The sequence below is a fragment of the Rhizophagus irregularis genome, chromosome 15 (assembly GCF_026210795.1).
Source record: "Rhizophagus irregularis chromosome 15, complete sequence".
Classification (NCBI taxonomy): Eukaryota; Fungi; Glomeromycota; class Glomeromycetes; order Glomerales; family Glomeraceae; genus Rhizophagus; species Rhizophagus irregularis.
Window position 1 is genome coordinate 3,103,024 of NC_089443.1, and position 57,209 is coordinate 3,160,232.

The window sequence follows — 57,209 nt, forward strand, 5'->3', positions numbered from 1 at the left end:
AACCTACAAAAAGTAAAAAAAAACGTTAGGTAATGTTTCTTTTAAAAAAAAAGAACAAAAATTAAGTTTCGCAATGTAACATTGCGAAACTTACCGGTCGTTTCATTCATTCTAACATCCGGAACCTACAAAAGTAAAAAAGAACGTTAGTTAACGCTTTTAATAAAAAAACAAAAATTAAGTTTCACAATGTAACATTGTTGGAAACTTACCGGTCGTTTGTCATTCATTCTAACGTCCGGAACCTACAAAGTAAAAAGAAACGTTAACATAAACGTTTCTTTTAAAAAAAAAAGAGTAAAAATTAAGTTTCGCAACACAATGTTGCGAAACTTACCGGTTCGTTTCGAAGTTCATTATCCAAACGTCCGGAATCTACAAAAATTAAAAGAAAGAAACGTTTAGTATCGTTTCTTTAAAAAAAATAATTAAAAAAATAAGTTTCGCAATACAATATTGCGAAACTCACCGGTTCGTTTCGATTTCTATTATCCAAACGTCCGGAACCTACAAAAAGTAAAAGAAACGTACGTTAGTATCGTTTCTTTAAAAAAAAAACATAATTAAAATTAAGTTTCGCAACAATTGTTGCGAAACTTACCGGTTCGTTTCGAGTTTCAAACGTCCGAACCTACAAAAAAAGAAAGAAACGTTAGTTAACGTTTCTTTAATAAAAAAAATCAATAAATTAAGTTTCGCAACGATTCGTGTGAAAACTCACCGGCTCGTTTCATCCAAACGTCCGGAACCTACAAAAAGAAGGAAAGAAACGTTAGTTAACGTTTCTTTTAATAAAAAAAAAAATTTAACAAAAAAAGAAAATATTACCTTTCTTCCAAAGTCCGGGTCGTAATTTCGTCCGGCGTTCCTACAAAAAGAAGAAAGGAAACGTTAGAAACGTTTCCTAAAAGAAATTAAAAAAAGTAAGTTTCGAACACGAAACTTACCATTTCACTTTCCGAAGTTGAAGACCTACACAAAAGAAAAATAGGAAACGTTAGAAACGTTTCCTTACAAAAAAGAATTAAAAAAAATTTTTTTAAAAAAGTTTCGAAGCGAACGCTTCGAAACTTACCATTTTCGTTTCCTCGTTTCCTAAGTCAAAAATACCGAAAGACCTAAAAAAAAAAATAAAGGATCGTTAAAAACGATCCTTATAAAAGCAAAAAAAAAAAATTTATTTTTAAAGTTTCGAAGCGAAACGCTTCGAAACTTACCATAATTTCAGTAGTCAAAACATCGAAAATCCTACAAAAAAGAAAGAAAGGAAACGTTAGAAACGTTTCCTTACAACAAAGAATTAAAAAAAAATTTAAATTTAAAAAGTTTCGAAGCGTTTCGCTTCGAAACTTACCTTTGTTTTTCTGAAAGACGGTTCCGGGAAGGGGAAAGGAATGGGAAGGAGTGGGAGAAAAGGGAAGGGAAGGGCGGAGGGCGAGGGAAGGGGAGGGAAGAGAGAGGAAAGAGGGAAAGAGGAAGGATGAGAGAGAGAAGGGGAAGGGCGAGAGAAAAAAGAGGGAAGGGGAAGGTGGGGAAAGAAAGAAAGAGGGAAAGGTAAGGTCAGAAAAAGAAAAGAGGAAGGCGAAAGAAAGAAAGGGAGAAGGGTAAGGGCGAAAGAAAGAAGAGGTAAAGGCCGTGAGAAAAAAAATTAAGCTTTTGCTAAAAAAGCTTAATTTTTTTTTTTTCGTTATACCGCAGCTGAAGCTGCGGTAATTATTAAGTAATATCACGTGATGCACGTGATATATAATTTTATATAAATAGGGGCTTTCCCCCCGCCCCGGAATTTTTTTTTTATTTTAATAATTTTAAATAGATGTATATATATGCTTATATATATATATATATATATCTATTAACTAATACTTTACGAAAAGCCCCTCCTCTGTAAACAGGTAGAGGCCATAAAGTACCTATAGGGGAGAGCCATTGCTGCTCCCTCCGCCTGTTTATAGTGATAAAAAGAGGGAGTCTTCAGTAGTAAGGTTTAGTACTAAATTAAACATCACAACACATCGTGTTGATACATTGTTTATATTAACAATGTGATTTAATGTTAAATAATTCATTTAGAATATAAATATTATAAATTTAATAATGTTTGTAATTTACAAATAAATAAAAATAAAAATTAACAATTTTAATGTAATTAAGTGTAATGCTACATTATCCAGTGTAATTGTAGTATTTTTTTTGTGTTTTTTAGCGCAATTCCACGTTTTTTAGTGCAATTCCGCATTTTTTAGTGCAATTCCACATTTTCTAGCATAATGTTACATTTTCCAGTATAACGCAAAATTTTCTAAAAAATATAATAATTGTGGTACTTTTTAGTGTAATGCTACATTGTCTAGTGTAATTGTGGTATTTTTTAGTGCAATGCCGCATAATTTAGTATAGTGTTACATTTTTTAGTATAATTTAATTTAATGTGGAATTTTCCAAAAAATGTGATAATTGCGACGCTTTTTAGTGTAACTTTGGTGAAATGCTACATTTTCCAGTGTAATGCCATATTATTGAGCATTTTCAAAAAAAAAATGTAACATTTTAACATTCTGACAAAAGTGAAACATTTGACCAAAAAAACATAAAATTTGCTGAAAATATGCAACATTTCGACAAAAAAATATAGAATTTTCATAAAAAAATGCACCATTTGCTAGGAAATCGGAATACTTTGACAAAATTTGATTTTAATTGACAATGTTATAACAATTTTATGAAATGTTGTTACAATGATATCACATTGGAGATAAAATGTGGCATTTTCATAAAAATGCACCATTTGCAAGAAAATTGGAACATTTGACAAAAAAAAAGCAAAATTTAATTTTGATTGACAATGTTATAACAATTTTATGAAATGTTATTACATTTGACAAAATGTGGAATTTTCATAAAAATGCACCATTTGGCAAGCAAAATTGGAACGCATTTGACAAAAAAAACGCAAAATTTGATTTAATTCGACAATGTTATAACAATGTTACGAAACGTTACATTTGAGATATAATGTAGCATTTTCCCAAATTTTCATAAAATTTATAAAATTTGCTAAATCGGACAATGTTGTAACAATGCTATTCCAAAAAATTGCTCAGCGTAATGCAGCATTTTCTACAATTTCCCACCATTTTCCAGGAAAATGGGGAATTTGCATTTTTTGAATTTTGGACAATGGTGCTCCTTCGACCTGTGTAAATAAGTCATTTGAATTGTGTAACCTACTCCTATTCGTCGCCAATGTTACACAAGAACAAAAAAGGAAATTTTATTTCTGGCAAAAAACTGAAATTTTGAATTACGCAGGATTCCATAAAAGGAAATTGTCAGTTACACAAATTTCCAAAAAAGGAAATTTTATCTTCTGTTACTTTTCAGAGAAATTAAAAAAATTGTGTTGCTCAAATTTCCAAAAAAGGAAATTCTTTGCAGATCTTTTAATTCTGGCCGGAATTACATATTAACTGTTGTCGTAGACAACAGGTGAACACTAGTAATATATAAAATTTACTAGTAGGTTAAATCATCCAGATTAAATCATCCCGGGTTAAAATAAGTCTTATACTATTAAATAAATCAAATAAATCAAGAAAATTAAAAAAATCAAGGGATTATAAAATAATTTTCATAAATTTACTGCACTATATTTTTTATTTTAACAGTTAATATGAAAAAATATATACATTACTTATATAAAATCCATTACAAATTACATGTTATTACTTAATTTTATGATTTATCATATTTATATGATTATTATATCAATTTATTACTAATCAAATAAACTTTTTTTCACAAAATTTTTTTTAACTTTTCTTTTTTTTAAAAAAATTCTCTTTTGAAAGTTTTAATACAATTACATCCCTATGAACTTAAAATATACTTAAAATTTTATTAAAATATACTTAAAATAAGTATCAATTTTAATTCGTGATATATTTATAATATACTTAAAATATGCCTAAAATACTCCTAAAATATACTTTTAATATACTTGTTTTTACTCAAGTACTTAAATTATACTTAAAGTATACTTAAACTAAAATTTAAGTATAATATAAGTGTATCTTTTACATGTTTAAAATATTCTTAAAATGTACTTAAAATTCAATTTAAGTATATTTTAAGTATATAAAAAATACATTTATATTGTACTTAAATTTTAATTTAAGCATATTTTAAGAATATTTTAAACATGTAAAAAATACACTTATATTGTATTTAAATTTTAGTTTAAGTATACTTTAAGTATAATTTAAGTATTTGGGCAAAAAACAAATACAGTCAACTCTCTTTATAGTCACACATTTGGGACAGTCCATATTTGGTGATTATACTATATAAAAAATTTCTTATATTAGTATATCATAATTCTGGCCAAAAATTAACATAATTTTGGCTAAAATTATACTCAAAACTTTATTGTATCGTAACTCCGCCAATATTAATCGTAGAGAGAAGATCATACCGCCATTTGATTTGTCTTGATGAGACGGTTCCAATGGTATAAAATACATCGAAATCCAATCACTAGATTAATTTCCAAAATTAAAAAAATATTAATGGTTTTTGTGTAATAACTCTGCCAATATTGATCCTAGAGAGACGATCTTACTACCATTCGATTCGTCTTGATGTGACGAATCTAATGGTATAAAATACATCAAATCCAATCACTAGATCAATTTCCAAAATTAAAAAAATATTAAATGGTTTTTAAGTAGTAACTCCGTCAATATTGATCACAGAGAGATAAGCTTACCACCATTTGATTCGTCTTGATGAGGCGATTCCAACGAGCTATTAATCGTCTTTTTACAATCAATTGGTACTGAGAAATTTAGCAAAATGTTAAATGGCGCAGTAAACGTAAATCAAGAAATATAATAATGCTGATGCTTACCATTTTGTTGAATAACTCATCAGCTAGTTATCGAAAAGGATAAAACTACTACCATTCGATTCGTCTCAGTGAGACGATTCTAACAAGCTATAATACATCTTTGTACGATTATTAGATGCCAAGTTATTTAATATATTCTTTATATAACTGTAATTATAAACGGTTCTTTTTAATATAAGATTTTTGAGGATAGGTGTGATAGTGACTATAGATAGATTGTGACTATATAGAATTGAACATTCAACTGGTGTGACTATATAGTAGAATGTGACTATAACAGGAGTGACTATAAAGGGAGTTGACTGTACATTAAAAATATATTTTAAAAGTATTTTCAGCATATTTTAAGTATATTATAAGTATATCATGAATTAAAATTGATACTTATTTTAAGTATATTTTAATAAAATTTTAAGTATATTTTAAGTACAAAAACTTTTCATAGGGCATCTAAAACATATTTGTTTAAATTATCTATTAATTACAATGAGTTTATTATTAAATAATACAGAATCATCCTTTAATTAAATGACTTTTTTATATAAGTATCTCATTTTTATTATATTAAAATCTGTATAATAAAGATTAATTATATTTTTATTGAAGGGGACTCTTTCCGGAATTATTGTGTACAATATTTCTCGGCAGAAAAATACCATAGGGTATATTACAAAGAGATAGAAAATATTTTATTTTATTTTATTTTAATTTTATTACTGTTATTGTTACTACTAACTACTAACTGTTTATACATCAGCATTTAACATTACTAACAACATGAACCATAGTAAATTTTCATTTATTTTTAAAGGTTCTAGCATTATTGATAAAATCTTCTCAGATGAAGACAAATATAAAGCTTTAGCGGAACTTGCAGGTCCACTCATTTTACATGATGAATATTTGCTTGCACAACGGCTTGGAAATATCAAAGTCGCGTTGGCCTTTTGGATAAGAAGAATACAAACGTCTTTGACAAACGATGACCAGGAAGCCTTATACACGCGTTTATTATCAAAACAACAAGACTTACTAATTAGGAATCAGGATTCTATATTATACAATGATAATCTTAACATAAATTTACCCCCTGATTGTACACACAATCTAGCCAGTGATAAGGCAGCCACGACGTGTACATCTGATAGCTCCATGGATACACAAAGTTGTACTACATCACTTGCTAAGCCGCCTCAGTCACGTGAAAATAGCAATTACGCAATACCAACGAACAATAAGAAGAGAAAAACTAAGACTAAAGATTCACATTTTTCTGCTACGTCGGACGTGAATAAAGTTCAACAACTGCATAAGGATATTGTACAAAATGACTTTTGCAGGGAAAACCAGATTGAAACGGAGACTGAGTCAATAAAGAATTTTGAACATATCGATAACAACACTCCAATGGAGGATGTTCTTCTCCTTCCAGCCCTCGATAGTAATCCGCAACAATCTGAAATATTGGTAGATTTCTCACCGGATAGGAACGATAACACATCGTTGCCAATACAACCATCCACAACAATGAATACGAGCCACGAATCGGATACTATATGGAGAGAATTATGGTTGCTCAATCAAGATGTCATAATAAACGATGCTGACGATAATAGCGATAAAAATATCACCAACAATAATGTAAAAGGAACAGTTATGGATTAGGATTCCTCCCGATCCATTTCATCATTACAAGAATTCGAATCAGCTATTAAAGCGGCTCCAAACACTACTGACACGAACACTGATGATGCGATGGATCATAAATGGTATCCCCCATCAAAAATCAAAAAACCATCAAAAATCCTTTCAGACATCAAAAAACACTCGCCACGCAACAATGTATCTATCCATGCATATACAGAAGAGAAAGTTGCCACGTATGATGCGTTCATTCCAATTAACGACATTGATCATTACAACATGGTCGAGGATAAGATCTCTTTTATAGAACTCAATGTACGAAACATGTCTGACTACGCTGGCATCGAGTATAACGCAAAGGATAAACAGATAATTATAAAAAACTATGTTCTTGGAGGAATGAGAAGAATGGTTCGCGTTTTCAACCACTACTTCAAGACTAGCAATTTCAAGATGACCGAAAAGAAGTACTACACGTTACATGGTCAACGAATCTCAAGCAGAGAATTCAAGATCCTAGAAGTCCCCAATAATACAGACAAAAATGCTATCGAAAGCAGCATTCGAAGCCTGCTACATGGCTGCCCATTTTTTATAACAGATAAGAGTTATAAATATAGATCCGAGACCACAATGACTGTTTACTTTACGGTAAAGGATGAATATACCAGGCAATTATTGAAAAACGTCTGGTCCATTGATATAGAAAACTATATATATCGTCTTGGCCCGCACATTTTAAAACTAGTGATTTTGATGATAGAAAGAAACATAGAGGAGAATTCATTGGCTTTAGTGACGAACATACAGCAGCAAAAGCGATGGAGATGACATCTCCATTTAATCTGAAGAGTGCCTTCAAACAAAGCCCGGACAAGATAATCGTCGAATTCCAAAATGAGGCAGATCTCTTTAATGCTTGTGAGAAACGATACCACTTCAATGATTTTAGTGTTAAAGGTTACCCAATTGGCTATAATTGGCCACAAAGAGATCAAGCCATCAGTAAGGTTGCTTGCCAAAACCTAGGGGTTTAGACAAGATGGCGTTTCGCCGAAAAGTGAAATTCTGCCGAAACTATATTAAAGTTATATTAAAAAACTGGCAAAACTTTGGAGAAAGGCGAAACTGCCGAAACTTATTATAAATGCCGAAACTGCCAAAACTCTGCCGAAACTATAATAAATCTATAGTAAAATTTTGACGAAACTAATCGTAAGATTTTGAAGAGGTTTAGACAAGCAACCTTAGCCATCAGCAAACTTAAAAAAGCACAAAACGTTAATATTCATCATCAGACATGTAATCAATCAACATCAGATGTTGCCAATGTGCACAACACTAACACGACCCGTTGCTCCAGCGACAACGATAAAATGAATAACGTGGCCAACAAACAACACAAGTCCATAGAATATAAGGGAAATAATTCTCAACGGAAAATATACAGGAGAGATACTGGCGCAAATAAATCTCGCAGAAACCAGAAAGAGTTTAGTCATTTACCATCGTGCGCTAGTAGCTCTAATAGTATACCTCTTGGAGTTAATTCAAGGAGGAGATTAAATAATAACAAGAACAACTCGACTAGTACGAGTAAGACACCCGTCGACACATCAAGTACGCATAGTAATACACCCATCAATATCAATCGCCAAGAGGATTGGGATGAGGTGATGAGTCTCTGCTAATTGCAACCTCTTCACTTCTTATTCCTTTTCTGGAACAACTGTCGAAAGGAGTGAGGGGGGGACAATAGCCGGGTCCCATTTATTCCCTCTCTAAATAAACACGGCTTAACTTATGACAATACAACCGACTCCACGCAAATTCAAAATGCTCAAAATTATAATGGAGCCATTGGAAGTGATGACCCTAATAACAATGATTTTACAAATTCACATTTTACAAATAATAACAATAATCTTAATTATAACGCAAATGAAAACTTGATGAGAGACATTAATGATTTTCTCACAAAAGAACGATGTAGATTCCAGGAAAACGACAGACAACAATCTCAGTTAATTTTCCCTAGCTTATCATTTGCCACACACAACATCAACGGTATTAAGACCAATGTAGATAAATTTCATTTTCTATTACAAGATTTACCGGATTACGATATCATTGGAATCAATGAAACGAACCTGGATAAAAGAGATGCGATCTTTTTGAATAATAAATTACCAAATGGCAGACTCATCCACTCAAAAGGAAACTCGGATAAAATCAGTGGAAAAGGAGTCGCAATATATATGAAACATAAATGGGAAAAACATATAGGTAGCATTGATAGCCCTACTGATAATATTTTATCCGTTACTTTAGTCTTCAAACAATGCAGAATAAATATTACTCAAATTTATATGCCACCTAATGACGCAACTGCACGATCAGAAGTCAACAAATATTTAAAGACATTAGTCGATGTATATCAAAATACAAATGATAATACATCTTATCTGATCATTGCAGCGATTTTAATGCCATTGCTGATAAATATATGGACAAGCTTCATGTAACAAAAAATTGGTCAGCTAACAACAAAATTTTAGATTTTTTGAATAATAATGGTTTTATCGATACATTTAGAGTAAGCTAACCCTGATCTCAGAAAATTCACGTGGTCTAACAGTGTGAACGCGACTCGTATAGATTATATATGGCTGAGTCCTAACTGGTGTAATGAATTACTACACAGCACGATCATAGATGCACAAATGTGCACTTCTAGTGACCATAACATAGTGACTTGCATTGTTAACACGTCGGATATTATTAGAAATCACAAAAGATCAACCTGTGCAAGGAAGAACAATGAAAGAATAATTTTCGACTACGCAGACATGAATAAGGAAAAATGGGACAAATACAAACTGAATACGCACGATTGTTTTAAAGATCCCGAACTCTGGAAAATCCTTGACCAGCCCCAGCATGATATACAAGATCTTGATAGGATTTGGTCGATTATTAAAGGACACATGCTTAAATGTGCAACTAGCTCTATACTGAACAAAAAAATTCGTATGGGCGCAAATATGAAAAAGAAAAAAGCAGATTTACTAATCCCAAAACACTTGTACATGCAATTAAGACGACTTTGTTTAATGTATTCAACATGCAAGAGATTAATGGGTCAACCCATACCACTAAATACGAAAAAAAGGTTTATTACATATATTAACCACATCAATCAGCAATGCACAATGTCAAATTACATGCCCCTGATACAGTCTGGGACGCAGCCTGGGCAAACCATATTAAAGATGCTTGGACAATAACTATGAACATTATCAAACAACATCGAACATCTGCGCAGAATAAGTTGATTGAGGATTTTATTAATAAAAGAGCTTCCATGATACAAAATAACCAAACCAAGATGCTCAACAGTTTATTAAATAGACATAAAGATAAGATTGTCGTGGACAGACTGATTCAAGACAACACAACAGACAACTCGATCAAGTTGATCACTGAACCCGAAGAAATTTTAGAAAAATGCATTGAACACTACCCGGACTTACAAAAAAAGAGACTACACAAATTTGATACAATCTCAGAAGAATGGAGTGACATATATGAGCCGATTGGATCTATTAACGATGATATCTATAAAGATATAATGGAACAACCTACAGTCGATGAATGGTTTGCTACCTTAAAGGAATGTAATGACTCATTAGCACCAGGTTTATCGAATATAGGGTATAAACTTATTAAAAAAGCTGGCGATAAGGCACAAGACTGTTTTAGACGTTTAGCTGAGATTACATACTGAAATGCTATTTTTCCAGAGGAATGGACAACATCACAAATTTTTCCAATCCCGAAACCGAAAGAATGGAAATATCGGCTCAATAACACGCGCCCCATTTTATTAATAGAATGTTTAAGGAAACTTACAGTTAAAATTATCACAAAAAGACTGAGTGCGTGCTTGCTACAACACGACGTCCTCAAAGGACCAAATTTCGCAGGCCTCTCAGGAGGTTCCACAAACACTCCAATTCATGTGATCAATAACATTATTGAAGACGCACACGCTTCAAAGAGAGAATTGTGGATTTGCCTACAGGATATGGCGAAGGCGTTCGATTCAGTCGGAATAATCCCGTTAGAAATGGCGCTGAAAAGGATTAAGTGTCCACAACCCATAGTGGATTTCATTATTAATTTATTCAAAAACAGGAAACTTCGAATAATTACGGCATATGGACTTTCGAATGTTTTCCAGGCAGGGGACGGCATAGATCAGGGAGAAACGATCTCACCACTCATTTGGCGCATTTTCTATGATCCTCTCCTTACACGGATACATCATGACATGAATCTCGGTTATAAACTCACTACGAATTGGCCTACCATAGATTTTTACAATGTTATTGCATCTGAAACTACACTTAAGGTTTCTTGTATAGCATACGCAGACGATACTGCATGGATTGCTTCTAATAAAGATGAGATAACGAAGATCATCAGCATATCGAACTCGTTCTTCGAACTCAATGATATTACGATCAACGGAGAAAAGTCTGAACTCCTGGTTTGGAACACACCCAAAGGCACTACAAATGAAATTAATATGGGAACTGACTTGACATTGATAAAAGCCAACCCTCCCTTAAAAGACGCTAGATATCTGGGCATTTATATAAGAAGTAGAGCAGGCCAGAGTCATGTAATTAAAAGAGCGCAACAAGAAATTACTTCAATAACTAACGCACTTAGACACAAGAAGGTTACAGCAAGCCAAATAGCATATGTCAATAATGTAGTTTTAATGGCAAGGCTCGAATACAGACTGAAAACTACTTTGGTCAGTGAAAATCAATGCCAAACACTTCATAATCGTATGATTACTCTACTCAAGACAAAAATGAGAATCATAAGGTCCGCGAATAATAATATTTTCACGCACCAAAATATGGTTGGATTAGTGCCATTATCTCAGCATTTACGTACAGCACAATATTCGGAATTTATTATTAGAATTAATTCACGAGACTGGGATGGAATAAGTACGAGAATCATGCTCAGAAATACACAGCTTCGCATAGGTTTACAAGAATGCATATTGGTTGACCACACAGAACTGATTCTAAAAATTAATTTACAAAATAACTTTAATTTTAATTTATTGAAATCATTTAAGGATCAAATGTTTAGCTTCAGGCCAACGGATCTTACCGCATGGAATTTAACCACGCAACATCAACACACTATTATTTCAATCTTGCATACATCTGTTGATGTGGGGCATACGAATTTCAGGAAACTAGAACAATCAAGGATAAAGGCCATTGAATCTTTTATCAAACGACCTGCGGAATTACTCGATATTAACTTTCTAGATCACATTACACACAACAATGGTGTAGATATGTTATTCTGGACTCAGATCAAAAAGATTTTTGGTAAAAATCCCAAAGGGCCTATCCCAAATTTTTTTAAATACTTGGAAGAAATAGCTATCGATCAGAATTCGAACGGGCAACGTACATTAATAGAACGGTACCAAGCTACGATTATCCCGACTAATAAGACTATTTCACTTACACCTTCTCCTCCTTCAAGAGACAGAAGGCGTAAAGAATGGATTGTTATACGCGATGGAGATGAGTACCAATTCGGAAAAATTTTAAAGAAAAATCTCACACGGTTCTCATATCAACATTGGATCAGACAAGATAACAATAATTTAATTACCCAATGCGCCGGATGCTCAACCAACTCGACTCATATAGAGGATAATCCTGTGTGCATAAAGAAGGAAAAATATCACAAATCAACAATTATTGACGTAAAACGTCCAACTAATAATTACCAGAACACTTCCACTTTTGAGATTTTGACACCTGTTGATTTGATCAAGACGAGAATAATTACGAAACCTTCGTTGTACGAGAATGAATCCCCTTTCGTATCACTTGATATCCCGAGTTATAACCTAGACATTATTAAAAGAACCATCTCATCAACATTACTAATCACGGAGCTCTCAGATATCCTCGGATGCCTCGAACAATTTGACAATCAAGAGTTTCACTTTTTTACCGATGGTTCAATGGATTTGAATTGTATAAACAATGAAGACGTCGTTGTAATGGGAGCAGGCTGGATTTTAAAAAATACAGATATTAGCTTCTCATGCGGAATAAGATTCCACCCCTCATCAACCAGACCTGAATTGCTTGCCATACTGACAGCTTTACTAGTCACCCCCAGTGAATCACGGGTATACATTCATACGGATAGTCAGGCAGCGATCGATGGTATCAACACAATTAACAATATGGTATCGAGACATGGCCGCAAATTTCTTAAACTTAATAATTATATCATTCTTTTTGCCATTTATGATATTATCACGTCTAAGAGATTGGACATTGAAATACATAAGGTCAAAGGTCATTCAGGTTGCCATTGGAACGATAAGGCTGACGCGATAGCAAAAATAGGTAGAGAAACGGCGGTTGTCAATTTTAATAGATTAGTTGACTTACAATTTATATGTAGTTATAGTTTTCCTTTATTATTTCTGCCAGTTTGGCATAGTATAGAGATAGATAGACGTGTTCGACAATTTTGTAGAATAGTTTCGGAATCATTGGAAGAGGTTACGTGGTCTTTGAATAGTAATTGGAAGGATTATTTCGATAACCAAACACACGATATATCAACAGAATGGAATTGGACCGCACACTGGCGCTATTTTAATAACATTAACAAGAGCCGTTGTGAGTATCTTGATACTAACAATACTCTAATTAATTTCATAAAGTCTTCAAATAACTTATTACCTACAGTTGACAATCTCAGAAAACGTAATGACATTTATGATGATGTCCGTGTCCAGCTTGCCGTGACAATGAAGAGACTTTGAACCATTTAGTAATATGTCTTGGATTGGAACGCAAGCTTTCCTCACTGCTGAAAAAGAAACGATAGATAAGATTCGGAAATATCTCAAACGTTTCAAATGCAAAAAATCTGTCACGATCAATGAACTCTACATCAGCATATTTGAATATAGAGACCCTACTTTCCCTGAACTGAAACAAAGAAACAGACAGGAATTACTACGTGGTTTGATTTTACACACAATCGTAAAGAAGCTTAGAAAACTCACATCAAAAAGAATTGCTTCACTCCTGTCTTTAAAGATCATTAAATACTTTCATGAAGCTTTTAGAAAATATGTTTGGAAACCGCGATGTAAAATGATGAACGAACTAGAAGAATCGTTGCATATTACACATCAGAACAAGTGTAAGACCTCAAGGACACATAAGGTGGATGCAGAAACTCAACGCGATCACTATCGACATACTCTAACTGCATTTCGTGAACAAAAGGCATCAAAATATAATGAAGGCTTGCGTCGATGCAAAGATCATCTATATCGTTTGGTAACAACTGGTTTATTGCCTCCCTGGAAGTCTAGGAAAATTACCGTTCAACATAAAAATAATAATAATAATAATAATAATAATAAAAATTATGATAAAGTTGCAGCGTAGTAGGTCCCGTGATCACCAGACATTGAAGATAGGGCCTTTACTGGTGTAAGATGGACCGTTACTAAACGAAGTCTACCTACGGAGTCGAAACGATCACTCGACAGTGCACACGTGGGGTACTACTGGTATGACGAGTGGTTTGTAGTTTAATTATATTAGAGTAGTTATTAGGGAATTTTACTTTGTATATATTTTCTTTATTTTTTTTACTTTAATAAAACTGCAAATGCGCTGCGGAAAAAAAAAAAAAAAAAAATTATATTTTTATATTTTTTATATACAGTTCCATTTGATATTAAAGGTATTAATTTAATTCAGTATGGTAAATTATTTTATAAGAATTCGTTTACTACTAATAGATGTCACTATAAAAAATTTTAACTTTTATATAAAATCTTACTTTAAAATTTACTTGGTTAATTAGCTAAAAAGAAAAAAATTATAATAATATAATATGAAATTTCTTTTTATAGTAAAATTTTTAATAAATTTTATATATAAATTTTATTTTAAGTTTGAAAGTAATCTATTTTAAAAGTAGATGGGTATCTCATCTATTCTTGATAATAGATAAACATTTAATTTTATTACACTACTTAACCTTTTGAAATTAATACAAAATTTATATCTTTTATCTTTTTTTTTTTGCTAAATTCTATTTTACACTTTTATCAAATTTTAAAATAATTATTTATTATTATATTAAATTTGAACAGTTCAATACAATATATAAAATCTGAAAAAAAAAATTGTGTATACATGTATATAAGAAAAAATTTTTTGTGCATATACAAGATTTTATTATATATTATATTTAATTCAATTTTTAAAATTTTTTATGCATAATTTTATATACGATATATAAAATAAAAATATTTGTATATAAAATGTGCATTATATTAAAAGTAAATGTTTTAAAAAGTTTAAAAATTAGTGAGTAAGTTAAACTGGCTTTTTGGCAAAAAATATTAAAAAAAAGTATCAATATTAAAACCATTCTATAGAGGTTTAAATAGCATAAAAGATTTAATTATGTTATAATTTTGTTGTAAGAAAATTAAAAGGAAAAAGAAAGAAGACAGTACTAATAATATATACATAAATGCTTAATATAGATATAAAAGCCAAAAAATTAGGCTAATTTAAAGTTATATGATTATTAAAGGTCAAGTATATAGTTAGTTACTTTTGTTTTATTTTTTTATTTTCTTTTATGAAGTACAGTTCAACTCTCTTTATAGTTACACATTTGGAACAGTCCATATTTGGTGATTATAAAGAGATGTGACTATATAAAAATTTTCTTATATTAGTATATCATAATTCTGGCCAAAAATTAACATAATTTTAATCAGAATTATACTTAAAACTTTATTGTATCGTAACTCTGCCAATATTAATTGTAGAGAAATGATCTTACCGCCATTCAATTCATCTTGATGAGACAGTTCTAATGGTAAAAAATATATTGAAATCCAATCACTAGATTAATTTCTGAAATTAAAAAAATATTAATGGTTTTTGTGTAATAACTCTGCCAATATTAATTCTAAAAAAATGATCTTACTACCATTTGATTCGTCTTGATGAGACAAATCTAATGGTATAAGATACATCAAAATCCAATTACTAGATCAATTTCCAAAATTAAAAAATATTAAATGGTTTTTAAGTAGTAACTCCATCAATATTGATCTCAATTTGTCTTGATGAAGTGATTCCAATGAGCTATTAATCGTCTTTTTACAATCACTAGGTACTGAGAAATTTAGCAAAATGTTAAATAGCACAGTAAATGTAAATCAAGAAATATGATAATGCCGATGTTTAACATTTTGTTGAATAACTCATCAGCCAGTAATTGTAAAAGGATAAAACTTATGGAAAGGTACTAAATAGTTGATGTTACCTGTCAAAAGTCCTCCATGAAAGTAGGTGCTTTTTAAAGGTTGTAAAATAAATTGAGTACTAGTATCATGCAATGGGTATAAGATGAGTAGGTGGCGTATTCTTAGCTTCAGATCAGCCTTAAAATTAGCCTGATGGAAAATGTCTTCATATATGGTTCTGTCTACTTGAGAAATTAAGTATTAGTAGTATAGTTACCCTTAAAGATGATAGGATACTAGCCCGAGTATGCCTTATAAGAGATAGAGAGAGGCTTGGCCGTAAACACTAGCAAAGTAAAAGAATAAAACTGCCACCATTCGATTTGTCTCAGTGAGACGATTCTAACAAGCTATGGTACATCTTTGTACGATTATTAGATGTCAAGTTATTTAATATATTCTTTATACAACTGTGATTATAAACGGTTCTTTTTAATACAGTCAACTCTCTTTATAGTCACACATTTGGGACAGTCCATATTTGGTAATTATAAAAAGATGTGACTATATAAAAAATTTCTTATATTTGTATATCATAATTCCGGCCAAAAATTAACATAATTTTAGCCAGAATTATACTTAAAACTTTATTGTATCGTAACTTCGCTAATATTAATCGTAGAGAGATGATCTTACTGCCATTCGATTCGTCTTGATGAGACGGTTCTAATGGTATAAAATACATAGAAATCCAATCACTAGATTAATTTCCGAAATTAAAAAAATATTAATAGTTTTTGTGTAATAACTCTGCCAATATTGATCCTAGAGAGACAATCTTACTACCATTCGATTCGTCTTGATGAGACGAATCTAATGGTATAAGATACATCGAAATCCAATCACTAGATCAATTTCCGAAATTAAAAAATATTAAATGGTTTTTAAGTAATAACTCCGCCAATATTGATCACAGAGAGATGAGCTTACCACCATTCGATTCGTCTCGATGAGGCGATTCCAACGAGCTATAAATCGTCTTTTTACAATCACTAGGTACCGAGAAATCTAGCAAAATGTTAAATGGCGCAGTAAACGTAAATCAAGAAATATTATAATGCCGATGTTTAACATTTTGTTGAATAACTCGTCAGCCAGTGATTGGAAAAGGATAAAACTACCACCATTCGATTCGTCTCAGTGAGACGATTCTAACAAGCTATGATACATCTTTGTACGATTATTAGATGCCAAGTTATTTAATATATTCTTTATATAACTGTGATTATAAACGGTTCTTTTTAATATAAGATTTTTGAGGATAGGTGTGATAGTGACTATAGATAGATCGTGACTATATAGGATAGATTTTAATAATAAAGTGTTTTGAACATTCAACTGGTGTGACTATATAGTAGAATGTGACTATAACGGGAGTGACTATAGAGGGAGTTGACTGTATTAGATTTTTGAGGATAGGTGTGATAGTGACTGACTATATAGGATAGATTTTAATAATAAAGTGTTTTGAACATTCAACTGGTATGACTATATAGTAGAATGTGACTATAATGGGAGTGACTATAAAGGGAATTAACTGTAGCTAATTTTTAAGAAACAAATTATCAAAATGGAAAAAATGAATAATTTTTTTTTTACATTATTTTCTATTTAATAATATTTACTTAGATAGATTTTAGTAAAAAAAACGTAAATGTTATTTGGTCAAATCATGTGATTTATATCAATTATTTCCTTTTTTAAGTTAAATATTATTAAAATCAGTAAGATCAATTTTTAGTTATGAAATGGATATTATTAAAAAAGAAAATGATCTGCATATACTTATAATCAATATTATATGAATGGATAATCAGATTTTATCTCTAATTAGAAAGAAAAATATATAGATGTAGTATTTATTGAATTTTTATCTTTTTATATCATTTCATATTTAATATATTTACATATGTCAAATTTCTTTTTTGAAAAAAAATATATAGATTTCATTTATATTATTTTATTGAATTATTTTTATAGTTTCATTATTTTGTATTTAATAATAAGAGTGAATTTATTTACCACACCCTGCATTACAAAACACATCCTTCTTTTTTTGTAAATTATTTATATCGATCTTTAGTTTATACACCGCACCCCCCTTAAAATGGCAAATGATAAACATAAAAATATATATAAATTTGTAACGCAGGGTGCAGTAAATATATACTTATCAGCGGAATTGAATTTTTGAATTATGACAGACGTAATTAAAATGCTGTAATTTGCCATAATTATATGTTTTATTAGTAAACATTTGTACTGATGTAATTGTTTTTGGCTATACCGTAATATTTTGACATTGACTTTTTAACTTTACTGAGAAGTATAAGTAAATACATTATTTCTAATAATAATATATATATACTAGCTAATAAAAAAAGATTTATACATATATACTATTTATAGCATAACAACTAAACATAGGTAACGAAACTAAAACTTCCCAAAATTCTGTCAGTTTCAATATATACGAAATAGAGTTTTGAAAATGCATATATTTTTCTGATTTCTGAGTCCTGACCTGAAATTAAAATATACCTGAAATTATTATTAGTTTTCCTTACAGTAAATCTTAAATAAAGGTATCAAATTTAATTTCTAATAGTTTGTTCACTATTAAATTATTTCTAACATTAAATCCAAATTAACTATATAATTATTAGAGTAGAATTTATTTACTCCATTATATTTCTCAATCCTCACATAGCGTCAGATAATGATACCGGGCAAAACTGAAACCTTTCGTCACATGACGAAACTGAAATATATTTCGTCACTATACTTAATTTCCGAAATTCCGAAATGTTTCATCATCTGACGAAATTATCACATGACGAAACTAAATATAGATAGATCCGCATAGATAATCAAAGTTCGAAATAAAAATTTCTCTAGTACTCCGAGTCTCCGAATATACAATATAATGTAATGAATATATTATGTAATAATGTGCTTCTATAATCTATATTATAGATATTTCGTGATGAGTACGTCATACGTGTTGTATTGCTTCTCAACAAACTGACAAACAGACAAAGAAAGTCATTGAAGATTTAAAGTCCATACGTCTAAGGTAAAAAAAGAAATCTAGGTCATCGAATCACGAGAGATGAGCATTTTGAACGTTTTAAAACACCTCTCGTTTAAGTCTGCCGGTCATTTTTCAGCAAAATGTACTTATTGTACAAAATACTGGCCTCGTGGTACTCCAAATGAGCTAGAAGCACATTTAGCAAATGATTGTAAAGATGTTTCAGAGTATATTCGTTCTTTTTACGGTGCGTCTCACGCAAATTTTGGAAATGAGAATGCTTCTCTGTCAAATAGTAATAAAAAAAGAAAGACCCAAAACTTGATCAGCGAAATAACTGAATGGTATGAACCGACCACCTTACCCTCTTCAAAAATAGCCTCTATCACTCGCGCCCTTTTGCGCGCATTTGTGTGTTGTGGCATTCCTTTCTCGGTAATTCAGAATCCATTTTTTATTGAGTTTCTTAATGAGATAAGACCGGGATATGAATCACCTAGATGAATTACTTAGTAGTAGACTTTTAATCGAGGAAACATCAAGGATCAATAAAAAAGTTGATGTCATTATCAAGAATTCCAGCAATTTAACGCTTGGTAAGATAGTTTTTAAGTTAATTATTTTTTTTTTATTTTAATATATTTTTAAAATCTAATTTTTTAAAGCTCTTGACGGATGGACAAGCCCAACTGGCGCCTCTATCTATAATTACATAATTCTAACACCTGATCGAGAACAATATCTTTATGCCCTTCATGATTACTCTAGTGATCATCATACGGGGAATTTCTTGCAAATGGAATTGCCGATGTTATAGAAAAAATTGGTCCTAAAAAAATTACAGCATTAGTTACGGATAATGCTGCTAATTGTGTTAAAGCACGAGAGATAATTTCAAGTCAATATCCAAATATTATCAACATTCGATGTATTGCTCATTTTGTTAACTTGATAACTAAAGATATTATGGGTATGTTTTAAAATTCAAATAATATTATAATTTACAATTTCTAATTACAACTTCTCTAATTTTACTAAATTTAGGTCATGATTTTGCTAAACAAACAATTAAAAGTTGCAATCAAATTGCATCGTTTTTCAAAAATCTCATACAGGAGGACGTTTATTAGCCGACGCTGCATCCACGTTAAAAATTAAAGGCGGAAGTCTCAAATCATATTGCGAGACTAGGTGGACCTCTATGTATGAAACTACCAATTCAGTTTCGCGTTTACAAGACACTTTAGAAACTGTAAGTTGTATTTATTACTCATCTTATTTTACAAATTATATTACAATTTATATTTTAATACTATAAATAATTATAGGTTTTATTAAACAATCCTAATGATATTACAAGCAAAGCTGTTAAAAAATATATCCGAAGCTTAGAATTTTTTGGAAATGTTAACAAATTAACAGAGGTTTTAAAGCCAATTAAAACCGCAATTACTTTACTTGAAAGTGCAAACACTAATCTCTCAGACTGTTTCATACAATTAATTTTATTAGCAAATGCTATTAAAAAATTACCTTCTCAAAAAATGATGGAATTTCATCAGCACTGTATCAAAGCGTTTAATAAACGTTGGGCTAATTTTGATCCAAAATTGTATATACTCGCGTACTTCTTACATCCGGGTTATCGTGGTTAGTATAATTATCTAATTTTTTTTTGAATATTATAAAACATAATGTAAATATATAATCTAATGATTCTAATCCTTTAATATCTTTAATAGCAACTGGATTAAAAATAGAATATTGGAAAATTATAACTACCACTGCAGCGCAAATTTGGCAAAATAATGGAGGGGATAAGAGATCATGTTGACCGTCTCAAAATGCACAAATGCGTAACTATGAATTGCGACGTGAGCCATACGATCAAGAATTTGATAGGCAACTTGAAACACCAATGAGTTGGTGGCTTTCAATCAAAGATAAATATGATCATCTTTGTGATTTGGCCATAATGATATTTTCTATTACTCCACACAGTGCGGGGTGCGAAAGAGTTTTTTCTACTTTAGGTTGTGGTTGCTATGGTAAGCGAAGACAACGTTTAGGACTTTCAAGAGTTGAGGTGCTTACGGCAAAGATTCGTTCATTTTATATATCCAATATAAGAGCCGATTGCTTGTTTATGCTAGCCAAAAATATACAGGGATGAATTACATAAATGGTTAATGATTCGGTATTTTTACAATTTGAAAATGTGGATGAAAGTGAAACGACTTCGAGCCTTTAGAAATTCAATCACGAAGTTCAAGTTTTAATAATTGAGAAATTTATTGATTTAAAGAAAACAGTAAGGGAATTAGATGATGAAAATAGTGATACGAAGTGCAAGTGATAGCGAAATTGATAGCAGTAGTGTTGATGATAATTACGGTGAAGACGATAGTGACAATGAAAATGATAATTTGGAAGTGGAAACTGATGGGTATAATATTGAAGAATTAACTAATAAATATTTGCTGGATAATGAAGATACGTTGTAAATTGTAGTTAGAAATTAGAATAATAATCCAGAAATCAAGATTTTTTTTTTGCGTATTAATAAATATTATAAAAAATTAATGTTCTCAATTGTAAACTTGAATTATTAACGCAAATTGTTTGTAAATTTTATTGATATTAACGAAATTGTTTCAAATGAAACATAAACTGACCATAATTTAAAGTTTTTTTATGATTATCATGTGTTTATTGTATTATAATCAGTTACGTTTTAACCAAAATTGGTTTCGTCATTTCGGATAAAAGATTAAGTTTCGGAATTAGTTTAGGTTTCGGAAAAGGTTTAGTAACTTAAAAAAAATCCTAAACGTTTCGGATTTGAAAAAACAGTTTCGTCCGGAATCATTAGCGTCAGATATTATGAATTCCTTGATTTTAGTTTAATTCAGATTTGATGATTATTAAGTACGTGACTTTATCAATATGACATATGGCATAGTTGTTTAAGCAATTTAATTGGGTAATGCTGGTTTTAAAATATCGGGATAGGTTTTGGAATATTGGAAGTTGTTTCAAGTTTCAGTAAAAGTTTAGGTTACAGGTTGAATTTTAATTCATATATACTAAAACCTGAAACATTTAAAAATGCTCTTAGGAGTTTCAATACCCATGTTTAATAACAACCTAAAAATGAAGTGCAAATAGGAAAAGAAAAAAGATATAATATTAGTAATAAAGATAAAAAAATGAAATTGAATAGTAAAAGTATAATAAAAAAAATACTGAAATAGAAAAAAATCCCAGAAAAAATAATTGGAATAATAGAATGATTTACTTAGAAAGATTACTGAACAAATTTTTAGGCAGATCTTGACTATACATGAAATCGAAATTGGTTAATTTTGACCTCTGAAATGGTCAAAATGGTCAAAATGATTTTGACTTGAGTTCCTTCAAAAGTCAAAATGGTCGAAATTACGTCATAGTCATATGATTTTATAGTAAACAATAGTATTAATTAACGATCTCCGCATCCAGTGATTCGATTTTTATGATCTTTACGCGATTGGATTCAGCTCATCAAGAGGATTCCAATGATATGTATTTCATATTTGTAGCATTAATATTGAAGGGATTATTCATGTTTAAAATTTGATATTAAATAGTTTTATAATTTTTATAGTAAACAATAATTTTAAAATTTAAAGTTAACGATCTCTGCATCCAGTGAGGATTCCAATGATATGTATTTCATATCCGTAGCATCAATATTGACGGAGTTATTCACGTTTAAAATTTTATATTAAATTATAATTATAAAAATCACATGACTATGATGTAATTTTGACCATTTCGACTTTAATTTCAACTTTTGACCTTCCCAAGTCAAAATATTTCTACTTTTGGGCTTTAATTTCAACTTCATGTATAGTTAATACTCTTAACCTTTATAATGGTTTAGAAAGTTTACAATCAAATATCTATTTTAGAACGAATATACAGGATTTTATAATTTTAATTAACTATGCTTTTTGCTCTTTGTTATTTTATTTTTAGGGGGTTAATAATTGAATGGGATTCAGAGGCATTAAGGAGGTGAAATAAAAAATTAATTTTATCTTAAGAATCAGGTTTCTAGAGCGAAATTGATAGAACGTCTTAAGTATATATTACTATAGTAGGTCTCAAATCCAGGTTAAAACTTATATAGAAACTAATTGGTTAGTATTCGTTAGTTTAGAATCAGGTACCTGCAACTATTATTATAAAATTTTGTATATTTGTATTATTTTTACGATTTAATCGCTAATAAAAAATAAAAAAAATAAAAATAAATAAAAATAAAAATAAAAAATAAAAATTACATAATAAATCAAATACCGTCTGAGAGTGCAAATTAGCAAGCTTCTTATTATATTTATATATTGTTGCCAAAACAGGTCTAATTATATATAAATCTAATTTATATTATATATATAATTCCAGTTTTTTTGTAATATACTGTATTGTTAATATATTAAAAATTTTTAGGGTTTTTAGGTTATAATTAACATAGTATAAAATTACTGTATATATATATTTTTTAATATAAAATTTTTAAGGATTTGAAATTGCTAATATTTTATTTATAAATTTTTGTAATTATATGAAAGTTAAATTTTTTTTCTTAAAACTAATAATTTAATAATTTGTTTTCTCAATATCATTATTATCATTTTCATCATCATTTTCATCATCATTTTCATCATTATCTCCCACTGTATCTTCAATATTCTTCTTATCTTCGTTTGTAATGCATAATTTTGATGTCAAATATGTATTTATACTTTCTTGCAGCAAAATTAAAGCATCAGTTAAAGATTTCATATTTTGACTAGCAGTTGTCACTTTGGTTTGATTGTTATTTTGAACTGAATTCGTAATTGTATACTCGAATTCTTTTTTATTTGCAATATCATCTTTACTTTGATAAATTGCATGAATTGTAGACATCTTTTAATTTCGTTTAAAAAATTGGGAAAAGTAATATTTGTCATACAATGCGTCATTATGTTACTATTATATATACTATGTCTTATGCTCATGTGATCCGTAAAATTTCATTTTATGATAAACATTTTACCAGACTTTATTAATTACATTGTCCCCTATGATTTGTATATAAATATAATTTCATTTTCATTTTTCTCGAGAATCATTAAAACTTTCAATAAAGTTAATGACACAGCATGATCACACAAATGCTGTCAATCGTTTGGTATCAATCCTTGTCCCAATAATAAATGCTTGACATAGTAATTTCATGAACGTAACTGAGTATAGCACTTTTTTCCGATTATTATGGATAAAAATACTACACCTACAATCCTATTATGAAATAAGAATAAACTTTTTAGTACGAATATTATGAAAATTAAATAAGAAAGTTCTTGAAGAAAAGATGGTATTATTGTACCAAGTAGTAAAGATGAAAATCAAACTGAAGTCTCTTAAATTCATGTTCAAGTGAAAGTATTATATTATTAAATGTCTAAACCTAAAATACTTACATCAATACATTCATCAATAACAAAATATTTGTTAAAATTCAAGTGTGAAAAAGATTCTTATCACTCAGTCGCTGTATTAAGAAAAAACAATTTCTTACTTATCAAATAAACATAAAAACAAAGATGATAAATAATAAATAACTAACTAGCACTTAGTTGATTTCAATGGTTTTTTAACCACAAAAGAGGCGACATTAACAAGTAAAGAGAAGAAAAGGAAAGAATTATAAATTTTAATTGTAAACCGTTAAAAGTGGATTTCAAGTCTGGAAAACATAAGCTCAATTGGTCTATGAAATAAATATTAAAAGCTAAAAGCCTTGCTTATAAATGTTGATAAGTAAAGAAATATACTATTATAACTTGCAATTAATATAACTCTAAAAGAAAAAATTCGCGAAAACCAAAAAAACAAGGTCAAAAGACTTGCTGCGCATAAGATTTTTACTAACAACTCACGTGATGTTAAGGTAAACAATTAATTTGCAAATATCTTTACTATTGTTTCAATGTTTTCATCGTACAAAAAAAATGATCAGACTAGTTTTCTTGTTTCAAAGAAAAAAGAAATTCTAAAAGTTAAATATAAATGATCGGCCGGTTTGTTTTACCTGCTTCTATGATTAAAGTTTGTGGCTTTTAAATTAAAGATTTTTTGTAATATAACCGAACCTTTACTTTATTGGTCCATCTGAATGATGTCAGTGATTAAAAATGATCTGCAAGCGGGTACAAATAAAACTACAAAAACGGGGGGTAAGCAATTTTCTAGTTGTTACAATACATCAAAAGAAAGTAAAAAAAAAAAAAAAATCGGGATTTTATTTTTTAATCACCTTTTCCAATACAATCAGTCCACGGCCTTTTCTTTCCCAACTCTTTCACTTTCCTTTGCTATTAAATTTTACGTTCTATTTATTTTTTTTTATTTTATTTTTTTTAAAAAAAAAAAATAAATAAAAAAAAACAAAAAAAAACTATAGGTAAGCAAGCTTGATAGTGACTATTGTCAGTTAAAAAGATATAAAAATCGATATTTTTATTAACGTTTGTTTTTATTCCAACCTTGATAGTTATGGCGCAACTTGAAGACCTTGCGCAAGGTTTTATATTTTTTTTTTTTTCCAAAATTGTTCCATGTATTACATTCAAGATCGAGACGTCTTAAAATTAAAATTTTTTTTTTTCTTTTAAGCCGCACGTCTGGAACATTATAGAAGCCGTCAAGAAGCTGCTAGAGGGTTTGATGATGACCTTGAATTTTGTCCTTCTTTGTCAGCAGAAGAGGTATAGAATCTAAAACATTGAATAAGATTAATAGTTTTGATTTAATGTTTATTATTATCCTTTAGCTTGCAGAAATTCGCCGACAGGTTTCTCACTTAGTCTCACAGGGTCAAGGAAAACAAACAACACCACCACAATATAAACGTCCCATACCTATTATTGACCCTAATAATAAAACCCCTCTTAATATTATTCCTACAAAATCCGGTAATTCTTCTGCTACAAATACAGGACAAATTTCAATGCCTTCAACGTTCTTTTCACGACCAGGATCACCTTTTTCTTATGGTAGTAATTATTCTCCAACAATGCAACCATATCAATCTTTGACCACTCCCGCCAAAGTAACAAAATCAATACCAATTATCGATCCTAGTAGTGGGAATATCGTAAATATGCCTAATGGAAATTCAAATAATAACACTAATAATAACAATAACAGTTTCGGGGGGTTCTTTAGCGATATTTCGGTACGATGAATATATATAAACAGTACGAAGAGGTCATTTTATTGTAAAAATTAAAATTTTTTTAATTTCATGAACATTTTCATGCAACATCAATAACATAGATTTAGGTCAGTTTTATGAATGAATTATTACTTCATAATCCTTTTATTATTCTAGTTTTTCTATTTAGTTTTTGCATTTTAACACACAAATTGTTTATTGTTTGCACATTACTATTTTTAATTAGTTTTTTGTATAGGCTATATATAATGTCGTCATCTAGACGATTTTTTCATGTAATAAATAACCAAGTGATTTATCATTAATTTCATACATAAATATTTACTACGTGGCTTCTATTATTTAAAGGACTTTTAATGATGTTATTTTCATTTATTAATTGCATTTTATTCTTTAATAGGATTCAGTTAATTAAACAAAAAAAAAGTATAAACCCTTTATAAAATTGCAATTATAATAGACTGCTAAATATAAATTTGATATATAGACTAGGGATTGTTTATAGATGACAAACCTGACTTTGAATCAGTTTCTAATTTCAGCAAAAATAAAAATTACTTTAGAGTCAGGTTAACTTTTATGTAAAAAATTGCTGAGAATCGTTTCTCAAGAATCGATTTTACTATGTTTTGTCAATTTTCAATAATATAATTTTTTTGACTTTACTAAAACGCACCATTGGTACTTAATACTATAGTATGTAATTTCACAAAAACTATAGCCTAAACTAAATAAGTACTAATTAAATTTGCTTAGCACCCTTAGAAAAAAGAATTTGAATACTTTTTAGAAATTTTGCAAAATAAAAAAAATCAAAAAACTTGTAAAAGTATAAATGCTGCAGCATTAAGTATTTTAATGTTTAATAATATTAGAATAGGATCCCAGATAATTATAGTTAAAGTCATATCTAACTATGTTTTAAACTTTATACATTATTTATCTTATAATTTTATTAAGTTAATATTATAAAATAATATAGAAAAAATGTTTTTTTTAAAGAAAAGAATCTTTTGATACCAAAATTATGCAAATTTACTGATTAAAATTAGAGATAAAGTTGTGTAACAAGGCAAAATTTGGCAAAAAAATATACACTTTTCACTATTAGTATATATAAAAAATAAAAAACTACATTAATAAATATTACTTTTTAAATTACAAAGTTATAAATAGTAGGAAGGCAACTATTTTATTAAAATTTTACATTTATATCTTTTAAAATAAATTCACATAGGGGATATGATCTTGATTATAATTGTTTGGAATCCTATAGAATAGTTACAGTCACCTCTCAATATACCAAAATTACTTTTCAAGTATATTAAATTTTTTTATATACTGAAGTTTATATATTTTTTTAAAAAATTTTGTTATATCAAGATTAAAATCACATGATTTTATTATACTATAAAAATTGTTATATTAACAAATTTTACAAATTACTTATTACTAATCCAATTATCTAATGATACTTGTTTTTTGTGCTTTTTATAAAAATAACTAATTTTACTTTTTACATCTTTTAAAGCAGCTAAATATTTAATTTCAATACTAAAATTATCTGGTAAATTATTAATAAAAGTATTACTTAATTTAATGAATTCATTGCTTCCAATATAGTCACTTTTAGTTGTATAATTTCTTCTTGCTATTTTCTACTGATTCATTATATTTTATAATATTAATTATACATCAGTATCCTTATCTGTAAACTCTTTTTCCAGAATCCTGCTTACTTATAAGATAGGTCACCCCCAGGTAGAATTCTGAATAGGTTGATTAAATTCAGATAACCTGACAGGTTGACCTGAATTTTTCAGGTCAGGTTTAGCAATTGCAATTCAGCATCAGTTCAGATTGTAACATTAATATAACCTGAATGACCTGTTGACCTGAAACTATAATAAGTGAGTTATGGTATTATAATTCACTTTTTATATAGATTTTATTTAATAAAAGTGAGTTGTGATATCAAAAGTGAATTGCAGTATCAGAATTTACTTTTTATATTGATTTTATATAAAAAGTGAATTGTAGTATCAGAATTCATTTTTTTATTATTAATTTTATATATAAAAAGTTAGTTGTGGTATTGTGATTCACCTTTTTATATGATTTTAATATAAAAAACTGAATCGCAATATTTCAAAAAAAATGTTTTGCACCATTTTTTTTTGATATTTTAATATAAATCCTGAAAATTTTCAGGTTTCAGTTTAGGTCAGGTCAAAGATAATCTGATATAACCTGACCTGATCTGACCTGATCTGAAAAAAAAATTTTAGGTCAGTTTTATCAATTTACCGACTGAAAAAAAATTTTAGGTTAGGTTATCAATTATCAATTAACTCGACCTGACCCGACCTATTCGAACTCTACCTTCAGGTCTACGTAAAAATCATATATAAAATTCTTTGCAGATCCTACTATAAAAGGAAATTTTATGTTACATTGTTATGATTTTTTTCCTTTTTAGCTAATTAACCAATAGAATTAAGAAAAAAGTAAGGTAAAAACTATTAGTAAAGGCTGAATTTTCTACAGTAACCTTTATTATAAGTAAGTGGGGTCTTTCTTTTTCTTCAATATTAATATTTTTATCAATTGTAATAAATTCTTTAGCACTCATTTCTTTCTCATAATCTTGCAAATTAAAATATTCATCTAATAATTCTTGAAATTCTTGCTTCTCAGCTTTAGAATCTTATTCTTCATTATTATTAGGTAAAGTAAAACAAGAGGAAAAAATTCCAGTTTTTAACCAACAATTATATATAGTCTCATATGTTACAGCATTTCAAGTTTTCTTACAAAATAAAATAGAATTCATTATTTTTAAACTTGGAATTGAAATATTGAATTCTTGTTTATCATTATAAGCTTCAATTCTATTTTTAATAAGTCTTTTACAATATTACATCTAAATTTAAAAATTGTTAATTAATAATAATATTTAACTAATTATCAAAATGTAATAAAATTAATGAATACCAACTTTGAATGAATTGATAATTTCTGCATCGATAAGTTGTAATATGCTGTAGTATTAGGTGAAAAATAATGGATCATTGTAATATTTATTAATAATGAAGAATTTTTAATAGTATGAACTGATGCATTATTTATTAATAAAAGAAATTTTTTATTTAATGTTTTCATTTTTTCATTCCAAATAAAACTTTGCATCCAAGTACTTTGTTTCAATAATAATTAACAGGAAGTTTTGATTTATCATAACCAATCATTTTTCTTGATATTTTAAATTTGTGAATAAATAAAGGTGGCAGCTTAGTTAATCCAGTAGCATTAAATATTAATAAAATTGTTACTCTATCTTTGGATTTTTTTGTTCCTGATAAAGGTCCAGTATAATTCTAGAATTTAGATTTTTTTTTAAAAAAAAATAACAAAAAATTAAAATAAAATTCATTTTATTTAATAAACTTATCTGTTTCATCACAATTAAACACATCTTTAAGATCATAATTGCTTATTAATTCTTATAATTTTTTTTTTTCTTCTAATTCTTTTAATTCTTTTTTACTTGGTCCACTTTAAGCTTCGCCATGTTTATTATATTGCTTCAAATTATATCTTCTTTTAAAATTGATTAACCAACCATCTGATTCATAAAAGTTTTCAATATTTAATAATTTTGCAAAGTCTTCAGCTTTTGATAAAATTATTTCACCAGTGATTACTATTCTATTTACAGCTATAGTATGAATAATTCAAATAGCAAAAGCTTTTTCTAATTGAAAAAATTTTGGTAATCTATCTTTCTGTTTGCTAGCATCTGAATCATTAACTTTTAATTATTTTTTTTTTTTTTTTTTAAGATATTATATATAATATTTTTTGCAATACTGCTAAATTTTTGCCCTAATTCTTTATATATTAAAGTTAAATTTTTTGGTATAACAAATATAACTTTTTTTTTTTACTAAAGCTTAACACAACTCTTTTTATTTTAATAATGTTTCATTGTTAAAATTTTTTTTTTATTTTTTATAGTGATAGTTTCTAATATAATAAAGAAAGATAAAAGTTAAGTGAAAGTGAAGTAAGTAATTAGCAAAGTAACATTAATACTGAAAAATAAAAATGAGAGAAAAATCAATGTAAAGGTTGCAAAAGTTACACAAATTAAATATATTAAATATGGTTTTAATTTTCAGTATAACAAGTTTTTTTTTTTATTATATATTATTATAACCCTATAAAAAGTATTATACTTAAAATATATTTAAAATAAGTTATGAAACTTTTTTTTACCAAATTGCCAAATAAAAAATGGTTCACAATATTTTTATAAAATCATCAAAAGAAAAAACGTTGTGCAACATTTTTTTTAACTAATAAATATTTTGCAAAGTTCAGTAAATTAGTTCGATAAATCTACCAAAACTGAACAGTAAAGTTTACCAAACAGATTGGTAAAATTTACTGAAACTTACCGAAAGTTTCAGTTTGCAAAACTAATACCAAAACTGAAGTTATTGAAACTGATCAGTAAATTTACTGAAAGGTTCAGTTTGGTAAATCAGAATACCAAAACCGTTCTGATACCAAAACTGATCATATGGTTCAGTAGTTACTGAAACCAATTGGAGCTCTACACCTGATATTGATGATAGAGCCTTGTGGTTAAAATGATCTGTTAAAAATAAGATATTGTATGGAGTTTATGGTTTATTTCATTTTTAGAGAATATTACCTTTCAGCTTGGACAATTTGTTGAGAATGGTTTCCTAAAAATTTATTTGATAAGAGTCCACAAAGCAATGCTTTTAGTAGATATGTTTGGCGAATTAGCCAATCCAAATAACTTCGCTCTTTAGTCACAAGTGACAAATATACCCTTTCAGTTGCTTTTATTTTCTATAATTCTTTACATTTGGCTATAGCCAATATGGGAATGTTCCTTTGCTAATGATGATATGTTTACATCTACTAGCTTATCAAAGTTGAAAACTACACCAAAACCAGGAAGTGTATGATAAACCAATCAATAACGGCAAATTCTAATATACAAACGTCAGCCCAAAAATCTTGAAAAAGGATGAAATTATCTGTATCTGGGGCTTATCACATACTAACTGAATACAAAGAAGTTGATAATAAGTGAAAGTAAGTTAAAGACATTATTGTATATGATACTTCATATATCTATAACGTTGAGAAAATCTTAGGAGAATTAAAATAATATAATATAAAAATACATTATTTTAAACATTTGTCAAAGATTAATGTTATGGGCAAAACTATTAAATTTCCAGTTAAACGGCAACATAAATCAGACTTTTAGAGTCAAAATAGTTTTGAACTCATTTACCCTTTCCCAGTTTAATAAGTTCTAGATGACTAATCTGGAAGGTATATCTGTGAGATAGTTTTCCGCAAGTTGGAATCTTCACAAAAAGAAATAACAAGAGAAATTCTAAGCTATCATTTATGATATTTCAGAAGAAATGATGATGATTACCTTGTGGGCAGAATGTAAACCAACAACATTTTTAATGATGTGCAGTGCTAGTGTGTTTAAAATAATTCAAACAAGTAAAGGTAAGAAAAAGCTTGTGAGCTATTTTGAGAATTGAAAGGTCACACTCAAGACCTTAGATAAACCACAAGTTTTCCTGACTACTGGAAAGGAGTTGAAATGGCAAAGGCAAAGAACATTCTTAACAAGAAGTCTGGGAATGCTAGATTTATTTTATTTTATTTCAGAGAGAAGTGAACTAATGACAGTGCACAAAAAAAGATACCAATACATTGAAAAGAATCTACACAATTGTGAGTACTGTGGTAAACAATTTTGTACAAATTTGTACAAAACCTCGCCCTTTGTTAAAGAGTAGAGCACCTCTAGATGAAACTCCGCCATGTAGGTTTGCCCATACGCACTGGGTAATAAAAAAAAAGGGGATTTCTTTGCCTTCTTCTGAATGGTCAGGTTCTTCAACTCATTATTATTTTTAGAAGCTTTGGTCGAGGATTGTTGTTTATCCTTCTTCTTAGACTGATTACTTACCGAATCATTACCTGTTTTCTTCTTCAAGTTAGGAATAGAGTGTCGAACTATTTCAACTCGGCGAGGTAACTGGTGGTTTATCTAAGGCCTTGAGTGTGGTCTTCCTTTGCTTGTTTGAATTATTTTAAATGCGCTAGCACCGCACTGCATTAAAAATTCACATGGTTTACGGTTAGCCTACAAGGTACTTTGCTGAAATCTTCAAATTCGCTACAATATTTTAATGATACATTTTCAACATCTTCATGATGACATTACGATTTTTTTTGAAGATATCGCAATGATATAGTTATGATAATCTTAATGATACCTTTTCAACATCTTCACGATATCAAATTATGAAATCAATATGATATCGTTCTGATATCAAAATGTTACCGATTTTAATATTGCGAAGATGTTGATGAAAAGGTATCGTTATGATTATTATATTATATCATCACGATATCTTCAAAAAATCGTGATGTTGCCATGAAGATGTTACGATGATGTTGAAAATGTATCGATATAATTATCAAACTGTACTGTTACGATATCATTTAAAAATCGTGATGTTATTAAGATGATATTAAAAATGTATCGATATAATTATCAAACCATACTGTTACGATATCATTTAAAAATATTATTTTATTTATCACCATTTTCAAAATGGTGCGATCTTCAAAATAACATTAACAAAAAAATTCGAATCTGAATTTTGTGTAACATAAAGATCTGGTTTATTATGTAACACTTTTTTACATTAAAAATTAATGTCGTGTAATAAAAAAATTTATCACGTAATAAAAAAATGTCTTCTGTTTCAATTTCACCAAGAAATTATCAAATTGGCGTCTGTTTTATATGCCAATTATGCATGTATTGTGGTATAAATTTGTCATTTGACAATTGTAATTGTAATAAAGACATCAAACCAATTAAAAATAATCATTCTAAAGTGGTATATTTTCGAAACTTAATTTACAAACCTGAACAAGTACATGAAAAAACAAAAAATACTTTATTACATAGTAATCAAACATACGGATATAAGTTGGATATTAAACTGCCACATAATTTTACACTTTGTTCTGCATGTAATAGCCAAATTAACCGAGATGTTAAAGCAGCTGAAAAAGAACAAAAAAATATTATTGTAATTTCTCTTTCACCGACAGATGATACTTCTTTTCAACAATTACAAATAGAATTTCGATTACGATTATCTATTAAAAAAAATAAACAATTATTTCCTTCTATAATAATTAGTTTTACTTTAGAAGATCCAAATTTTGTTAATTTTAGAAATAAACTTGAAATGTATATCTGTGAACAAGTTGGATTAATTTATCAAAATGAATATAATTTAGCATATAAATCAAGTACAGAAAGTGGAGCTGGAACACTTTTAGATAATGAAGATGCATTTAGTGAATTTATAAAAGATTATCAGACTATGATATTGGGAAATAAAAAAGTGATGGTTATTGTTACACTTAAAGAATTATCCAAGAAGCATTCACATCAGGTATTTTATAATTTATTGTTTTAAGAACTATTTATTGAATTGTATTATAATAATATTGTCTTTAATTAATATTTTAGGATGAAGTTTCAGAGCAGGAGGAGTCTAATGATGAATTGGAAAACAGAACTCATTTTCATCAAAAAACTAAATCATTACCAAAAAAACGTGCTAAAAATCATATACCAAAAGAATCTAATTTAGATGAAAATGAAATGTTAGTTGGATCTTATGTAATAAAATTAAACGATAAGTATATTTGTGAAGTTAAAAATCACAAGTATTGTTTTATTAAAGATGATCCTTAAATAACTTTGCAATTAGTTTGTGGGCTAAAGAAATTGTATGTATTTTATTAATTTACGTACTTTATAAACAAATTTTAGTAATTAAGTATTTTTATTATAGGTAAATAAAAATGCAGACCTAGATATTCCCCCTAATCATGCTTTATTTAGTATGATGCATTCGGTAAAAGTAACTAGAAAAAGTTCTTTATCTGACGAATTTACTCAAATGTATCATTCGTCACATCCATCACCATCACCATCACCATTACAATCAACATCATCCCTTTATCACATAATTATTCTGACTATAATTCTGATATTCCAAATAGATCTCGTAGTTTATCACTTACTTCAGATCATAGTTTACTTTCACAAATATCAGATTATAATTTACCAAAAAAAGTTGCGCTAAATATGAAAGATTTTATAGGAGGTTTAGATAAAGAATTTGGTGATGATAAATTTACTTGTTATTTACCTATTTTTGAAGAACAAGAAATTCGTGTTAGTCATCTTATAACATTATCAGATTCTGAATATATTTTAATGGATGTAACAATTATTGGACGTAGACAAACTTTACGTAATGAAGCAAAAAAATATGAATAATTTTTTTTTGTATATTCACTTACTCAATAAAATTGATAGAAAACAAGTGGTTCATCTATATTTTTAATGAAAAGCTTAAGTGTAAGATTATACATCATAAATTGATTCTGCAAAATATTTTTTTGCTATTTCTGGTGTAGTTTGAGCCAATGCAACTAAAATTAAATAAATTGGATCAAAATAATCTACAAGATCTCTGTATCTTTTTAACCAAGATTTTAATGCTGAGAAGGCTGTTTCAATAGGATTGAAATCTGGTGAATAGGGAGGTAAATAAAGTACCTTACCACCAATATTTTCTATTGCTGTAACTAAATTATCATCATGATGTATACGTGCATTATCCATAACCAATACACTATGCTTAGCTGGGTAAGGATTCATTTGGGGTAACTAAATAAATAAAAGAAAAATTATCAAATAATTATAAATAATTGCATATTATATTACCAGTTGTGTTAAAACAAAGATTCGAAATCTTTCTTTATCACAGCTTCCCTCCATAATGTCAACAGTAGTGTTTCGGGCGAAACCGAAACTTAATATCTAGCGAAACTTCCAAAACTTGGCGAAACTGGTTTCGCCAAATGTGCAAAATTCCGAAACTGGCTAATCTCTGAAACCTAAAAAGTCACGTGTTAAACGTTAAACTTTTAATTGGCTATAAGGTATAATCATATGATTCCAAGATCTCATTTTTCATTAAATTATTTTAGATGTAAGGTAGAATTTTGTACAAGTCCTCATTTTTGACGCTACCAAATATCAACTTCCATTTAAAAATTTCGTCATAATCTAATTAGTTGGAATATGATTGAATATTGCAAATATGGTAAAAATATATATATATATATAATTTATTTAATATTCCAACTAAAGCAAATAAAATAAATAAATATGAAAACAAGAATGATAAAAAGAATTTAGATTTGCGATTTAAAATTTAATGTTAATTGGACGAACGGGCGTGTAATCTACAACTGGATTTTGGATATGAAACAACCAATTAAAAAGTCATGCACGTGACAATTTTAGTTTCGCTAAGTTTCGGAAGTTTCGCCAGGTTCCAGACATTTCGCCAGGTTTTGGCAGTTTCGGAATAGCTGAAACCGAAACTCAAAATGGGCGAAACGTTTCGCCAATCGCAAAACAGTTTCGCCCGAAACATTAGTCAACAGCAATAAAACCTTCTAAGGACTATAGTATAACGCTTTCCTCTAACAAAAACGACATTTTTTTTCACTCTAGTATTGATAGGAGAGTAGCCATACAATCTGGTAAGTGTTCTCTCATCTTTAGCTATTTCATCAATAAAAATTAATTGTTCAGAAGTGTAATGTATTCCAATATTATATAAATAAAAACCACGTAAAGCTTCACTCCTTTCTTTGGCAGCTTTTTGTATTTTTTTTCTTGTAATACCGCAAAATTGGAGGGAACGCCATAATGTTGGTATAGAAACAACTTTTCCAATTCTTTGCTCCATCTAATATACCAATTCATCAAGGTACCAATCTACTTTATCTTTAACCAATCTTTCTAAAACCTATAAATTGTTGAATTATTAATATTATCCAACAAAAAACTAAATTATAAGTTCTTACCAACATATCTTGTCTTGTAAATATTTTTCTTCTTCCTACTCTACCAGCAAACGGATCTCTTACACATCCCCACTTTTTAAAAATTCTACAGACTTTGTTAACAGTAGCTTCACTAACATACATTCTTTTAGCAATTTCTTTCTGCATAAAACCTTCAGCCTGACAGTAAATAATTCGCCATCTCAAATCTTCACTTAAAAATTTTCACATTTCAATCTAAAATTATTTTAGTAAGTTAGTATAGTTTGATTTTTGAAAGAATATTTGTCATTTACACTTACTAGTTTGAAAATTTTATAAATTCGCAAAAATTTGATTTGAGAAAGTACTTATTTTTGTAAATTCGAAGGAAAAAAACCAGTCTAAGCTTATAAAAACCGAACTATAGCAAATAGAAAACTTATATTTTATAACTATAAAAGAAATTTGCAATATTTATTATAAACTTAAAAAAAGTTCGCAAAAATATTGAAAATTCGTGAATTTTTTATATGGTGTCACATGGTTGAAGATCGCACCATTTTGAAAACGGCGATAAAAATATTAAGATATCAGGACGACATTTAAATAGTATCAAGATGATATTTGACAAGAATTTAGAGGGTCATGAAAAAATTGTGAAACGTAGGTAGTACATTCAATAATTTTTATTAATTGATAATGCCATATATATTATTAATAAGCAATTATGATGGTCAAAATGAAAAACAAAAATAACGTATCGATATCATTGTTATTACAGCTTGAAGTAGTCGCGTTTTGTCATTATTGATTCACAATTATTGAATTGATAAGTATTGCAAAGTTTAATCGTACTTGGTAAATTATGTAGGTGCATCCCTCTCTAGTAATATAAAACAATGTAACAATATCGGTATGACAATAATATTATAAATGTTGAATTGATGTAAGTTTCCTGATTATGACGCACCTGGTAAATTACTTCTCTCTCCGACGGTTAACATAAAACATTAATATTATAACAAATACTGAATTGATAAGAGTCTGTATTACATACAACGCAAGTTTCTGTGAAATTAAAAATAAGTACCTGTTAAATTAGACACCTCTCTCTCTCCAGATGGTTAGCTGTTATGACACTAATATTGTATCAAAACTTTGTGACAATTGTTAAATTAATAAGTACACGGATTATGGTGCAAGTTTCTGCGAAATTAAAGATACGATCGTACCTGGTAAATTAGACACATCTCTCTCTTCCTGGATGGTTAACATAAACCAACGTGACGATATCGTTATAACATAATGGAGTAGTTACTCACAATATTATCAGATTTTATCACAAATATTAAATACTACTAGAATTTACCTGTTAACTACATGTATAGCAGTTAATGTTTAAAACCTAAACTTGAAAATAAAGTAAAAAATTTCATTATTTAAATTTTTTCTTGATGTTATTCTTGAACATGCAATATATAATTGTCCATGAGAAAATACAGGAGTTGAAGATACAAACCAACCCAATTTAATGATTGTTCTTGAGAGTCATTGCAAATGCTGGTTGTTAATCCCAAAAAAGATGCATAAATTAAAGTACTGCATTTATAGAAATCAAACAAAATTTTTTTTTTAAATAAAAATTGGTCTCAGAACACTTGGGTTACCAAGATTTTCAACCTTAAGAATCAAAAATGCAATAAGTGGGTAAGTGGGTTGAGCTCATCTGGTGGGGCCTACCTCATTAGAGTGTCCCTTAGGTCGTCAGCCATTAGCACCCAACTGCCTATGACCAATAATACATTACCACTACCTTCTGATACCACAAGATCCCAAGTATTACATAGGAGCATGGCGCTTTTGCTATGTGCATACCCTGCCTCCATGATACTGCCTACTATATAGAGGTCTTAAAAATGGTACATTTCATCAGCGGCCAAAAAAGACCCTCGAATGATCCCCCAAGTACAGTAGTACCTTTTGTGAAAAAATTTCAGGGTAATCTCTCTTTCTTTTCATTCCTTTATTTTCTCTTTTCATTTTTTCACAATGGTTTTTTTCTTTTTTTTCTTCTTTCCCTTTATTCTTTTTCTTTGGGTATTAATATGAAAAAAAAAATTATTAAAAAAAGGTAAAAACGATTAAAACTGAACGCGTAATTATTTTTGACATGTTATATAAATATCAAAGATAGTTTAACATAACCCAGCGAGAGCAGAATATGTACCTGTTGTACGCCAGAATAAAAATAGACACGCATATACAGTGGTCTGACTGTAATTGTTAATATGAATATATTTTTTTGAATAAAGTATACTGTTGATAACAATAAAAATTGCAAAGTCACGTGCCTAATAAATTCATGAATACGATATCAAACGATATCATAATGATATCGTTATCTTTATTTATTTAATAAATTACGGCATCATAAATAAATATACTGAAAAGAATCATGAGATATTGTACTGCATAATAAAGCTATATAGCTGTAAAATAATAATTATTTTTTATCCACAAATCAATTTTCGTATCATAGACAAAGTGAATTGTCTGTACGTGGTCAATTATTGATATCGGGAAGATTCTTCTCCAGTGAATGTCAATGGCTTGTCTGAATGCAAAAAAGAGGACATTTCAATACATTGTGAATTCTGTTAATATTGTCAAACCAATCAATAGTAATAAAGGCATAATATTTATCATCATTGCCTTTGTATTTGAAGATCCCTTTTATAATCGCATAACATTCACAACTGTCTTCCTTGTGTATTGTTACGACATCACCAATATGAAGATGTACTTTGGAAAAGATGCCATTGCTTTCTTCCATAGTGTATGTCGCCAATTCATACCAGCTCATTTGAGAATATATAAGAGCTGACTTTTGTCCAATGTCCATAAATGAAAGAAGCAGCTCAGATTTGAAATTTGGCAAATTTTTCATGATATTTTCGCTTTAAGATAATATTTGTAATAAAATCCACTGGAGATGAAATCGCTATATAAAATAAATATACGTTAATAATTGTGGAAATATCATTTCCTTCCAGTTCTTGTTCATTGGACATAGTAGCTAAACCTCTACAAGGTTGTGATAATCTTTGATCTGCGCCTCCATCTACTAAATGATGAATTGCAAAGAGCGTAGTATACCGTTTTAACAAGTCTAGTTCGACATTCTTGCAATTTGTTTGTGGTACCATTGCTTTAAAGATCTGATGCACCATCTCTTTGATACCAACTTGAGTGTTTATAAGAGTACCATAAGTCCTTGTGTGCACCAGGCACCAGCAAGTGGATATTGATATGCAGGTTTGGTAAGTTAGCAAATTCAGGAAAAAAATAAAAAATTATATAAGAATTATGAATAATTGTACCTTTGGAAGAATTTTCATTTCTTCTTCAAAGCATTTTTGTAATTCGTCATACGAATCTAATGTAAACTTGCTTTCAAAAACAATCCTCATTGTTTTTGCTACATATACCCAACAAGCAATTATTACATTTTTTGCCATGTTAATGCGTGATTCTTGAATTCGTCGCAGAATGCTTCTGGATTCATTTTCCTTTAAGCTTGATGTTTCTAAAAAACTATTAAGTATAAAAGGCATTATCATAGCGAGCCTAAGATAGTCAGACATCATGAAACTAGCATTGTGACTAATTGGATTTGGCAAAGAGACCATTTTTTTGGTTTCTTAAAGTTCTTCCAGGCTTTGATAAACTCGTCCTCTCCTTTTTGTGAAAATAATTCGCACCTGTGGAAATCAATAAGCTTTATTAAAAGATTTTGTTCGTTACATATCTAGCTAAAGTTAATTAAATTCTAAGATCATACGTTAATTTAAGAAGTCATCCAATCTTCCCAGCAGTTGCATGATATACATTTTGAGGTGTCTGTAGATGCCTTTTTCTTAGCAGCCTATCCAAAATGCTAGGTGTTGTTCTTAGTTCAAACTCAGTACAAAGTCATCTTTGCCTTGTGGTAGCAGGTTCATTAAATATCTCTTTAAATTGATCGTCAGTGATGTGATGATATCTTGATGTTGCTGGTACATCCTGAGAGAAGTTGGTAAGTGATTCTCGAGAGGCTGTACAAGTGCGGCAACCTTTATTGGCATTATGTCGTAATACACCACACATGTCATTCCCTTGTGGTAAATCAGCAGTTACGACACCTAAACCAGCTATCACCCAAGCATCTTGGCCATTCACTTCCATTAATTTTCCTTGTTCGAATTCATTGAAATTACCACCAAAAGGAACAAACCTGAGAACAAAGTGATTTTTGAACAACTTTCTTTAACGGGCAGGCATATTTCCGAACTGCATATAAATACCTCCTAACGAATGATAAACATTCCTAAATGTTCTAAAATCATCATAGTATATGTCCAAAAACAGCTTATAAACTGGAATTGTTGGAGATGGTGGCTGCCTTATTGAAATATATTCCGAGGGATGTTGATAAGAGAATGTTGCATCACAAATGCGCCAGTGTGTATGATGTTTATAAAGTATTTTGGTAATTCGTAGTGTATCTACAGCAACCTTTTCAGAAATTTGTGATGTAGTTATTGTCAAGAATGGTTCATCTTGTAACCAAACTTCTCCGGAAAGAAAGCGATTTTGTCTTAATTCTCCCTTAAAAGTTCCAGGCAAGTCACTCTAATCTAGAACTTTTTGGATTCTCAGCCGATACTGTTGATTCTCTTCATTTAATAATATTGCTCTCAATCTGCCAAGTTTTCACTCATTATCGTAATAGTAAACAAAATCGCCGCATTGGTATATCTCTATTATATACATATGAAAAAAGTGTTAGTCTCTTGTACTTTATTGCTTCGCCTCTCTTGCATTTAATAAATAATTACCCCTGATATCATTAATTGTTCTTGACCGAAAAGAGGTGACTCTGCCTATAAGGTACCATGCCAGTACTCGGATTTTGTTTTTGAATCGACACCAGCACCAAAATACATTTCCTTTAATAGTGATGGGTTGTTAAGAACATTCCAAATGATATCACTTATTGAAAGTTGATATGCCATCTTTGAATCCTTTAAAGTTGATGGTGTTTTTTTTGATGAAATTGAGATAGATTTTGCTGATATTAAGGGAAGAGGAAGACGCTCCCTCCATGCTTGAAATCTTTGAATATTCTTTACAATATGATCTTTATTAAATTCTGGTCTTATGATAATGTCAACAAGATCTTCATATGCATTTGTTGAAATATTATGCTTATAAATCCAATAAAATAAGGCAGCAGTAGTTAAATTTTGAAAATATGGAGCAAAATCACCATCAAAAGATGGTAACTTATCTTTAGCCAATGCTTTATCAACGAATAGCTTTTCTTCTGAGATATCAGAATCATGTCTTTCTTCATTATCTGATGACATTGTTTTATATTCTTCATCACTTTCTAAGGACATTATATAATCGCTTTCTGCTTCGCTTCATTGTTCTAAATCATTATCATTATCATTTCGTTGTTCTAAATGATCATTGTCAGTTCGTTGTTCTAAATGATCATCATTGCTTTGTTGTTCTAAATCATCACCATTATCGCTTCGCTATTTTATATGATTATCATCGCTTCATTGTTCTAAATCATCATCTCCGTCGCCATATTTGTTGCTAATATTATCATCTTCAAAATCTTTGTATACCATTTTTTCATTGTCATCATTATCCGATAATAAAAATCTGTTGGGCAACCTTCTAAAATTATTACGGATACAAAAGGGTAATGCAGCAATATTCGCTTTTCGAGGTTTATTTTGTAACATGGCTATGATAATAATTATAATAAGGAATAATAAAATGAAATAAAATCATAAATTTAAAAAATGTCCATGCACGTTTGTGTATTTAATTCATTAACTGCTTTTATAATATTTTCAATTGGATATCATAGTATCGTGACTGCAGCAAATAAATGGAAATTTTGGGTTAACAAATTTCGTAATGGTTACATTAGTTCCTTGTCTGTGGTGCATTAACAGAAATTTTGGGCAATGATCTGGTTACATGTAAAGAAATTTTGTATGAAATCATGACCGCAGGACATAAACGGCAATTTATATTATGAATTTCATGAAATTTCGAGAAAAAAAAATGTCAATGGTTACATTAGTTCTTGGATCACAGTACATTAATGGAAATCTTGGGGAAAATGATCTAAAATTGACGTGTTAACAACAGTTACATGCAAAGAAATTTTGTATAAATATCGTGCGTGACTGCAGAACATAAACGGAAATTTAGATTACTAATTTCTTAAATTTTGGGAAAATCAATCAGAAAAAAATGTCAACAGTACATTTTGGTAAAATGATCTAAAATTGACGTGCAAAGAAATTTTGTATGAATATTGTGACCGCGGGACATAAACAGAAATTTGAATCAATCAGGAAATTTTCTTAATGGCTACATTGTACAATGCATTGACGAAGTTTTGAGGCAATAATTTGAAGAGTTGACTTCTTTAATGGTTATATGTAAAGAAATTTATATGAATATTGTGACCGCAGGATATAAGCGGAAATTTAGATCATTGAATTTTGGGATAATTGATCAGAAAAAAAATTCATTAATAGTTAGTTACATTAACTGTTAATGAATTATATAATGAACAACATCGTAACTATAGATATTTGCTCTTGAATTTAGGATTGATGTTTTGATAATTACATGTAAAGAAATTTATATAGGTTGCTGAACATAACGGAAATTGGGTTAACAAAGCTTTTCTGAAAAATTGACATTACATTTTAAGAATATCGTAATCACAGCACATTTAGACAAGACAAATGATCAGAAAAAAATTGTTAGCAATTCGTGTTCCAGTTTATATGAAATTTTGATTTTTATGATTTTAAATTATTACAATCAATTATTATGATAAAATCACTAGCAGTGAGCATTTTTATTTATTTATTATTATTTTCCATATGATTTTAGAGAAGAGTTTTTTTAATTACTACTTTAACGAAATGTACTAACACTTGTAGACAGGTTCAAAGCATGGGATTTCAACTGGAGCTCAGGGGTATAGATTTCGGTGGGTATTTTATAACATTTTTTTTTTTAAATCTTTTTTTTTTAATGTACTATTACTAACAGTTCGTTTCTTTTTTTAAGTGGGTTTTCATGATTGCTTTGACGGAATTTTTCTATTTTGTAAATTATACTAGTAGTTTATGTATTATTATTTAGTTGTATAATAAAATAATTTATTGGCATTTTAAAATATATTAACCATGTTCTGTTAATCTTTACAAAATTGTGAAAATTATCATAAAATGGTTTTAAATACATTGTCAGGATGACATATTTTATGATGTTCTGGTAAGCATCGGTAATGGGTTCTAACATGGTTTTCATTATTATGTAAAATGTCTTTACAACCATATTAAAATTCAAATTTTAAGTACATTTATGATATCATAAAAGAATTATACAATATCTTGAAAAAATTGCCTTGTCCAGTAAAAGTAGTCTCATTTTATTTATGAATGTATATTTTAATATACAGTATTTGAAATGTATTAGAGACATTATTCTATTCAATACATTTACTAAATTTTATCGACATGGTTAATTTATCGGTAAATAGATCCATGATCGGTAGACGATTATTTCCATGATATGTTTACTATTCGGACACAATTCAATACATTTCAGCAAAGAATAAATTATATATTAAGCAAAATTATTGATATGAACTTTATTTATGATTAAAAGTATTAATAATAAAAGTATTAATAATGTAAATGTTAAGTATAATTACTAAATTATAGTTCTTCTATGCTAAATATTTACTATAAACTATTGATCGAATAAAAAAATCAAAGCCAACAACCAAATGCTATAACATTATAAGACCATCAAGTTTCCACGAATATTGAACCTTAAAGTATTATCATCACCACCAGCTCCAGCTACAATGTCCTTTCCATTTGGAGAAATATAATAGCCTCCTTAATTTGCAATCTTCTTAGTTACTTTTTTTTATGCTTTCTTTGCTCTCTTTCATCATTATCATCCTTTTCGTCATCATCCTCGGGAAATAACTTTGATCTTGTAACATCTATTTTATCAGTACAAGCAAAGTCCAAATTTATTGTGTATAAATCTGTATTTGCTATAAAAAAGTTGCGACAAGCTGTCTTGTCATCATCCACCTCCTCACTTAAACAACTAATCCCGTAAATAATAACATTTTGGAGCGTTCATTGTCAACCACTGACGAAATATAATTGAAACTGAAACTTTAGATTTTAACTGGGAAATATTATCGTTAGTGCAACTATTCTGATATGTGAAAACTATATTCAACCATAATTCGCTCCTCCATCCATCAAAAACTTTTCGAAAACGTTTTCCCATAAAACCAATTTTTTGTTTGTTTTCTTTCTTCTTAGCAAAATGTGGAAATAATTTACTAATTATATCTTCTATCATTAAATTTTTAGAAGAATGATCAAGGTGCCGAGTACGAAAAAATAATGCTCTTAATTCAACGTAAATGATATCTAAGACCCATTTTGGGAGAGAACTATAATTATTTTCTAATATTTCACTCATCTGTTTTTGACTATATTCGCAACTAATTTTAGGTTCTGTATATTTATCTGGAACATTTGCGTCAGGTCTTGGGGAAGGACTTCTGGGGTAGTGACGTTCTTTAGTAAAATATAGAGACAGCAACTCCAAATTGTTATTTATGAGTTGTTGTTCGAAATTATCCCTATAATAAAAATAAATTGGCTCAGAACATATGAATTATAAATATTACAGATTTACTATATATATTTACATTGGAGTGTGATTCTTCAAAGGCGGCAGGGAATGTGGTGATGTCACCGAAGAGGATTCCAGTGATGTTATTATTGATATGGAACTTTGACTTTTCCTGTATTTCTCAGTCATAAAATTGACATATTCAGGTAAAATTAGGCCGAATTCATCCGCTATTTTCTTCTTAGTTTTATAGGGATCCGGAGATATATTTATTATTTCCTTTACAATTATTAAATATCAAGGTAAATGAACTATTCATATTACAAAAAGAAAGAATAATGAATTTCAATTATAGGTCACCTATTTTTTCTTCATCAATTTGTTGAGGAGTTGAGGTGGCCATTGACGTTGCTGATTTTGTTGAGGTTGTTGAGGTTGTCGAGCCCAGGTTGTTGGGGTTGTTGAGGTTGTTGAGGCCATTGAGATTGAGGTGGTTGTGGCCATTGAAATTGTTGAGGTTGAGATTGTTGAAATTGTTGAGGTTGTTGCGGCAACTGAAGTTGAGATTGTTGCGGTTGTTGAGATTGAGGTTGTTGCGGTTGTTAAGATTGGGGTTGTTCTGTTGAGGTTGTTGCGGCCATTGAGACTGAAGTTGTTGAAATTGCGGTTGCGATGGCTGCTAATGTTTAATATAAGAGCCTTTTTTACGAATTCCTTGTTCTTTATCAAGATCTTGAGAAGACATTTTAATGATAGTTAAAAAATGCAAGTCAAAAAAAAACAAATATCTCAATTATCCCCTTTTTTTTGTGTTGATCTTACCACATCATGATTAAAAAAAATTAATCTTTTTCTTGCATCGTAATTATATCTATGATTAATATAATTAATTACAAAAAGAAAAAAAATTCTTTTTGCCATTGATCTTATTACATCATATGATACAGATTTTTTTAAGGAAAAAAAAATATGATTAATATAATGATGGATATTGTGATTAAATCATGGCCAAGTAAAATTATTACATTATATGATACAGATTTTTTTAAGGAGAAAAAAAAATATGATTAATATAATGATGGATATTGTGATTAAATCATGGCCAAGTAAAATTAATATTTTTCTCACATTGTTATGATTAATTTCAAAAATAAGTTTCTTTTTTACCATTGATCTCAATAGATTTTCTAAGGAAAAAAATTTGATTAATATAATGACGGACATTGTGATTATCGAGTAAAAATTAATCTTTTTTTCAATTTTTTTCTTTTTTTTTAAACACAAATACAAGTAATGAGAACGAAAAATAAATTCTTTGGAAAATAGAGATTATTTAAAGCACTGAACTGAAAGGAATGATTTCTAGGATAGCAAGTGATTTGAACTAAGCCAAAGTTAGAAACAAGATAGTTTCAGTATCTTCAGGCGGTATGGATGAAGACAATTCATGTATTAGCCCTTGTTCTACAATTTGATTTTTATCAAACTCACTCTACATTGATTATTTCAGTTCTGTCTCAACTGATCTCCGAGGAAGAAGCAAAGTAGAAATCAAAGAATAGGAATCATGTATGGAAAAGGAACATCTTAAAAAGAAAGAGGCAACTGAGTAGATGATTCATACTGAAGCTTCTCTTCTCCTATTTCATCACTGATGCTTTTTTTTATGCGCCTGGTATATGGAGTCAGATATATCTACAGCTGATATCTCTGGTGTTACTACGATCTTCAGGTAACACCGGAAATGGTATTCTTAGATACAGAATCACAATCACATGATTTAACAATTCTGATAAATTATAACTATTTACACGCAGATGCTTCTTTTATACAGATAGAAAAACTCTTTCCCGAATACATTTTTTACGAAAATTTCTGCGTAATAATTTTTTTTAAAAAATAATCCTCTTTATTAAATTTTATTACATAAATATAAAAATGTCTATGGATAAGAGCCGAACACCAAACGAAGCAGCTTTAGACTTTGTTTCCAAGTTTAACGAAATTTATTTTCAGTCTTTTACACACCACTTAAGTTCTTTTGTACAGGACAGTTTCCTCAAGGACTTATTTGAAAAGAACCCCTCAGTTCCTAAGGATAAAGCCCGGATACTGATAGAAAGGTTTGGAGAAACAGCCAACCCTGCGAACTTCACTTCACAAGCTCAGGCTACGAACATACAACCCACCACCCTTTTGCTAATATTTTCTATAGCGCTATATGCTGCGTCCAGGTCTTGGGATAATTTTTCTGCCCAATTCTATTGCAATTTTGGTGATACGGGTGATGATGATGATGACAATGATGATGAATCTCAAAATACTGAAGATTATCTGATGGATGAGTCACCTTTGCCAATGCTTGCTGAAGATGATCTTATACGTCAAGGATTTCAAAATCCACCAAATCCAGTACCTATCAAGCTTCCATCAATGCCCGATATAGTAACGCCCCTGTTGATCAAACTGTAATACCCGAAAATTCCCAGAAGAAAGATAAACAAAAGGCGCGTATTACAGATGATAAACAAGTCGCGAACCAATCAACAAAGGCAATACCTGATGTGAAAACATCAGCCAAAAATTTCCATAAGGGGAAGAAATCATCCGAACCGGAGGCTACACAGATACTGACAGGATACGAAGCTGTCAGAGAGGAGCTAGAGCGAATCCGAGACATTATAGTTTACGATATCCCGTATACCTGGGACCTGCAGAAAATACTAGCAGAGTTAAAACTTTGGGGGAACGCTATTAAATGTTCCGTTAAACGGCAACATAAGTATCAGACTCTTTGAGTCAAGATAGCACTTTCCTCCTTTGCCCTTCCCCAGTTTAATAAATATTGGACGACAGACCTGGGAGGTATACCCGTTAGATGGTTCCTGCAAGTTGGACTTTACGAGAAAGAAAACAACGTGAAAAGTTTCAAGCCGTTATTCATGACATTCCGGAGGATATGACGATGGCTACCTTGTGGACGGACCGTAAACCATGTGAATTTTTAATGAAGTGCGGTGCTAGCTCATTTAAAATTATACAAACAAGCAATGGAAGGAGGAAACTTGTAGCCTATTTCGAGAATTGGGAGACCACACTAAGGGCCTTAGATACGCCACAGTATTTCGTACCAGATGGTAAGGAGTTGAAATGGTGTCGACACTCCATTCCTACCTTGAAGAAAGCACAAACAAAACCAAAGGCTAAAAATACACCGAATACGAAAAAGTCAGGTAAGTCTGACAAAAATTTGGAAAGTAATCAGCCTAAGAAGAAGGATAAACCTACATCCTCGAAGAAAGTCCCTAAAAATAATAACCAGGAGGAGAAACACCCGAAAACTCAGAAGAAGGCAAAGAAGTCCTCAAAGAAAAAGGGTGGTAATAAAGATAACAAGGCGGTTTTAGCAGAAATTTTAACTTTATTACAGAAACTAGTTTAGCCTACGCTTTAATTAGCGGTTTTACGAATTTCAGAATTGTATTATTTTTTAGGATAGAATAGGTTTATGTGTTTGCACCACAATTTCTTGGAAAGGGGACTTGTCCTCTCCACTTTTTTTTTTATTTTATTTTTCCCAGTGTGTTTGCCTGGACCTTTATCAGACGTGGTAGTGGTACAGGTCTTTTTTTTTTCAAGAAGTAAGGGTTGGCTTCTGGCTCCTCTGGAAATCGATGGTAGGATAAATTTGGGTTGTATTACTTCGGAATCATACCCTTTGTTGTATCCCCTGCCGGCTTCACATAAAATAAATAAATAAATAAATAAATGCTTTTTTTATACAGATATTTAACATCAAATAGTTAGACATATTGTAGCAATATAAGTCACATCTACATTAAATCAATAATAAATTGTAATCTTTATTATTATAAAGGATCTTTTATGTGATATGTTTATATTTATGAAAAAAATGGAGTTTTAAAGAGCTAGCAATGTTTTTTCCGCTTTGGGAAGGCATTTCTAGCCCTTCCGTAATAACATATAACTCCTTAATTTTTTCTTTAATAATTGTACTACTAAATTTTCCAGTGAATTTTCTGGTAACTTTATAAAATTGATAGCTGAAACGTAGCAGCTTAAGATTCTCTTTAAAACAACCTCACGTGATATGAAGTTGTTTACTTTGTTGATAGGATTTGAACTTTCTGTATATTCACTTTAATAGAAAAAATTAAGTAGGTTATAAAATATGGTAATAAATAAACAACATAACGACAATGAATGTACATTTCTCACATGCAGAAATGTATAATTAGATCTTTTAATTTGTAGATCAAATAAGTTATTTTTTTTTTCATGCTAAAAGTGGCTGTATTGTTACTATATCTGGCATATTGGCAGGTAACCATCATGTATATTGTTTATATTAGGTAGCATTGCAGAGTGTAAAAAATTTTCTCGTACATTACATTTTCTCAAAAAAAATATGTATTTATATATAGAGGGCCTTTTTTTTCACTTGGTTTCATCTTATACAATAACACTTTATTACTACGTAATTTTATAAACCATCATTACTTCATTACCATATAAATCATTGCTTTGCACATATTTTTTTTTGATGTAATTTTATTATTTTTCATTTTTTGTTTCCTATTATAATAACGAGTGTCAGTAAAAGACTTCTGGCATACCAACTTCCGTACTGATAAAAAGGAGTCCATCCACAGCTTCTGGTATACCAGTTAACGAGTATCATCGGCCTGCTTAGTTTCATTTGAAAAAAAAATTTTTTATAATGACGAATAACAAAAGTAACAATAATGATAGAGATTCTGATGTCAAAAATTTTGAGCTCATAAACGTCAATAGAGCTGGAATATCGTATGGAGAACTGAAACAACTTCACAACATTTCAATGTTGGCTTTAAGCAATGTGAACTTGGGAGATTTTAAACTTAAAACTATTTTAAGTTTAACGCTGATATGTGACAACAATTATACCCTACCTCCCGCTGTCAACACCTTCTTCATCGTTATCACTAAGAATATTATATTCTTCAAAAGATGTGTTAATATCTATGACGAACAACAACTGGTTAATTCCTTATAACCAGTATAAAGAGGCCTGTAAAATTTGTAAGTATTTTGGCCATTCTGTAAAAAGTTGCCCCAATTTAAAATTGCAGTTTCGATGGGGTAATTATTGTATATGCTGCTGGAAAGCTGAGCATAACAGTGGTGAATGTAAAAATGAACTGGAGGTCATGCTGTTCAATGAAGAGTTTCGTTCTCCAGAAGAAATTGTAAATTTTTTGATTTATAAATAGTTTATTTTTTTTAAAAAAAAATTTTGAAATTTTTTTTTTTCTTACGAAATTTACCATGAGTTGCTGGTAGCAATGGCAAATTTCAAAAGTTTATCTAGGCCGTGATGGCATGGTGAACTTTTTTTTTTATACTTTTATTGTATGAAATATTTTTCAATTTTTACAACCTAATAAAGAGTTAACGGACATTTTTTGAATATTATCTTGAATGCCAGCAGAAAATATAAAAAAAAATTGTTCAATATGGAAGTCAGTAATTTGATGGCTGTTTAAAAATCTAAGGTTTCTGTTAAGATTGTTTGTTTCTTTACTATAAAAATGCTGATCAACAACTTTTAGTTCAGTAAAATTATTAATTTGTATAATAAATTCCTTTTATTCAGCAATAAATTTTTGACATTTAATTTTAATTTATAAATATCCAGCATGTTCAAAGCACGCCTTAGCAAAAATTTTGCCAATTGTCATACAACTGAAATTTAACATGTCTACTGGATTTTCTACAGATTCTACCCAATCACGATGTTGTCGTAAAAAATTTTTAATATAAAAAATGCTTGCTCGATCTGTAAGCAATAAATTTTTAAATAATGGAAGATTAAATTCTTACGGGATTATAATTGGGAGAATAAGATGGCAATAACTCAAGTCATATTTCTTTCTCCCCGCTAATGCTGACTTTTATGTATAAATACATTATCTAAGATTAAAACGCTATATGGTCCGGTCACTCCAGTGCAAAAATGTTGATACATGAATATCATTACCTAAATTGGTAGTATTACACAAAAATCGTCAATCAAGTCATATGAGCATAACAATTATATAATAGGTAAGAAACGTTCCCACCTTCAACTTCATCAACAAAAACACACCTTTTTTACTCCATGGATAACACAGAACACGACTAAATCCTTTTAACTAGTAACGAAAAAAAAATGATTATTCACGCCCACCAATAATTTTTAGATATTTGACAATGCCAGAGACAACATCAAGACTTATCACTACGCAAGGAGGTTGCTACAGTTCTTGTTATTAGGGAGGCAACAATTGCGCGCATGGTTGCTGAATATAATAAAAATGAGATCTTATCACAAAAAAACCATGGCCAACCAAAAAAAGAGCTTAAACTGCGATGTTGTTGAGCTTATACGTGGCCTTGTTATTTCTGCAAATATTTCCGATGCCCACTTTCAACACATGTATTATGACAAAAACTTGAAGAAAATGGCCATATATTTCACAATGGACATTAGTACTTCGTATACTCCACCTTACCATTGTGAACTACAACCGATCAAGAGAGTTTAGTCTATTGTAAAAGGTGTAGTTGCTAGAGCCAGTCCTCATCCTAATCTTCTCGCTATTAGAGACAAATTATTGTATGCTTTTAAGAAAAAAGTTACCATTAAAGTTACAATTGGGTTTTGGAAAATGTGTCTTAATAAGGCGAAAAAATATAAATATTTATGTGATGATGAAGATTCCGAAGTTGAAGAATTTGATGAATAATAAAAAATTTTATTTAAATTGAAAACTTTAATGAATTTACATTTAAATATGTCTTAAAACTGAAGTTATAAATAAAATAATTTAAAAAATTTACTTTAATTTTAAGAAAAAATTTTTTTATTAATAGCATATTGGTGTATCAACTTTTTTGCACCGGACCATACTAGTTATTTAACTAAATAAAATATTAAATAAAAATATTTATTATAGTCTATGTGGTTTTATATTTCACTTCAAAAAATGGTAAACAAGTTGGAAAGAAAAAGAGATGGTTAACGCAGTACAAATAAAAATCAATAAAATCTACGTACAACGCGAAATCAGGTCACATGAATTATTAGCAGAGTGGTGGTGCTATGATATATTGTAATCTTTATTATCATAAAGGAATAAAAAACATATCAATGTTATTACGGTCTTTTATGTGATATGTACTGTATTTATGAAAAAAGATGGAGTTTTAAAGAGCTAGCAATGTTTCTTTCGCTACGGAAAGGAATTTCTAGATCTTCTGTAATAACATCTAACTCCTTAACCTTTTCTTTGATATTTGCGCTTTCAGACTATTTTGAAGCATTTTCTGGAGAATTCTATTAATTTATCTAGTGAAGTTTCTGATAATTTTGTAAAATTGATGGCTGAAACGTATCAGCTTAAGATTCTCTTTAAAACTACCTCACGTGATATGAAGTTGTTTACTTCCTCATCGGTAGGATCTGAACTTTCTGTATATTCACTTTAATAGAAAAAAAATTTAAATCATTAAATCATTGTAATAAAATAACAATATAACGATATGAATGTATCGATCATTTTTCTACAATTTGTCAAAATTCTTTTACTAATGTTGAAAGTACATTTTTCAATTGATATCGATAGTCAGAAAATGATTTATGATATCATTTGTTAATTGACTTCACCACGCTTTGATAAGCATCATACCCTAAAATTTTTTGTGTTATTTTATTAAACGCATGATCAGGCGGATTTCTAGTTTGCAAAAAAGGCATTTCATTTCTTCGTCAATAAGATGATAATTATCCTAAACAGTAATAATATCAATAATACATAATACATCAGTAATTCTGTGTAATAACGATTGTTCTTAATTGGTAAGAATGTAACAACCAAAATAAGAAATGGACTTTATGTTGTCAGATGATGACGAAGTCAAGGTTGTTAGTAGCAAATTTGTTGATGGCTGCTTCGTCGAGACATCAAGCATTTTGTTTGCCAGATGTAGTACACTTGGATGTAGGACCAACCAATTGCAAATTTGCAATTGATTGGTCATTGCGCCAAATTGAACCAGAATTTCTTCTTCGCTTTCTAGAAGTAATATTAAATGAGAATAAAATTATATTCATTAATTATGTTCAGATTTTATGTTTTTATCACTTTCATCATTTTCATTTTTTTCTTGTTCTTTATCTTTCTCCCTCCTATTCCTCTCTCTTCTCTCTTTCTCTCTTCTTTCTTTTTCTCTTCTCTCTTTATCTCTCCTTTCCATCTCTTTCTTCTCATTTTCTCTTCTTTCTTTTTCAATATTTCTTTCTTCTTGCTCTGGAAGCATATCTTCATTATAATGAAGTAAATTTATTTTTAAATAAATTTGCAGAAATATCGTTTCAATTGAATAATAAAACAATTATTATAAGGTATTTACCCAAAATAATTCTTTCAATATCATCATCTTGTCTATTATTACCTTCTCCAATATCTACATCTTGTTCACTTCCTTCCTCTCTCCTTTCATCTCTTTCCTTATTATAATCACGTGAAGAGTTGGCAACATATGTACGAATAGTTTTTGTAGTCTTTGCAGCCTTTGTTGCCTTGTCTTTAGGTATTATTATAATAGTATTAGGCGCAATTACTATATAAAATTTTAAATCAAAAATATAATATTATTACCTTTTCCTGTTACTCCTCTGCGTTTAGTCATGATAAACAAACAAAATGGTACTTATTAGTATTATGCTAGTAGTAACATAATGAAATAGGTGATTCCTGACGAAACGAATACAGCATCATCTTTATTTATTTATAGAGATTTCTTCTAATATTAAGAAAAAATTACATTGTGACCACAGCACATAAAAGGAAATTGGTTAGCATTTTCGAAAAAAACGTTCATGATTACATTAAATCTTGGATAGTTGATTGGAAGAATTTGTCAATGGTTACATCGATTCTTTATGATAAAAATTTTGGGAAAATTTGACGTCTTAACGGTTACATGTAAAAGAAATTATATATGAGTATCGTACTTTACTAAAAATGGCCGATTTTTTGAAATATTTTTATAGACCTAAATACAATGGCTTTTAAAACAATTGTGCAATTACAGTCAGACCCCCATACAGTCACACCCTATACAGTCACACCTCTTTATAAGAACTCGATTTTGAGAAATGGTTTTAAATACTATCAAATTACCCCTCTATAATCACCCAAACGGATATATCATTTCTATTAGTGATTAGACCTCTATTAATCACATCATAATTTCGGCCAAAAAGCAATTTCGCCCAGAATTACAAAACATATAATTTTTCTTTCCTTTTTAGGAATTAATGTTACACGACATTCCAAGGCAAAAAAAATTTTGTGGAACGGCTATCACCAAAAAAGGAAATATCTGTAGTGATCACATAATTTTATAAATTATAATTTACTAATTTCGGCCAAAATTAAGATATAGTACTGCATATGCATGACTACCTCAATACACTGATTTTATGGGAACCAATTAGGTGACTATATGGGGTCTGACTGTATTTTGTAAAATTTTTAAAATATATAAAGATATATTTAAGGTATTTTTGAGATTAAAATATTAAAATAATATCAAAGGTAATTATATTATAATAATAAAATAATAACAAAAACATTAAAAAATTATTGTGATATTATTTTGAGTTATTTTTATAGACCTAGATATAATATAATTACAAAATAATAGCAAAAATATAATAAAAACATTTTGATGTATTAAATGTATTTTTGTAGTATTTTAAAATTATTACAAAATCATTTCCATTTTTAGTAAAGTAACTGTAGAACATAAACGGAAATTGGGCCAACAAAATTTTCAAATTATTGGAATAATTGATCAGAAAATCCTTAATGGGTATATTAGCTCTTTGTCTGCAGAACATTAATGGTAATTTCGAGCAATATTAATGGTTACAAGTAAATATAAATATCGTGATCACAGGACATAAATGGATTTTTGGGATAATTGATCAGGAGAAAAAATTTGTTAATGGTTACATAATCAGGGTTGAAGAATTATACTGTACGTACTATATTATGCTACTCTAATACTTAAATAGTAGAGTACATTTTTTTCACATGTTTAATATATTATATATTTATTTTAATAATTAGGATTGTTCTTTTAATCTAATCTTAATTGAAAAAATATTATATTAAATATTTAACAGTGCAATATTAATGCAATGTTTACAGTACATTGATGAAATTTTGGGGCAATAGAAAAATTGCGATCGCAGGACATAAAAGGAAATTTAGATTCAGATTTTGGGATAATAAAAATTATTAATGTTTACACATTGATTTTTTATCTGCAGCGCATTGATAGAATTCAGGTAATCTGAAAAATTTGATATGAATATCGTGATCGCAGGACATAAACAGAAATTTAGATCAAAAAATTGATCAGAAAAAAATTTGTCAACAGTTCTGTTGATTCTTTATCTGCAAAAGATCTTTATCTTGGTTACATTGATTTTTTATCTGCAGCGCATTGATAGAATTCAGGGTAATCTGAAAATTTTGACATGAATATCGTGATTGCAGAACATAAGCAGATTTTCAGGACAATTGATCAGGAGAAAAATTTTGTTAATGGTTACATAATCAGGTTGAAGAATTATACTGTATGTACTATATTATACTGTCCTAATACTTAAATAGAATACATTTTTTCATAAGTTTAATATATATTTATTTTAATAATTAGGATTGACAATGTATACAGTATACAATGCATTGATGAAATTTTGGATAATGGAAAATTGCGGTTACATGTAAAGTGATCGCAGGACATAAACAGAAATTTAAATCAAAAAATTGATCAGAAAAAATTTTGTTAACAGTTCTGTTGATTCTTTATCTGCAAAAGATCTTTATCTGCAGCAAATTGGTGGAATCGGTAATGATCTGACATGAATATCGTGGTCACTATAAATAAATAGAAATTTAGATCAATAATTGATCGGAAAAAATTGTTAATGGTTACATTGATTTTTATTTGCAACGCATTGACAGAATTTGTTACATTAATTCTCTATCTCGGAATTATGTAATGAAATTTAAAAAAACTTTTCAAGTTGTTGACCCAAATTTCCTTTTATGTAGTGCAGTCATGATATCACAGTCGTAATATTATAAAAAAAATTACTTTGTGCTTTTTTCCCAAAGAATTCAGTTGATACTTTTTAAAGTTTGACTGTCCATATCTTATCAGTTACATATAAAAATACCACATCTCAGATCAGAGTTTTTAGATTTCTAATAAAAAAAGATAGAAAGAAAATATCCTCTCCCAAACTTAGTAGAGAAGAAACAGGTATAAAAAAAAATACCTGATATATTAATTCATTAAATAACATATGATAATATTCATATAATTTTTTTCATATATAGATAATATGATATTGATCTCGCTAGACAATTTAATAAAAAAACAAACCCGATTGAACAATCTTTGCCAGACTAACATTAAAAAAATGGCAACATCTGTCTCGTAATAACCAAGTAAAGACCATGGGAGACTGGGCTCAAATGGTGAAAAAAGTATGATCATTTGATTCTTTAATATTTTGTGATAATTTGAAATATTTAATACTCACCTTCTTTTCAATTTATTTCAATAAAAAAATAAATCTTATGTAATTTTATAATTGTATATATCCGTAAGGGCGGTAAGAATAAATAAAAATTAAAGATTCATACTTACGAATCTTTAGGTTTTCGTTCTTCAGAAGCCCACCCAAACCTATAAAAAAAAAGAAAGAATGGTTAGTAAACCATTTGTAATACATCAAAGTATATCAAAAAAAAAATATTTTTTCTTTCAAAATTGACCACCATATTAATTATACTCGATCATGATGTGGTAAGATCAATGCAAAAATAAGGAATGAAAGAATTGATTTATAATAATAAAAAGAAAAAAAAAATTTTTTGACTCGAATTTTAACCTGTAGAATCATCATCAAAACAAGTTTTAAAAATGTCTTCTCAATATCGTAATAAACCTATACAAGAACAAGAAATTCGTAAAATATTTTTATGTAATCTTGAATAATATGGCAGCACATTATACATATAAAAGTTGTAAAAAAAAAAAAGTT

At 29.1% G+C, this 57,209-nt stretch overlaps 13 protein-coding genes across 13 annotated transcripts; 4 read left to right on the plus strand and 9 right to left on the minus strand.

Moving 5' to 3' along the window:
• Positions 1 to 13,782: 13,782 nt before the first annotated feature.
• OCT59_007405 (uncharacterized protein) lies at positions 13,783 to 14,082 on the plus strand (the record flags this gene model as incomplete). The annotated part of the gene is made up of 1 exon (XM_066148469.1): positions 13,783 to 14,082. One exon carries the CDS (start codon positions 13,783 to 13,785, stop codon positions 14,080 to 14,082), a length of 300 nt encoding a protein of 99 aa, XP_065998677.1.
• A 9,153-nt stretch (positions 14,083 to 23,235) lies between these two features.
• OCT59_007406 (uncharacterized protein) lies at positions 23,236 to 25,087 on the minus strand. The gene is made up of 3 exons (XM_066148475.1): positions 24,665 to 25,087; positions 24,519 to 24,589; positions 23,236 to 24,336 (listed from the first exon to the last, which is right to left on the minus strand). Exon 3 carries the CDS (start codon positions 23,959 to 23,961, stop codon positions 23,650 to 23,652), a length of 312 nt encoding a protein of 103 aa, XP_065998678.1. The 5' UTR covers positions 23,962 to 24,336; positions 24,519 to 24,589; positions 24,665 to 25,087; the 3' UTR covers positions 23,236 to 23,649.
• Positions 25,088 to 25,288: 201 nt separating this feature from the next.
• OCT59_007407 (uncharacterized protein) lies at positions 25,289 to 26,608 on the plus strand. The gene is made up of 4 exons (XM_025318164.2): positions 25,289 to 25,501; positions 25,592 to 25,621; positions 25,714 to 25,805; positions 25,871 to 26,608. Exons 2-4 carry the CDS (start codon positions 25,594 to 25,596, stop codon positions 26,282 to 26,284), a joined length of 534 nt encoding a protein of 177 aa, XP_025176746.1. The 5' UTR covers positions 25,289 to 25,501; positions 25,592 to 25,593; the 3' UTR covers positions 26,285 to 26,608.
• Positions 26,609 to 33,105: 6,497 nt separating this feature from the next.
• On the plus strand, positions 33,106 to 34,718 carry OCT59_007408 (uncharacterized protein; the record flags this gene model as incomplete). The annotated part of the gene is made up of 5 exons (XM_025326288.1): positions 33,106 to 33,822; positions 33,900 to 34,072; positions 34,144 to 34,162; positions 34,228 to 34,337; positions 34,439 to 34,718. The coding sequence occupies 5 exons, from the start codon at positions 33,106 to 33,108 to the stop codon at positions 34,716 to 34,718; spliced, it is 1,299 nt and encodes a 432-aa protein (XP_025176747.1).
• Positions 34,719 to 35,889: 1,171 nt separating this feature from the next.
• OCT59_007409 (uncharacterized protein) lies at positions 35,890 to 36,445 on the minus strand (the record flags this gene model as incomplete). Its single annotated transcript, XM_066148490.1, has 2 exons — positions 35,890 to 36,204; positions 36,323 to 36,445. The coding sequence occupies 2 exons, from the start codon at positions 36,443 to 36,445 to the stop codon at positions 35,890 to 35,892; spliced, it is 438 nt and encodes a 145-aa protein (XP_065998679.1).
• A 3,191-nt stretch (positions 36,446 to 39,636) lies between these two features.
• Positions 39,637 to 39,972, minus strand: OCT59_007410 (uncharacterized protein; the record flags this gene model as incomplete). The annotated part of the gene is made up of 1 exon (XM_066148498.1): positions 39,637 to 39,972. The coding sequence occupies one exon, from the start codon at positions 39,970 to 39,972 to the stop codon at positions 39,637 to 39,639; it is 336 nt and encodes a 111-aa protein (XP_065998680.1).
• Positions 39,973 to 40,255: 283 nt separating this feature from the next.
• OCT59_007411 (uncharacterized protein) lies at positions 40,256 to 40,507 on the minus strand (the record flags this gene model as incomplete). The annotated part of the gene is made up of 1 exon (XM_066148501.1): positions 40,256 to 40,507. One exon carries the CDS (start codon positions 40,505 to 40,507, stop codon positions 40,256 to 40,258), a length of 252 nt encoding a protein of 83 aa, XP_065998681.1.
• A 698-nt stretch (positions 40,508 to 41,205) lies between these two features.
• On the minus strand, positions 41,206 to 41,724 carry OCT59_007412 (uncharacterized protein; the record flags this gene model as incomplete). Its single annotated transcript, XM_066148510.1, has 1 exon — positions 41,206 to 41,724. The coding sequence occupies one exon, from the start codon at positions 41,722 to 41,724 to the stop codon at positions 41,206 to 41,208; it is 519 nt and encodes a 172-aa protein (XP_065998682.1).
• A 24-nt stretch (positions 41,725 to 41,748) lies between these two features.
• OCT59_007413 (uncharacterized protein) lies at positions 41,749 to 42,081 on the minus strand (the record flags this gene model as incomplete). The annotated part of the gene is made up of 2 exons (XM_025326290.2): positions 41,749 to 41,865; positions 41,962 to 42,081. 2 exons carry the CDS (start codon positions 42,079 to 42,081, stop codon positions 41,749 to 41,751), a joined length of 237 nt encoding a protein of 78 aa, XP_025176750.2.
• A 2,413-nt stretch (positions 42,082 to 44,494) lies between these two features.
• On the minus strand, positions 44,495 to 45,226 carry OCT59_007414 (uncharacterized protein; the record flags this gene model as incomplete). The annotated part of the gene is made up of 2 exons (XM_025326291.2): positions 44,495 to 45,044; positions 45,114 to 45,226. 2 exons carry the CDS (start codon positions 45,224 to 45,226, stop codon positions 44,495 to 44,497), a joined length of 663 nt encoding a protein of 220 aa, XP_025176751.2.
• Positions 45,227 to 45,397: 171 nt separating this feature from the next.
• Positions 45,398 to 45,867, minus strand: OCT59_007415 (uncharacterized protein; the record flags this gene model as incomplete). Its single annotated transcript, XM_066148534.1, has 2 exons — positions 45,398 to 45,716; positions 45,860 to 45,867. The coding sequence occupies 2 exons, from the start codon at positions 45,865 to 45,867 to the stop codon at positions 45,398 to 45,400; spliced, it is 327 nt and encodes a 108-aa protein (XP_065998683.1).
• Positions 45,868 to 49,778: 3,911 nt separating this feature from the next.
• On the plus strand, positions 49,779 to 50,093 carry OCT59_007416 (uncharacterized protein; the record flags this gene model as incomplete). The annotated part of the gene is made up of 1 exon (XM_066148541.1): positions 49,779 to 50,093. One exon carries the CDS (start codon positions 49,779 to 49,781, stop codon positions 50,091 to 50,093), a length of 315 nt encoding a protein of 104 aa, XP_065998684.1.
• A 2,837-nt stretch (positions 50,094 to 52,930) lies between these two features.
• Positions 52,931 to 53,770, minus strand: OCT59_007417 (uncharacterized protein; the record flags this gene model as incomplete). The annotated part of the gene is made up of 4 exons (XM_066148545.1): positions 52,931 to 53,154; positions 53,224 to 53,400; positions 53,492 to 53,665; positions 53,740 to 53,770. 4 exons carry the CDS (start codon positions 53,768 to 53,770, stop codon positions 52,931 to 52,933), a joined length of 606 nt encoding a protein of 201 aa, XP_065998685.1.
• Between the last annotated feature and the right edge of the window lie 3,439 nt (positions 53,771 to 57,209).

Bases quoted from the DNA above. Each gene is read 5' to 3' on its own strand.
- OCT59_007406 (XM_066148475.1), bottom strand. From the start codon at position 23,961: ATGTCTACAATTCATGCAATTTATCAAAGTAAAGATGATATTGCAAAT.
- OCT59_007407 (XM_025318164.2), top strand. From the start codon at position 25,594: ATGGCGCAACTTGAAGACCTTGCGCAAG. The intron at 25,622-25,713 runs GTTTTATATTTT...TTTTCTTTTAAG, and splicing joins ACTTGAAGACCTTGCGCAAG to CCGCACGTCTGGAACATTAT. The intron at 25,806-25,870 runs GTATAGAATCTA...ATTATCCTTTAG, and splicing joins CTTCTTTGTCAGCAGAAGAG to CTTGCAGAAATTCGCCGACA.